The sequence below is a fragment of the Moschus berezovskii genome, chromosome 22, assembly GCF_049115385.1.
Source record: "Moschus berezovskii isolate FMDL1 chromosome 22, NW_MosBer_1.0, whole genome shotgun sequence".
NCBI classification, from domain to species: Eukaryota; Metazoa; Chordata; class Mammalia; order Artiodactyla; family Moschidae; genus Moschus; species Moschus berezovskii.
Window position 1 is genome coordinate 48,902,074 of NC_142481.1, and position 72,089 is coordinate 48,974,162.

Below are 72,089 nucleotides of genomic sequence, written 5' to 3' on the forward strand. Positions count from 1 at the left end.
TAAGGAAACAATTTTGCAATTTCTTTAAAAGTTAAGTATACACTTAATGACTCAGAAATTCCATTCCCAGGCATTTACTTTGGAAAGATGAAAACGTATGATCACAAAATAATTTCTACTCAAATATCCATAAAAATTTTATTCATAATGGTCAAAAATTGAACCAACATAAATATCCACCAACAGTGAATGATTAAATAAATTGTGGGAGAAAACTACATACTGAAAGTAAAAGTAATGAACTACTATTACATGCAATAATACGGGTGAATTTAAAAAATCATTATCCTAAGTGAAAGAAGTCAAACACAAAAAAAGTACACACTGTATAATTTTATTTATATAAACCTAGAAGAGACAAACCTATAATGACAGCAGATCAGTCGTTACCAGGGGCTGGAAGCAGCAGTTTTGGGGATAGTTGACTGGGAAGAAGCATAAAAAACCTTTTGGGGCAATGAAAAACTTCTATATCTTTGCCGTGGAGGTGATTATACAATTGTAAACTTCTAGAAGCATATACTTTAAAAGGGTATATTTTTATTTATGTAATTTATTCTTAACAATAATATTGGTGTGAACAAAGAAATGAGCACTCTGGTTTCTCCTCAGGTTGAATAAATACATTGCCCTGTTTTCTCCAATAGTAACATTTCCAGGAGTTGGTGATGGACACGGAGGCCTGGTATGCTGCAGTTCATGGGGTCGCAACGAGTCCACATGACTGAGCGACTAAACTGAACTGAACTGAACATTTGCAAAGCTATAATATAATATAGAATATAGAATACCAGGATACTGACACTGATACAATTCACTGACCTTAATCAGATTTCCATAGTTTTACTTGTGCTCATCATGTGTGTATGTGTGTATATTAAATTCTATACAATTTTATCACCTATGTAGGTTGATATATCCAACATCACAGTTAAGATACTTTTTCTGTTTCTGGAACATGCCAAACTTTCTTCTGTCTCAAGGCTTCTAGAACTGGAGCTCTTGTCTTCCTGAGTCACCCCACTCAGGAAAAACACTTTCCTTCTTGAATTTGCACTTCTTCCTGAGTCCCCCTCCACTTCCCACCAATGGCTGCTTCTGTCTTATCCTGAAGGTTTTAGCTCAGTACCCCTCAAAGAGGGCTCTGCCTAAGATTCTCTCTCCTTAGTGCCATTTATCCCAGGCCTGACTATATTCACCAGGTATTCTTTTGCTTAATATGTCTCTCCCCTAAACAGACTGTGGGTTCCATGAGGTAAGAAGTTATTTGTTCCCTTCTAATCCCTGCAACCTTGCACAAGGTCCCGAGGCTCTAGAAGAAACTTGCTGAAAGGACTTCTCAACGCTCTACCAAGTTGCTAAAGATTTCTTTTCTTTTGAAAGTTTAAGCTGCCCTCTGGTGGAAAATACAAGCCAAAATTGGGGCCTGGTTTTGTTCTTCATTTTTGTTTTTGTTAATGAGAGCCCCAGACTCTCAGATCAGAGTAGCAGAGGCCTAGCATCTCTCCTCTCTCTGGATATCATGGGCTACCTGCCCACCCCAGGCCCACGTGGAGCTCCCCACAACTCCAGGTGGAGGGACCATCCTCCCCCTGTAGCAACCCTCCCAGGATCTGGGCAGTCTCCCCACCCCTCTCTGATGTTCAGGATTTGCACCATGGGGCTTTCCTGGTGGCTCAGTGGTAAATAATCCACCTGCCAATGTAGGAGACACTGGTTCCACCCTGATCTAGGAAGATCCCCCATGCCACAGAGCAACTAAGCCCCAGCACCCCAACTACTGAGCCTCTGCTCTAGAACCTGGGAGCAGCAACTACTGAGCCCACATGTCTAGAGCTTGCGCTCTACAGCAAGTGAAGCCACCACAATGAGAAGCCCACAAATCACAACTAGAGAGTAGTCCCCATTCTCCACAGCTAGAGAAAAGCCCACACAGCAACGAAGACCCAGCACAGCCAAAACAAAAAAAAATTTTTTCACTACGTGTCTCGGTCCTTGTCTGCACTCGGAAACCCATTCATATGGATGCGCAGACACATTCTAAAGTGGGGCATTGGGGGGCTATGCTGGGCTTCTGTCCCCCAGGAATCAAAGCCCTGAGTTGCATACTTCAGAGTGTTTCTGTCTTGGGGGAGCTGTTTGGTGACAGAGGGCCCCCGATAAAAGCAGCATTCGCTGACCCTGACTTAGGTAATGGTAGTAATGTTGAATATGTGGTTCTGGGTAGGGAGTCTCTGGGCAGTAGCAGCAGAACTGGCCCAGAAATGGCTCTAAATCTGAGCCTTTGGCTAATGCCATAGTAATATTACACTATGCATAAAATATACATAAAAGGAGCAGTGTTAATTTAGTTCGTCCCTTTACTAAGTGAAGTTTAGTAGTAGGTACCAGTAATACAACAATGGTCAGTCAGTCAGTCAATCAGTTCAGTGGCTCAGTCGTGTTGCCTTCAAAGAACCACAGCCTCTGACGAAATGTCACACGTAGATTAGGCCTCGGAAGTTGCAACCTGGTGGTCTGCAGATATGTTTTATTTGGCTGGCACAGTGTTTTAAGTTTTTAAAAATTAGTTGCCAACTTTTTAATATGGGAAATTTCTCATAAAAATATAGACTTCTGGCTTCAACTGGATGACAAGCAACATGGGGTCCATACCCATCACATCCTATGGGACTGGCACCAGTGCCCAGTTCTCTCCTTCTGTCACCTGCCTGGCCATCCTGGCACTGTGTTGAGACCCTTGCTCCCCTAGGAGCAGTGAGAAGTGAGCAATTAACTCTGAAGCAGGTGAGAGGGTGAATGAGTCTTCTCAAGTGTGATGACTTCCCAGGTGCCATCTCAACAGACTGCATGGGAGACGGTGATAGTCACAGGAGGCTATGGCAGGGAGAGTGTGATGAGATGAGGGCCTTATACACTGGGATGGGCTGCTGTTGGCTCTGGAGCATAATGAACATGACTGTGAATGAGAATTCCAAGTCAAATTGTTCAGCAGGAAATGAAAACTGAAATAGCTACAGTAGAGAACTCAGGTCGGAAGATCTTTGTAGCAAATATGAATTATGTTGCTTGAGAACTGGGGATCTTGCTGAAATGCAGATTCCAATCCAGCAGATCTGGGAACAGGGGAGAAACTCTGCATTTCTAACAAGCTCCTGGTCCCTGGACTATATACTTTGAGAGCTTGGGGCTTAGAAGACAGGTTGCAATCTAGTGGGCTGTGGTCCAGATTTTGTCTAGGAAATAAGGTTTTTCAGGGTTGTATAGTGTCTACATTTTAAAAAGTTGTGGGACTTCCCTGGCAGTCCAATAATTAAGACTTCACCTTCCAAAGGAGGGGGTGAGGGTTAAATCACTTATCGGGGAGCTAAGATTAAACATGCCTCGCAGCTGAAAAACCAAAAAAAATAAAACGGAAGCAATATTGTAACAAATTCAATAAAGACTTTAAAAATGGTCCACATTGGAGAAGGAACAAGATGGCGGAGGAATAGGACGGTGAGACCACTCTCTCCCCCACAAATTCATCAAAAGAACATTTGAACGCGGAGTAAAGTCCACAAAACAACTTCTGAATGCTGGCAGAGGACGTCAGGCACCCAGAAAAGCAGCCCATTGTCTTCGAAAGGAGGTAGGAAAAAACATAAAAGATAAAAAGCGAGACAAAAGAAGTAAGGACAGAGCTCCGTCCCGGGAAGGGAGGCTTTAAAAAGAGAGAACTTTCCAAACAACAGGAAACACTCTCACTGGCGAATCTGTGGCCAGCCTTGGAAGCTCAGAGGGCCACATAACCCTCTTTTTTTTTTTTAAGATTTTTTAAAAACCCACAGATTACCCGCCAAAAGGTAACTTCCAGCGGAGAAGCAGCACAGACGCCTGCATACGCCATTAGCAAGCGGGGGCTGGGCAGGGAGGAGCCAGCTGAACTGCTTAGAGAGAGGACTGGGCTTGAATGCCGCGAGAACAATTTGAGAGAACTGGGGAGAGCAAAGCAGACTGTGGGATAGCTTCCCCACGAAAAGGTGGAAAGCTCTAACCTACGACTCGGCCAGCCCCGCTCACAGAATAAAGGACTGAGCAGAGTGAGCCGGCTGCGGCTGGCCCATCCCCCATCCCCTGCCGAGACAGGCAGGGAGCGCAACCAGAGCCGGAGCGGGCAACCGCGGCCCCAGAAAGGCATCTGATACAAACTGCAGACAGGCTTGTTGCTATTCAGGACTTCTTGGGCTCGGGCCGGTCGATATCCCCCTGAGAAGGTGCGCCGGTTGTACACCCAGAAAACTGAGTGGCGGGGACTGGGGAGGCGATAAGTCGCAGAGACCGCGCTCGCCAAACACCTGGTCCCCTGAGCTGCTCGGACCGGGGAAGGCACAAAACGCAGGCCCAACCAAGTCTGCGCCTTTGTGGAGTACCTGAGAACCTGAACTTGAGCCGCTCAGACCTGGGAAGTGCATACAACCCGGCGCCGGCCTCAGACAGTTCCCGGCAGAGCAACCTAGAGCCTGTGCAGTATAGACTGGGACAGCATACGTGCTGTGAGCGGGGGCAAATCCAGTGTGGCCGAGATGCTGCGAGCACTCCCCACAGACGCCAGAGATATTCGACTGCAGCGTTCCTCCCTTCCCAGAACAGGACTGAACAAGTGATCCTTAAAAAGTGTCCACCCACCCCCTAGTATCAGGGCGGAAATTAGACACTGAAGAAACCAGCAAACAGAAGCTAAAACAGAGGGAACCACCTTGGAAATGACAGATAGAGACGTCTAGAGGCTACTCCAAGAATAAGACCAAAAACCAGAGGCAAGAGGCTCAAGGCCGAATCCTGAGAACACCAGAGAACTCCTGACTCCAGGGAACATTAATCAATAGGAGCTCATCAAACGTCTCCATACCTACACTAAAACCAAGCACCACCCAAGGGTCAACAAGTTCCAGAGCAAGACATACCACGAAAATTCTCCAGTAACACAGGAAACTAGCCCTGAGCTTCAATATACAGGCTGCCCAAAGTCACTCCAAACCCACTGACATCTCATAACTCATTACTGGACACTTCATTGCACTCCAGAGAGAACAAATCCAGCTGCACCCACCAGAACACCGACACAAGCTTCCATAACCAGGGAACTTTGACAAGTCACCTGTCCAACCCCACACACAGAGAGGAAACTACATAATAAAGAGATCTCCACAAACGGCCAGAAGAGGGAAAGGCCACCCCAAGCAAAACATAAGCAAGATGAAGAGGCAGAGAAATACCCAGCAAATAAAGGAACAAGATAAATGCCCACCAACACAAACAAAAGAGGAAGATATAGGGAATCTACCTGATAAAGAATTTCGAATTTTGGTGGTGAAAATGATTCAAAATCTTGAAAGCAAAATGGAGTTACAGATAAATAACCTGGAGAAAAGGATTGAGAAGATGGAAGAAAGGTTTAAGAAGGACTTAGAGGAAATAAAAAAGAGTCAATATACAATGAATAATGCAATAGATGAGATCAGAAACACTCTGGAGGGAACAAACAGTAGAATAACAGAGGCAGAAGACAGGATAAGCGAGCTAGAAGATAGAATTGTAGAAATAAATGAAACAGAGAGGAAAAAAGAAAAACAAATTAAAAGAAATGAGAACAATATTAGAGACCTCTGGGACAATGTTAAACACTCCAACATTCGAATCATAGGAGTCCCAGAAGAAGAAGACAAAAAGAAAGACCATGAAAGAATACTTGAGGAGATAATAATTGAAAACTTCCCTAAAATAGGGAAAGAAATAATCACCCAAGTCCAAGAAACCCAGAGAGTCCCCAACAGGATAAACCCAAGGCGAAATACTCCAAGACACATATTAATCAAATTAACAAAGATCAAACACAAAGAATAAATATTGAAAGCAGCAAGGGAAAAACAGCAAATAACACACAAGGGGATTCCCATAAGGATAACAGCTGATCTTTCAACAGAAACTCTTCAGGCCAGGAGGGAATGGCAAGACATACTTAAAGTGATGAAAGAAAATAACCTACAGCCCAGACTACTGTACCCAGCAAGGATCTCATTCAAATATGAAGGAGAAATCAAAAGCTTTACAGACAAGCAAAAGCTGAGAGAATTCAGCATCACCAAACCAGCTCTCCAACAAATGCTAAAGGATCTTTTCTAGACAGGAAACACAGAAAGGGTGTATAAACTCGAACCCAAGGCAATAAATAAAATGGCTACAGGATCGTACTTATCAATAATTACCTTAAACGTAAATGGGTTGAATGCCCCAACCAAAAGACAAAGGCTGGCTGAATGGATACAAAAACAAAACCCCCATATATGTTGTCTGCAAGAGACCCACCTCAAATCGAGGGACACATACAGACTGAAAGTGAAGGGCTGGAAAAAGATATTCCATGCAAATAGAGACCAAAAGAAAGCAGGAGTAGCAATACTCATATCAGATAAAATAGACTTTAAAACAAAGGCTGTGAAAAGAGACAAAGAAGGAAACTACATAATGATCAAAGGATCAATCCAAGATGAAGATATAAAAATTATAAATATTTATGCACCCAACATAGGAGCACCGCAATATGTAAGACAATTACTAACAAGTATGAAAGGGGAAATTAACAATAATGCAATAATAGTGGGAGATTTTAATACCCCACTTACATCTATGGATAGATCAACTAAACAGAAAATTAACGAGGAAACACAAACTTTAAATGATACAATAGACCAGTTAGACCTAACAGATATCTATAGGACATTTCACCCCAAAACAATGAATTTCACCTTTTTCTCAAGTGCACACAGAACTTTTTCCAGGATAGATCACATCCTGGGCCATAAATCTAGCCTTGGTAAATTCAAAAAAGTTGAAATCATTCCATGCATCTTTTCTGACCACAATGCAGTAAGATTAGATCTCAATTACGGGAGAAAAACTATTAAAAATGCCAACATATGGAGGCTGAACAACACGCTGCTGAACAACGAACAAATCATAGAAGAAATCAAAAGAGAAATCAAAATATGCATAGAAATGAATGAAAATGAAAACACAACAACCCAAAACCTCTGGGACACTGTAAAAGCAGTGCTAAGGGGGAAGTTCATAGCAATACAGGCACACCTCAAGAAACAAGAAAAAAGTCAACTAAATAACCTAACTCTACATCTAAAGCAACTAGAAAAGGAAGAAATGAAGAACCCCAGGGTCAGTAGAAGGAAAGAAATCGTAAAAATTAGGGCAGAGATAAATGCAAAAGAAACAAAAGAGACCATAGCAAAAATCAACAAAGCCAAAAGCTGGTTCTTTGAGAAGGTAAATAAAATTGACAAACCACTAGCCAGACTTATCAAGAAACAAAGGGAGAACCAAATCAATAAAATTAGAAATGAAAATGGAGAGATCACAACTGACAACACAGAAATACAAAGGATTATTAGAGAATACTATCAGCAATTATATGGAAATAAAATGAATAACCTGGAAGAAATGGACAAATTCCTAGAAAAGTACAACTTTCCAAAACTGAACCAGGAAGAAATAGAAAATCTGAACAGACCCATCACAAGCACGGAACTAGCGGCTGTAATCAAGAATCTTCCAGCAAACAAAAGCCCAGGTCCAGACGGCTTCACAGCTGAATTCTACCAAAAATTTAGAGAAGAGCTAACACCTATTCTACTCAAACTCTTCCAGAAAATTGCTGAGGAAGGGAAACTTCCAAACTCATTCTATGAGGCCACCATCACCCTAATCCCCAAACCTGGTAAAGACCCCACAAGAAAAGAAAACTACAGGCCAATATCACTGATGAACATAGATGCAAAAATCCTTAACAAAATTCTAGCAATCAGAATCCAACAACATATTAAGAAGATCATACATCATGACCAAGTGGGCTTTATCCCAGGAATGTAAGTATTCTTCAATATCCACAAATCAATCAACGTAATACACCACATTAACAAACTGAAAAATAAAAATCATATGATTATCTCAATAGATGTAGAGAAAGCCTTCGACAAAATTCAACATCCATTTATGATAAAAACCCTCCAGAAAGTGGGAATAGAAAGGACATACCTCAACATAATAAAAGCTATATATGACAAACCCACAGCAAACATTATCCTCAATGGTGAAAAACTGAAAGCATTTCCCCTAAAGTCAGGAACAAGACAAGGGTGCCCACTCTCACCACTACTATTCAACATAGTTCTGGAAGTTTTGGCTACAGCAATCAGAGCAGAAAAAGACATAAAAGGAATACAAATTGGAAAAGAAGAAGTAAAACTTTCACTGTTCGCTGATGACATGATCCTCTACACAGAAAACCCTAGAGACTCTACCAGAAAACTACTAGAGCTAATCAATGATTACAGTAACGTTGCAGGATATAAAATCAACACACAGAAATCCCTTGCATTCCTATACACTAATAATGAGAAAATAGAAAGAGAAATTAAGGAAACTATTCCATTCACTGCTGCAACGAAAAGAATTAAATACTTAGGAATATATCTACCTAAGGAAACAAAAGACTTGTACATAGAAAACTATAAAACACTACTGAAAGCAATCAAAGAGGACACTAATAGATGGAGAAATATACCATGTTCGTGGATTGGAAGAATAAATATTGTAAAAATGAGTATACTACCCAAAGTAATTTATACATTCAATGCAATCCCTATCAAGCTACCAATGATATTTTTCACAGAACTAGAACAAATAATCTCACAATTTATATGGAAATACAGAAAACCTCGAATAGCCAAAGCAATCTTGAGGAAGAAGAATGGAACTGGGGGAATTAACCTGCCAGACTTCAGGCTCTACTACAAAGCCACAGTCATCAAGACAGTATGGTACTGGCATAAAGACAGAAATATAGATCAGTGGAACAAAATAGAAAGCCCAGAGATAAATCCACGCACCTATGGACACCTCATCTTTGACAAAGGAGGCAAGAATATAAAATGGAGAAAAGACAGTCTCTTTAACAAGTGGTGCTGGGAAAACTGGTCAGCCACCTGTAAAAGAATGAAACTAGAACACTTCCTAACACCATACACAAAAATAAATTCAAAATGGATTAGAGAGCTAAATGTAAGACCAGAAACTATAAAAGTCCTAGAGGAGAACGTAGGCAAAACACTCTCCGACATAAATCACAGCAGGATCCTCCATGACCCACCCCCCAGAATATTGGAAATTAAAGCAAAAATAAACAAATGGGACCTAATTAAAATCAAAAGCTTCTGCACAGCAAAGGAAACTATAAGTAAGGTGAAAAGACAGCCTTCAGAATGGGAGAAAATAATAGCAAATGAAGCAACGGATAAAGGATTAATCTCCAAAATATATAAGCAGCTCCTGCAGCTCAATTCCAGAAAAATAAATGACCCAATCAAAACATGGGCCAAAGAACTAAACAGACATTTCTCCAAAGAAGACATAAAGATGGCTAACAAACACATGAAAAAATGCTCAACATCCCTCATAATCAGAGAGATGCAAATCAAAACCACAATGAGATACCATTTCACACCAGTCAGAATGGCTGCTATCCAAAAGTCTACATGCAATAAATGCTGGAGAGGATGTGGAGAGAAAGGAACCCTCTTACACTGTTGGTGGGAATGCAAACTAGTACAACCACTATGGAGAACAGTGTGGAGATTCCTCAAAAAACTGGAAATAGAACTGCCATATGATCCAGCAATCCCACTCCTGGGCATACACACCGAGGAAACCAGAATTGAAAGAGACACATGTACTCCAATGTTCATTGCAGCACTGTTTATAATAGCCAGGACATGGAAGCAACCTAGATGTCCATCTGCAGACGAATGGATAAGAAAGCTTTGGTACATATTCACAATGGAGTATTATTCAGCCATTAAAAAGAATACATTTGAATCAGTTCTAATGAGGTGGATGAAACTGGAGCCTATTATACAGAGTGAAGTAAGCCAGAAAGAAAAACACCAATACAGTATACTAACACATATATATGGAATTTAGAAAGATGCAAATGATAACCCTGTATACGAGACAGCAAAAGAGACACAGATGTATAGAACAGTCTTTGGGACTCTATGGGAGAGGGTGAGGGTGGGATGATTTGGGAGAATGGCATTGAAACACGTATGTTGTCATATGTGAAACGAATCACTAGTTCAGGGTCAAAGCATGTTATAGGATGCTCGAGGCTGGCATGCGGGGATGACCCAGAGGGAGGATAAAGGGAGGAGGGAGGTGGGAGGGGGGTTCAGGAGGGGGAACTTATGTAAACCCGGGGCAAATTCATGTCAATGTATGGCAAAACCAACCAATATAATATTGTAAAATAATTTGCCTCCAATAAAAAATAAATTAACTACCAAAAAAAATTAAAAATTTTTAAAAAAATGGTCCACATTAAAAAAACCTTAAAAAGTTTTTTTAAAGTTGCTAACAGTTTAAAATCAGGCATTTTCACATAAAATTCTGAATCTGTCTTCTCCATTCATCATTCTCTGTCACATCACTGAATTTTATTTTATTAGTAGTATCTTTCATAATTGAATTTTGCTTATAAACTGAATTTTTTTATTTGTTTGTTGTGTATCTCCACTAGGCTATGAACTCCATGCAGGCAGGACCTTGTCTGTCTTGTTTGCCCCTGCTTCCCTTGAGCCTAGAGCAGTGTCTGGCACACAATCTATACTCTCTATATTTATTATTTGTCAAGTGAATTAGCACATATGCTTTCCTGTGAGCTTGAAGTGAGTGCTAGAATCCACACATGGCCTTCTTCACTCATTTGAGTTACCTCCTGAGGAAGACAGACTCAGAATAGTGCCCTTGGGAGCCCTCTATGTTCAGGGAATCTGAGGCGGAGGAAGAGGAATGAAGGCAGGACCAAAAGAGTGAGGGCCCAGAGGCCACTGAGAGAAAGACTATGGAGTGGGGGTGCTGGACCATGCGTGCTCTGTGGGCGGAGGCTGATGGGAGCGAGGGACAGTGGGCCTCTGGGGGAAGCTACTGGCCATTAAGAAAGCAGGAGAGAAAATGCACTTCCCGGGGTGTTGCCAAAATCTTGGTTCCCTGTCTACTGATCCCAAATAGAAATATGAAGACAGAGTTTGGAGGATATCGGAAGGAGTAGCTTTATTATTTTTGCCAGGCAAAAGGGAAACACAGCAGGCTAGGGCCTCAAGAACTGTGCCCCTCTTCTCAGGAATAAGGAGAGGTTTATATCCTCTTGAAGTCTGTGCTTTTCTCTTTCTTTCTTTTATAAGGTTTCAAAATGGCCACAGCTGGCATCAGGCAACTCAACAACCAGGTCTGGTGACCCTGAAGTTATCCGCCTATGTTCTTCTTTTTGAAATGCTACAAGAGAGTGTAGGGGGACCTGAATGCCAGGTGTAAATATAATCTATATGGAGTCAGAGAGTAATTTTCTTTGTGAAGGACAAGTCCAGCTACAAGTGTATGTTGGTAGTAACAGCTAAAGACTAACCAAGATTGTTTAACTCTTGTAGGCCTGTTTGCCTGGTATGTGCCAAAAGCTGTTCATTCATTTCTATTTTGCTGCAACAGGAATGATTTGGTGTTATCCGGAAAGAAAGTGTAGAGGTAGTATCTCAAGACTTCAGTTGGGCTTTGGAAGTTTCTAGGAGAGGGCAGTAAGTTTTGTAGACAGAGTCTAAGGACCTAGCGCCGAGAAAGAGACTGAAGATATAAAAAAGACTGGGAATAGTGGGTGCCACCCCAGCTAAGGCAGATGGGCTGCAGATGGAGAGATTGGAAAAAAAGAATTAAAAAACCCTTTCATCAGGATAAGGGGGAGGGGGCAGGGAAAGCAAACTCCCAAGACATGTGTGCTCCTGAAAGGTCTCCATTTAGGGGAAGACTCTAAAAACCTTCCATATAATCCATGCAAGCACAGGTTGCACAGGAAATGTATCCAGTTTAATAAATGATTTGTCCTTTATGAAGTTTGCAGCAACACAGGTGTTTCACCTGACTCTGTGGCCACATGTTCATTTCCAAGATTTTTTCCAGAAGCAATATCTTGACAGCTGATGAAATATTCTATAATTAAACAAAGAGAGAACTATGTTGTCTCCAGCACAAACAGGGGTGGGTGAGTAGAAATCCCTCCATTTGTGGGGTTTGTGGCAATAGGGTTAAAAGGAAACTTATGAGAAAGATAACTTAGTCTTCAAGGCCTGATGCTAGTCTTGATTTTATTGTTTCATGTGTTTTCCCTTTATGGTGTTCAATAAATATTTGTTCATTGAACAAATAAATGGAAGGTCAGACTCTGTACATGAGAGTCAAAGAAATCTTATTTTCTGGAAAAGCTAGTTGAATAAGTGCAGGTTTTTACAGTCACCTCTTCTGGTTCCATTTCATTTCAGCTGTGAGGGATCTGAGAGACTTCAGCCCAAGGTTTTCCTTAAAGGCAGTAAGTGGAAATGTCTTCCCTGTGATAACACTGTCATGACCAGGCCCTTGTCCTTCTGTGGGTCTCACCCTTCCTGGTGTTCTGGTAACCTCTGTTGTTGCTAGCCATCTCAACTCTGAATTGTCATGGTCTGGCAGAGCCATTAAAGGGTGGATTCAGGAATTTGCTGCTGCTGCTGCTAAGTCACTTCAGTCATGTCCGACTCTGTGCGACCCCATAGACAGCAGCCCACCAGGCTCCCCCATCCCTGGGATTCTCCAGGCAAGAACACTGGAGTGGGTTGCCATTTCCTTCTCCAATGTGTGAAAGTGAAAAGTGAAAGTGAAGTCGCTCAGTCGTGTCCGACCCTTAGCGACCCCATGGACTACAGCCAACCAGGCTCCTCCATCCATGGGATTTTCTAGGCAATAGTACTGGAGTGGCTTGCCATTGCCTTCTCCGGTCAGGAATTTGACTGGTTTCTAATACTGGCTTTGTTGGGTTAAGCTGGGCACTGCTTATTTTCTTGATGACTCCACTTCCTCGTCTGTAAAATGGGAATAGTAAAATTTTTCTCCTCATAGGATAGTTTTTGAAGACTGAATAAGACGCTGTAGGTAAAATATGCAGAAAGGTGTCTTGCACACAGTACTCAATAAATGTTAGCTATTATCATTGGAGGGTATATCTGTTGTTGATTAATAAACGTGGGTAAAACATAGTTTTACATACTAAATATAATTTGATATTTTTTGAAAATATCCTCTATGTGTAGACAGTCAAAGAAAGAGGAGGGGAAAGAGAAAGGCAGAGAGCAACAGATTTTTGGTGGTGAAAGGTTTGGAACTATCTAGGTCAATATATTATTAGAATTGAAGATGCTCTTCTGAGAGGTGAAGTGCTAATAATGGAAGAAACCAGTCTAAATACTGTTTTTTGACTCTCAAGCCAGTGCCTTTTCCACTCTACCCCATTCCAGGCATGGCTTGTTAGATTTTTGGAAATTATCCCAAATTATATCCTATTTTAACTTTATCCAAGTTCACCCCAGTAAACAAAAAGAGCAAGATCTTGGACGAGAAGAGCAGTCCCCCGGGCCAGTAGGTAGCGCCCAGACCTTCCCCCTCCAGGGTGGGTGGAGGCTGAAGGGGGCGGGGTTCGTGCGGTTACCCGGGCGACGCCAGCCTTCCTTTAATTGGTCCGAGGGCCTCGGCCCACTATCCAATGAGAAGCGGCTGCGTCATCATATTACTGGGCAGGGAGGCCGCCCGCGGAAATTTGAAATGGCTGACGGGTTGCTGGAGGGTGGTGGGCTGGGGTCGGAAGCGATGGTGCCGGAGCCCGAGCTCCCTGGCTGGGCGGCCGAGGAGGAGCTGGAGCGCCTGGAGAAAGGTGAGCACCCGCCGTGCGGGGGGAGCCGCCGTCTGCGACAGACCGTGTCGGCAGCGCGGAGGGCGTTGGGACTCTCCGAGGGCGCCTGGGGCGCAGGCCTTCCGGACCTGGCTGGCCTGGGTGGTGGCTGTGACTGGGCGAGGCCCCGACCCACTCCCCGGACGTCTAATCGGGAGGTACCCAGGACACCTCTCCTCGTCCAATCTGGCCTCAGCTTCCTCGAGACTGGAGGGACTTGGGCCGGGCGGGTATTCCTACTCTTGCTGTCTGGGTGCCCCCGCCCCCCGGTTTTGTGTTTAGAGTGGACGCATATTTTTTATTTGCATCTCAAAGGAGATCACGTACCACTGTCCCCTTTCCCGAAAGAAAAGAAGCTTGGACGCCTGGCCTAGATAGCAGCATTGAGAGCAGGTGACCGTGGCCAAAGGTAGGGGAGCCAATTTGTGACACAGTATAAAAAAATAGAACTCAGGACTAATTCTCAGTCCTTTCTGTCTCTTCATGGAGACTCCGTTTTTTTTCCCCCTGATATTTTAAGGTGGTTCAGGCTTTTACTTTAACATTTTCAGTCGTATTGTGTAGTGGAAAGAGTCCTGGAGAAGTGAGAAAAGGTTAAGTGGGACTTAATTCCACTACTAACCCCTCTGTGATCTGGCAACAGTCAGGTGACTTCAGTTTTCTCTTCTGCAAAACAGGTGGTAGTGCTGCTGAGTGATGAAGATTAAGTGAAATAATGTGTGAAAAGTATTTCAAATTGGCTCTGAACACACATAACATAAAATTTACCATCTTAACCATTTTAGACATGTATTCAATCGCTGAGTTGGGAAGATAACCTGGAATAAGAAAAGGCAACCCACTCTTGTCTTCTTGCTTGAAAAATCACATAGACAGAGGAGCCTGGCAGGCTACAGACCATGGGGTGGCAGAGTTGGTTAGCCACTGAGTACCTAACCAGTTTTAAGTGTACAGTTAAGTGGTATTAAACACATTCACATTGTTGTGTAGCATCACCACCATCTGTTACTATGATTCTTTTCATCTTGTAAACTGAAACTCTATACCTGTTGAATAATAACTCCCCATTCGCCCCTCTCCCCAGCCCTTGGCAACTACCATTATACTTTCTGCCTTTATGGTTTTGACTACTTTAAGTACCTCATATCAGTGGAATTACACAGTCTTTCTGTGACTGACTGGCTTATTTCACTCAGCATAATGTTCATCCAGCATAATCATAAATTTCTCCCTTTTCTAAAACTAAATAGTTTTAGCTATGAACATGCATGTACAAATATCTCTTGGAGACCCTGCTTTAAATTGCTGGGTCATATGGTAATTCTCTTTTTAAATTTTTGAAGAATCACCATAAGTTTTCCATAGTGGCTATACCATTTTACATGCCTAGCAACAGTCCACAAGGGTTCCTATTTCTCCACATCTTTGACAACGCTTGTTTTCTTGGTAGCTTCTCATTGTTTTTTGGATAATAGTCACCTAATGGGTGTGAGATGAAGTATTATTTCTTTAAAAAACATATCTATGTTATGTGATGGACAGTGTGAAATAGTTATTCTCTTAATTGAAGTTGGCATACTATTTTCATCTTCTCGAGGTTTAGAGAGATTTTTCACACATTTGATAAGGTATTGATGTCCTCTGAAGCTCAGGTGCATTGGTGTCTATGAGCAGGAAACCTTAGAGTATACCTTGGTTATCTTGTTGCCAAGTCCAAACTCACTTCCTGCTCTCTGCACCACAGGCCAATAAATTGAGAGAGGAGTTGTTGGCACAAGGAATAGTGACTTTATTTGGAAAGCCAGCAGACCCGAGAGGATCATGGACTAGTGTCCCAAAGAACTATCTTGCCAAAGTTAGAATTCAACTTTACTTTATACTGAAAGGGGAGAGGGTGTGTCTGGTTATTGCACACTTCTTTGTTTCAGAAGCCTTTATTCTTGCAGCTGTTCAGGTAGGTCAAGTCATGATGTTTCTTTAAACCTTCAACAAAGCAAATGTTATTCTTTGTTCTGCAGCCTTTTATCTGTACATGAATGAGGAAAAATTGTTATACCTTTAAAGGTCAGAGCCTTGAGAATGGGCTATCCTGTCTATTTCAGGCTATAGGCAACATTCTTAACTTGTATCAAAAAGTAATAGAATAGAAAGATTAAAGTACAAGAAACAGATCCAGTATGGAGTCAGATGTGTTCTTCCCTGTTACAGTCTGTGGCGTCGCATAATTCTGGTGCCCTAAACTGGGCAAAGAAATAGAAGGAGGGAGAAATATAAGGGATGGGGGAAGAGAAAGAGACTCCTGCTAAAAGTCTCAGATAACCTTCCTGAAACCACTGGAAAGGACTTAGCTGATCTAAATGCTATCCTCAGCATGTTTATTTATTATAGTGGTCATTTTGTCTATTAAAAACATCATATTACACCGAATTAGATATGGCACTGGCTCAATCATGCCTTGTGAAACATAATTACATACAGCCCAAACCTAATTCTATTGGCATTTTCTAATCCTTTCCTTAGACATAGGCACTGAAATTAACGAGGAAGAACCTAGTAGCTTTGGTGAAGTAGGTGAAATTGAAGTCACTCAGTCATGTCCGACTATTTGCAACGGACCCCATGGACTGTAGCCTACTAGGCTCCTCCATCCATGGGATTTTCCAGGCAAGAATACTGGAGTGGGTTATGATTTCCTTCTCCAGGAGATCTTCCTGACCCAGGGATTGAACCTGGGTCTCCTGCATTGTGGGCAGACGCTTTACCGTCTGAGCTACCAGGGCAGTCCATTGGCAGGTCAGTATAAACCCCCTGCCATAAGCCCTATGAGGTCACCATGGAACCACAGAGCAGGGCTCCTCATTTGATTCTTGCAGGGCATGTCATTCATTCACACAAGCACACTGTAGAGTTAGTAAAGTATAGCAGAAAACATGGTCGCTAGGAGAACAAAGAACTAGAGCTCCAAGCATCGTTACCATGTCCTAAAGAATCCCCGACGGGCCCCCAAGATGAAAGGTTGCTGCTGAACCACAAAAGACGCCCAGATTCTTGGCCTCTGGAGGAGAAGAATTCAATCCCGGGCCAGTGACAAGGCTTCATCGCTCAGAGCTTTTGTGTATTAAAGTTTTATTAAAGTATAAAAGAGATAGATGTTATGCATTATTAAGAATGCATATCCATGTTTATTGAGTGGTATTGACAGGTAAATATTGTAGAAATTAAAAGGAAGTTTCAGTTTGTTTTGAGATGACATATCGGAAACCACCTCTACATTTAATACAGCTTTATGGAATTGTTTATTTAAAAAATGACTGTAAAATATTTCACCATTATGAGTTGCTTTGCTGTGTTGTTCAGTCGCTCAGTTGTGTCTGACTCTTTACAACCTCATGGACTGCAGCACACCTGGCTTTCCTGTCCTTCACCATCTCCCCGAGCTTGCTCAAACTCATGTCCATTGAGCTGGTGATGCCATCCAACCACCTCATCCTCCATCATCCCCTTCTCCTGCCTTCAATCTTCCCCAGCATCAGGGTGTTTTCCAGTGAGTCGGCTCTTCCCATCACATGGCCAGTATTGGAGCTTCACCTTCACCATCAGTCCTTCAATGAATATTCAGGGTTGATTTCCTTTAGAATCGGCTAGTTTGGTCTCTTGCTGTCCAAGGGACTCTCAAGAGTCTTCTCAAGCGCCACAGTTCAAAGACATCAATTCTTCTGTGCTCAGCCTTTTTTCTTGTCCAGCTCTCACATCCATACATGACTACTGAAAAAACCATTTGATTACATGGATCTTTCATGCGACGAGTTGATTCACTGGAAAAGACTCTGATGCTGGGAAAGGTTGGGGGCGGGAGGAGAAGGGGACGACAGAGAATGAGATGGCTGGATGGCATCACCGACTCTATGGACATGAGTTTGGGTGAACTCCGGGAGTTGGTGATGGACAGAGAGGCCTGGCGTTCTGTGATTCATGGGATCGCAGAGAGTCAGACACGACTGAGCGACTGAACTGAACTGAATGTATCTGCTTTTTAATACACTGCCTAGGTTTGTCATTGTTTTTCTTCCACTCTAGCTCTAGTAATAATCATTGCTATATCTTCTGAAGGAGAACTTGGGTGATTTCCACTGAATTAAAAAACAACCCTCTTTCTTTGCCTCACAGAACAGCAACAAAAACCTAACTCAGGGAAGATTTTAAGTTCTTACTGTTTTGAAGTAAAACTTGAGTTTTGAGATATTTTTAAATTTAGAAAAAAAATTTTTTTTGATAGTGATAGAGGTAAGTAAAGCATTATATCCAAATCCTTGTTTATATTTTATTTGAAATTTCTAAGCAAATATATGAAAAATAGAAGCAGTTTGTAAGCATTCGAAGTGTCTGGGATAGTTGAGCCTGTTTTTGTTGTTCTCCTAGGTTTGTTTGAAAATGAAGATTCCTGCAGTGATTGCAGTGATCATGTTAAACCAGGTAGTAGTTTACAGAGTTTTGTGCCAGAAGGAAAAGCTCATTTCCCAGAAATGTTCCAGACAAGTCAACTTTTGTTCTATGAGCGATTCAGAGCTTATCAAGATTACATTTTAGGTGAGTAGGTCCTTTTTTTTGCTTCTTTTCTCTTTTAATTTACAGGTAGATTGTCTCAGTTCCTCAGACTGCCACTGTTGGTTCTGAATAAGTAGACTTACAAGGATTTATTAACTTCTCTCTGCTTTATGCTGTCTCAGTTCTTATTGTGTTTAATTTGTTTGTAGCTGACTGCAAGGCCTCTGAGGTAAAAGAATTCACAGCTGAGTTCTTAGAGAAGGTCCTGGAACCATCTGGATGGCGGGCAGTCTGGCACACTAATGTGTTTGAGGTGCTAGTTGAGGTAAAGTTAATTCTGTTAAGACATTTATCTCTACCTGAAAACACTTTCCCTCAGACTGTTATAACCAAAGTGCTTATTTTTAATTAAGATTAATGAGCTGATTGAAAATGGCGTGTTTTTCACATCTAATTGCTGTGGTGTAAGAAGTGTTCTGCAAATTTTAAAGGCAACTGAAGAGGGAATTGGGGTAGTTTAAGTTTCACTGTCCTTTAAAAAAGGGAAATGGACTAGAAGCCTACGAAGTGGGGGAGGTATTTGAGACCATTTAAAAACTAAGATGCCTAATTATAAAGTCAGTGGGGTTTGAATTAATTTTTTATCTTCTTAGTTATAGCCCATTAAAGTAGCTCAAACCAAGTAGGCATTTTAAAACCAGCCTATTTTTTGCCTAACAGATTTGTAGGTATGTAGGTAACCTGTTGATATTATGTTCCACTGCAGAAAGTAAAAATGATCTTATTTTTCAACTGGCTGGGTCTTTTACATTAAATTTGCACTCTAATTACAGCTGTGAATTTTTCTCAGTGTTTGTTAACTGAACCACAAAAGAACCCCGTTAAACTAAAATGGTAAACCAGGGAGTGTGAGTACAACTTGTACCTATAGCCCCTTTAGAAAATGACATCAGGTACTTCCCTGGTGGTCTAGTGGCTAAGACTCCATGCTTCCAATGCAGGGGGCCTGGTCGATCCCTGGTCAAGGAACTAGATCCCATATGCCACAACTAAGAGTTCACATGCTTCAACAAAAATTGCAGCCAAATAAATGTTTAAAAAAAAAAATGACATCACATACTACAGTGACTATATATGAGGTAGTGGTTTGCTAGCAGCTGCTCCTCATGCATTTTTAACTTTTGGATTATGCTAATAACTTTGGTTGCAGTTCAGGCCATTAAATTGGTTATGATAGTAACGCCCTCCCTTCAACATACCTCAGTTCTCTAAAAGCAGCCCAAATCATTCTTTTAAAAGAGAAATGTGCCATTCCCCTGCATTCCTCTAATGCATTGCATATACTAGAGGTCTGGTTTTGGCTTATGGCCTCTCATTGTTAGATAACATGTAAAAGCCAAGTTCCTTCAGTGCCCTTCCTGACCTGATCCTGCCTCTTTTGTCACCTCCTGCTGCCCCTACCTCATTTCCTTCCTTTTGTTCCAGCCAGAAAAACTGCTTCTCTGCTCTTCCAGCTGCCAATCTCATCTCTGCCTCAGGGCCTTTTCATCTTTCCTGCTCTTTAAACAGCTGCTTCCTTTTCATCCCAGCTCAAAAGTGACTTCCCCAACCCTCCCAGTAAAACCAGACCACCACCCCTGCTACTTATTCTTTATCACAGATTTGTTGCCAGCTTATTTGTTTATTTGTCACTTCGATTACAATGTCAGCTCCATGTGGGTACAAAGCCAGGTCTGTCCTGTTTGTCCTTATGTTATGGAAGAAGGCTCCCCACTCCCATTTCATGCTTTAAAAAAGAAATCAAGCTGTAAGTAGTGTTTTAGATGTATCTTAATTTTGATTTGCGTATGTTAAGTCACATTTTAAATTTCAGGTCACAGACGTAGACTTCGCAGCTTTGAAGGCAGTGGTGAGGCTTGCTGATCCGTACCTCTGTGAATCACAAGTGAGCACTTTTACTTTGGAGTGTATGAAAGAGCTCCTTGATCTGAAGGAATACCGGTTGCCCCTGCAGGAGCTGTGGGTGGTGTTTGATGATTCTGGATTATTTGACCAGACAGCACTTGCAATTGAGCATGTCAGGTAGGAATAGAGGTTGATAAAAGTAACCTTGTGGCCAAAAACTGGATGAAATTCTGTAATTCTGGTCTGTATGATACCTAGATTTAAAGCTCAAACTGTAAACCTGGTCACTGTAATATTTTAAAATATTCACAGATAGAGGGATCTTTTTTAAATTAAAAAATGATTTCAATGTTTAAAATTTTTATTTTGAGATAATTTCAGACTTACAGAAAAGTTGAGAAAAATAGTACTAGGGACTCCTGCATAGCCTTTTCTCGGTGTCCCCAAATGTTAACAAAAGACGGGATTCTTAATTTGGTTTGTATATGTTTAGAAACTGCCTTAAAAATTCTGGATGCTAAGGCTATAGTTGATACACTTAAATATAAGGAAAGGAAAGAAGATGATATACCATTACCTATGCACTGGTAAGACTAACATACAATGTTTTCAAGGATGTGTCTGGCCAAAAAAGATGTTTTTCTCAGCCCACTTCTGGGATTCTTAGGGGGGATGTGCATGCCTTTCAACCTTTTTTGGCTGAGTTGGTTTCACCTTGTACAGATGCATACCTTATCCCTTAAATGAGAAGGAAAACTCATACCTCATGTTTTCTTTAGTTTCAGATAACTTTTTTGTCAGATAGTTCCTGATACAGATAGTTCTTTTGAATCATCTTTTTATAAGTATATTTACTAAGGAGGGCTTATTTTTGGCTATTTGAAAATGGACTTATATTCCTCCATAAACTGGAAGACTGGATAATATAAAGGTCATGTTAATAATGCTGCTTGGTGTTTTGTAGGTCAAAAAGTAATTTCCAGTTTCTATGCCATTCATGAGTTAACCTGGTTTTGTTGAACTTAATTTGATACTCTACAAAGAAGCAGAGTGTCTTGCACCTTATCTCTTTGACATTTCATGGAAGATTTCTAATTGTATTCAAGGACATTTAACCATAGGTATTCAATATTAGGCCAAACAGTATAAATCTAAAGAACTGGCTTATGTCCAGAACCAAAATAACTCCCTTATGTTTCTCTCACTTAAAAAAGCTGTCAACTGAGGCATTTGAAAGTAAAGGGATAATTGATGCGTTTAGGAAATTAGAAATCAGGGATTTAATCTCTTATGGGTATAGAAGTTGGTAGAAAGACAAGTATCTGGAATTAGTATTATTTGAAGGAGAACCTGGCTAAATTACTCTTCATTTTGAGGGCTGATTCTGATCACTGTCAAGAAAAGGTCAGATTATGAGGGTTTTCATTTGTCCATTTTATTCAGTAAGTATTTCAGTGCTGCGTCTTGAGTTGAGGATGAGATTTGAGTGGTGCACAAAACAGACACAATCACCATCACCAGGGAGTTGGCAGTCTAAATGTGGGAGATGAACCTTGATGAAATAATCACATAAAGATATGTGTGTGATTGGAAACTGCAGTGAGTGCTGTGAGGGGTTACAGAGTGTTCTAAGACTAGCTCAGGTTTCTGTAATATGGTTGTTTCCTGAGAAAATGGTATTGGAACTTGGGTCTGAAGGGTTGGCTAGGTGAAAGTTGTTGCGGCAGGGTGGAGGAAGAAACATGTTGGGAAGCTCTGAATTTAAGGAGCCGAAAGGCCAGGCTGGTTGGAACGTAGACAGTGATAGATGAGACTTAGGAAACCGGCTTCGAGGTTATCAGGGGTCAGAAGACGCAGGGGTTTGTTAGCCAATGAATCATTTTTGTCTTCAAGTGCAGTGGGAAACCCATGAAGGGTTTTCAATCAAGGAAGAATATGATCAGCTTTTTATTTAAAAGTTTCGTTCTGGCTGCTGTGTAGAAAGTAAATGGAGGGGGAAGAGGTGGAGAGACCAGTTAAGAGACAGTGGACTAGAGTGGAGATACAGCAGATACAGATTAGGCTTACTGAGAAAGTAGCATGGCTAAGACTTGATGGTGGAATGGATATGGGAGAAGGCAAGGATGACTCCTAGGTTTCTGTCTTGAGATGATAAACACTGGTGGAAGTGCAGATGTGAATGAAAGGTGATTGCCCAGTTCTGAACTGGTGAGGATGATATTTTGAGCTGGGTCATGAAGTGTAAATATAAGCTCGTGTGTTAGTCGCTCAGTTATGTCCGAGTCTTTGCAGCCCCATGGACTGTAGCTTGCCAGGCTCCTCTGCCCATAGAATTCTCCAGGCAAGAATACTGGAGTGTGTTGCCTTTCCATTCTCCAGGAAATCTTCCTGACCCAGGGGTTGAAACCAGGTCTCCTGCCTTGAAGGCAGATTCTTTTACCATCTGAGCCACCAGGGAAGCCCAAATATAAGCTCACCAGGTGGAAAAGGTGGAAGGCAGCCTGACCAGCATGTCACAGCGTGTTTGAAAGAGCTTGTGAAATTGGAAGTTTGCATATAGGGGCTCCAAGGCAAGACAGGTGCTCTAGAAGTGAATTGTAAGTCCATCTAATATCACCAATCTCAGGAATTTGGACATTGTTTTGAGGACAAGGAGCCAGCAGAGTTTTTTGGTTGAGTAAAAACTGCAGATGCTGATTGCAGCCATGAAATTAAAAGACGCTTACTCCTTGGAAGGAAAGTTATGACCAACCTTGACAATATATTAAAAACCAGAGACATTACTTTGCCAACAAAGGTCCGTCTAGTCAAGGCTATGGTTTTTCCCGTGGTCATGTATGGATGTGAGAGTTGGACCGTGAAGAAAGCTGATCGCCGAAGAATTGATGCTTTTGAACTGTGGTGCTGGAGAAGACTCTTGAGAGTCCCTTGGACTGCAAGGAGATCCAACCAGTCCATTCTAAGGGAGATCAATCCTGGGTGTTCATTGGAGGGACTGATGCTAAAGCTGAAACTGCAGTACTTTGGCCACCTCATGTGACGAGTTGACTCACTGGAAAAGACTCTGATGCTGGGAAAGGTTGGGGGCGGGAGGAGAAGGGGACGACCGAGAATGAGATGGCTGGATGGCATCACCAACTCTGTTGACCTGAGTTTGAGTGAACTCCGGGAGTTGGTGATGGACAGGGAGGCCTGGCGTGCTGTGATTCATGGGGTCGTGGAGAGTCGGACGCGACTGAGCGACTGAACTGAACTGAAAGGCATGCTCAGGTTTCCCAGCTGGTGCTTGTGGTAAAGAACCCACTAGCCAATGCAGGAGACATAATAGATGTGAATTCAATTTCTGGGTCGGGGAGATCTCCTGGAGGAGGGCATGGCAACCCACTCCAGTATTCTTGCCCAGAGAATCCCATGGACAGAGGAACCTTGGAAGGCTACAGTCCATAGGGTCACAAAGAGTCCGACACAACTGAAGTGACTTAACATGCATGCACACAAAGGCATGCTCAGGTTTGTTTTATTCTGTTTTTTTGTGATTAAGAGATGGACTCTGGAGGGTGAAGAGACTAGCAGTCCAATCTATAAGAATTAAAAGATGGCTTCATTTTTTTTTTAATTTTATTTTCTAATTTAAAGATAATTGCTTTATAGAACTTTGTTGTTTTCTGTCAAACATTAACATGAATCCAAAGATGGCTTCATTTTCACTGCTCCCTCCTTTTCAACTTTTTGACAACTGTACTTTCCAACCTCCTTTTCAACTGTACTTAATGGCTTTCCACTCACACCTCTACTTCTACAGTATTGAAATTGTGCTTAAGGTCACCTATATTCTCATGTCTAGTCATCAGTCCTCTGATCTCATCTTGCCTTGACCTTTTGGTCACATTCTAATTATTTGATCATTCTCCTTAATATCCTCTCCTCCCAGCTTCTGGGACACCGCCTTTTGATGGTGTGTCACGGGCTTGGTTTTTTTAGTAATCTTGGCCTGGCCGGTTCTTCCTCTCATACTCAAAATTCAGAATGTAATTTCCCAGGGCTTAGGGCTAGGCTCTCTACTCTTATCTCTCTCTAATCAGCTTTGGAAACACATTAGAATCTCCTGGGACTTTTCTTTATAGGAGTATTCCAGCTGGTACATGAAGAAAGAATGATGAAAGTATCTGTATTTGCAACTCATAATAAAATAGAGATGGCCAGGTATCATGTGCTTTGCGATAAAAGTACATTATATCCCTTGAAGCATTCTTGCCAAAAAGTCTTTGCTAAAGATGATCAAGTCTCTAGTTCTTACTATCAGTTTACTAGAAATAAAGGCAACAGAACATGTTAAATGACCCCATGGGGATGCAATCAGTAAAATTCAGTGTGGGAAACTAGTAAATAAATTGCAAGGTGAAAAAGAAGGATGGATAATCTATAGAGTAAAAGTGATTTAATTAAATTTAATGGCTGACCTTTGTTTGGATCTTGATTTGAATTCAGTTCAGTTCAGTCGCTCAGTTGTGTCCAACTCTTTGCGACCCCATGAATCACAGCACGCCAGGCCTCCCTGTCCATCACCAACTCCCAGAGTTCACTCAGACTCATGTCCATAGAGTCGGTGATGCCATCCAGCCATCTCATTCTCTGTCATCCCCTTCTCCTCCCGCCCCCAATCCCTCCCAGCATCAGAGTCTTTTTCCAGTGAGTCAACTCGTCGCATGAGGTGGCCAAAGTATTGCAGTTTCAGCTTTAGCATCAGTCCTTCCAATGAATACCCAGGATTGATCTCCTTTAGAATGGACTGGTTGGATCTCCTTGCAGTCCAAGGGACTCTCAAGAGTCTTCTCCAGCACCACAGTTCAAAAACATCCATTCTTCGGCGATCAGCCTTCTTCACAGTCCAACTCTCACATCCATACATGACCACTGGAAAAACCATAGCCTTGACTAGATGGACCTTTGTTGGCAAAGTAATGTCTCTGCTTTTTAACATGCTATCTAGGTTGGTCATAACTTTCCTTCCAAGGAGTAAGCGTCTTTTAATTTCATGGCTGCAATCAGCATCTGCAGTGATTTTGGAGCCCAAAAAAATAAAGTCTGACACTGTTTCCCCATCTATTTCCCATGAAGTGATGGGACTAGATGCCATGATCTTAGTTTTCTGAATGTTGAGCTTCAAGCCAACCTTTTCACGCTCCTCTTTAACTTTCATCAAGAGGCTTTTGAGTTCCTCTTCACTTTCTGCCATAAGGGTGGTGTCATCTGCATATCTGAGGTTATTGATTTGAATTAGCCAAATGTAATAAAACAACAGCAGCAGCAATGAAAGAAAGAGATAATTAGGGAAAACGAAACACTGGGGATACTTGGTTATTAAGTAATTAAAACTTTTTTGTATAAGGATTTATCTCAGAGGCACAAAGTAAACACTTATGAGAGACATGTCAGAAATTTGCCTTAAAATACTCCAGTGTCAGTATGGTGGGGGTAGGAGAGCAGAGATGTAAGTGGGTAGAGTAGAGGTAAAATAAGGTTGCCATGAGTTGGTATTGTCAAAGCTGGATCATGGATACATGGTATTCATGATACTTTTTGTTCTTGTAAAGGTTTGAAATTTTCGATGATAAAAAATTTGTTAAATTACTTTGGGGAATTTTTTTAAAATGTGGATCCTGTACACTCTCTCTCCTGTCTCCCACCCAAGAGATTATGATTTATTGATCTGGGATAGGGTTGCAAATCAATTTTTAAAGGCTTCCCAGGGGACTCCAATGTGCAGCCAGAGTTGAGAACTACTGCTTTATGTCTCTGGATGATCTCATCTATTGCTTTAATGCCATCTATATGCTGACAACTTCCAGATTTATGTCTCTAGCCTTGACCTTTTTCTTGAGCTCAGATCCTGTATATTCATCTGCACCCTTGACGTCATCCACTTGGAGTTCAAATAGGCATCTCAACCTGAGCATAGTGAAAACGGAACTCTATTTTTAGCCCTAAACTTGTTTCTCTTCCAGTCTTTTCTAAACAAATGGCACTACTTTCCACCAAGTTTCAGATGGTCAATAAGTAGTTCTGATAAAAAGAACCAATGTTGTAGAAAAACTTCTTTAGCCAATCCAAAGAAGTTCTTGTGGGACTCATGATTGTCAAGTTAGCAAGTATGCAGTTGTCTCTGCCATACTTGGTAGACTTGTTTGATTTGCTCTTACCCCGCTAACATTTTGAGCCAGTGATTGAATTTGTGTGATACTGATTTACTTTTCAGGTTTTTCTATCAGAACATTTGGAGGAGTTGGGATGAAGAAGAGGAGGATGAGTATGATTATTTTGTCAGATGTGTTGAACCTCGATTGAGATTGTAAGTATTTATTAGTGACCTTGAACATGTTGGAAAAAATAGCTATTATGGTTTAATTTAACCTGTGTTTTGTATATACTGTATATATACTACAGGGGCCTACAGACAGAGACAAATAGTATAACCCATTGACAAGTTATTAAATGAAATTTGTATAAGTACAGAGAAACCTACTTTGTGTTTATAAACCTACTTGTTTTAGAATCTAAAAGCAGAGAATTCAAGAACATGTAAGTTAACAGCTTACTCTTTTTTGAATTTAAGTAAAACTCAGTTGAGCATATATTAAAAAGAACCAAATTCAAAGATAATTGTTTGAAAAACAATGAAATTAATTGAATTAGAGAAGACTTCTTTTTAAAGAGTACTTTTAAAGACACGAGTTTACTCTAAGTAAAACATACTAGGCTACCTCAGGATGTTTTGTCAAGTTCTTTTCCTTAAATCTTATTTTACAGATAAAAATACTGCATAGTTAATATTGATGGTGAATAAAAATTTCCAAAATAGCTAAACAAACATAACACATACCTCAGTAAACAAAATACCTAAACACATTCTTCTGATATATCATGTTTTGGTAGGGAAAAACCCTTCCATTTTAAAAATAACCCAAAGTAACCATGCAACCCAAGTAGTTTTCCTGCACTGACTTTGTTAAATGTTGTTTCCACAAGATGGTGCTATAAAACCAGATAATTTTTTGATACTTGTGCACTGTGCACTGTAATTTAATAGGCAGTGCTGCAATAAGAATAAAATTAGACCTTGAATGACAAAAATAAATTGCAGAAGGTAATTTTTTTCCCTGTGGAAAAGATGATTTGGTTGCATAAGATAAGGCAGTACTCTACATTTCTGTAAAACTGATTTGAAATTTAAGTTTCCCTTGGTTTAAATAATAAATCATAAGTAAAAAATACTTGAGAAGTTTGGTTAAGGTTGGTTCTACTTGGTTTAGAATTATGAATGTCTTAATTTCAGATTTTCATAAATTGTCTATGATTTTTGTTTAGCCTTTCCAATTTTTCCATTGTTCATTTCCCATTTTTCTATAATGTAGTCAGTAAAATCCAGACTTTCAATAAGATTGCATATTTTCTAGTTTTGATATACTTGCTCTTAAAGAGCAGTGATTGGTTTTGATTAAAGGGAAATGTAATGGTGGATGAATATCATGTATCTGGCAAATGTGATCTTTTTGGAAAATAATATATTCAGATTTGACAGCTTTATACATTCAAATAAGAAATGATTTACATATATGTCTTGTACTTCACTGGCAGATGGAAAAGCATAAGGGAGGAATTATTTTCAGTTATGGAGAAGAAACTATGGGACTTGATGAGGAAACCAGAATGTTATCAAATATAGACAGACTCTTTAAAAGGTCCCTGGGCTAAGACAGGAGTAGAGCTATTCACAGGCAAGAGCTAAAGGGAATCAAGCCATATTGTCTTGACTTTGCATTGTGAAGTAAATATTTTTCCTTTCTAATTAAAACACTCTGCTTCAAAGGTTATGGGTCTGAGACACAGGTGTTGGTTTATTACTTTCAGACTATGAAGCATCACTATGATGAGAAGAAATAAGCTGAATGGCATGGGTATTGGAAGTTCTAAGAAACTTATTTTAAAATTTGAGTCTTAATCTTCATAACTTAATAGACCTGATCAAGCAGTCAGTGGTTGGGTTCCCCAGTTTCTTGTTTGCAAAATGAATCTCTGGAATATTTTTAAATGAGTAAGGATTAACCAAAGCAGACAAAATCCTTGCTTTTCAAACTTCACCTAATTCATTTACTTAAAAAGTGGAAAAAGTATTTTTTATTCATCTTAAATACTATTTAAATGCTTGCTGTAATTTGATGTAAATTTGTTTAGGATGTGGTTTTCTTTTTTTGTCCTCCTATCTTATTTAGAGCATGACAAAGTTAAGACATTAAGACAATAGTGCACAACCTTGGCTGTACATTAGCATCTCCAGGGAATTAAAAAAAAATACTCCTCTGCTTCTATTCCGTTCCGTTCAGTCGCTTAGTCGTGTCCGACTCTTTGCGACCCCGTGGACTGTAGCCTACCAGGCTTCTCCGTCCATGGGATTCTCCAGGCAAGAATACTGGAGTGGGTTACCGTTTCCTTCTCCAGGGGATCTTCTAGAGACTAATTTAATTGGTCTGGATGAGGACCTGAGCATCTGTATTTTTAAGAGTTCCCCAGTGATTGTAATAAGCAGCCAAGGTTAAGAAGCTCTGGCCTATACAACCCAGCAATACGACTGCTGGACATACACACCAAGGAAACCAGAATTGAAAGAGACACATGTACCCCAATGTTCATCACAGCACTGTTTACGATAGCTAGGATGTGGAAGCAACCTAGATGTCTATCTGCAGATGAATGGATAAGAAGGTTCTGGTACTTATACACAATGGAATATTACTCAGCTATAAAAAAGAACACATTTGAGTCAGTTCTTCAGAGGTGGATAAAACTGGAGCCTATTATACAGAGTGAAGTAAGACAGAAAAACACCAGTACAGTATATTAACGTATACATATGGAATTTAGAAAGATGGTAATGACGACCCTATTTGTAAGATACAGGTATCTTACAAAGAGACACAGGTATAAAGAACAGACTTTTGGACTGTGGGAGAAGGTGAGGGTGGGATGATTTGAGAGAATAGCATTGAAACATGTATATTACCATATGTGAAACAGATGACCAGTCCCAGTTTGATGCATGAAGCAGGGCACTCAAAGCCGGTGCACTGGGACAACCCTGAGGGATGGGATGGGGAAGGAGGTGGAGGGGGGTTCAGGATGGGGTGAGGGGGACACATGTACACCCGTGGCTGATTCATGTCAATGTGGCAAAAACCACCACAATATTATAAAGTAATTCACCTCCAATTAAAATAAATACATTAATTTTTTAAAAAAGAAGCTCTGGCCTAAGTCAATATACTTAGGCAATAACGCAATTATTTTAAAACTATAGGTAATGAAATAATATTATAATTTATTTTCCAATCCATTTCATATCCATTAACTTAATTGCACATTTATAAATTATTGCATCTAGAAGAACTTTTTGTTGTGTTTATATATTTGAGAAGGTATATAAATTAAAAATAAACTTTAAGTGCCAACAGTGTTGTCCAATACAAAAACAAGGTTATTTTGTTTTAATCACTCTCTAGTAATAACAGCTTTATTTTTTTACTCAGAATCTCAAAGACTTGTATTTTTTAAATACTCTAATACTAATCTTCCTGAAGAAATATTCGGCAAATTCTGCTCCATGGTGCTTAAAATGCAGGAAAGGACTAGATGATTTGAATCATTAAAAATTTGAATGATTGGGGAGAATGGAATTGTAGCATGTATATTATCATGTGACCAGTGACCAGTCCAGGTTCAACGCATAAATTTTCCTCTGTTCAAAAAAAAAAAAAAAAAAATTTTTAATCCTATAAATGTGGTAATATTAAACATTGTTATGAACTATTTGGGATGCTTCCTCCCCACCCCACCTCCAGATTGTCCACTACTGCCCACTTATTAAGATTTTGAATTTAATATATGAGAAAATAATTTCTGATTAAATAATAATTACAAATTGTGCAATATAAGCTTTCAGTGTTTCAAAAACACAAATGCTTGAATGTAAGGGGAAAAAAATAGCAACTCCTCAAAAGAGAAAAATTAGTGGCCTTAATGAAGTGGCCCTTAAAACTTTCAATAACATCCACCTGTTTAGTAAGACTTAACATGTTGCTGAGTTGCATACTCTGAGGCACTTTTCTAATGGGGTCTTTGAGGACTAAATGGCTGTCTTAGTGATGGGAAAATGTGTCTGAAAGGCAATGGGTTTCAATTTGCTTTTAAACTTTCAGGCATTACGACATTCTTGAAGACCGAGTTCCTTCAGGACTTATTGCTGACTACCAAAATCTGTTGACTCAATGTGAGGAGAGTTACAGGAAATTTTTAAATCTGAGAAGCAGTTTGTCAAATTGTAACTCTGATTCTGAGCAGGAAAACATCTCCATGGTGGAAGGGTTAAAGTTATATTCAGAGATCGAACAGTTGAAACAAAAGCTAAAACTCATTGAGAATCCTTTGTTGAGGTATGTGTATTTTTGTTATTCTTAACTAGTCAGCATCTTGTCTAACCAGCTATCTTACTGAGAACTGACAGGTCTGTTTGGTTTCTTTAAGATATGTGTTTGGTTATCAGAAGAATTCTAATATACAAGCAAAAGGCATCCGTCCAAATGGCCAGAAGATCACCCATGTGGTCTCCTCCACCATGACGACTGGTCTGCTTCAGTCCCTGCTCAGGGATAGGCTTTGCCCAGAGCCTTGTAAGGAAGAAATAGAAATTCAGGTAAAAGAGTTTCTTCTTCAAGTTGCTTTTTTTCGTCTGATTCACCCTAGGCTTTCCTGAATTTTACAGAAAGTTTATAGGTGTTTCCCTGAGCTGGTTTTCTGTGGAGTGGGAAGGAGTGAGAGTTAGTACTGCCTTTCTGCAGCATTAGTGATCAGTCACGTACTGGGCTCAGTGCAATAGCAAAGGAGATAAATATACAGTTTTGGCTCCCTTTTCAAAGTGAAACATGAAGGCACCTGGAGTAATACTCAGGTTGCATTTGAGGGGTATATATTTGCAATATGTTGTTGTTGTTTTCTAGTTCCATAGTGATCCGTTGTCTGCTATAAATGCCTGCTATGAGGGTGACACTGTTATTGTTTGTCCTGGCCATTATGTGGTACATGGTGCATTCTCCATTGCTGACTCCATTGAGTTGGAAGGTGAGTATGGAAGATCATATAACCAAACTCTACTCCATGAGACACTTAAGAAAACAGGAAATCACTGATCTTGTTGAAGCTCTAAGAATTTTATTGCAACCCAATTAATTTCAAATGAGTTGCCTGGAAACATTAAGGGTTTTTGAAGTGTATAGGTTATCGACTCAGTGTTTGAGCAACATGAAGTATGAGTCTTTACAACATTATAAATGTTGGGAAGACGAAATTATAGAGGAACAACCACTAGGGAGAAACGTAATTCCAGACTATAGGTGGTTGATGAAAATGAATTCATTTCTAGAATAAAAAAAATTCCAAGCAATATTTTTTTTTAAGTTTACTATTTTTTAATTTGTTGTTTCCTCTTATTTCATGTATGTTGTAGATGTATTGGTACACGGTTTTTGTTTTAAATTTAGCTTATTTTTGTGAGGTATAGGTCCAACTTGAAAGTAGACTGAAAATCTTTATCTTAATCATTTTAAGAACTTCTGAATGTCACAACTACTAAAGTGTACTTTTGAGAACATTAGCATTGAAAGAGTCTATTAAAAATAGCTTTTAGCTGTTATAGTCTTACTGTACATTTAGAGTGATTCCTAAATGTAGGTTGCTTTACAGTAGTTCACCTTGGTCTTTTGTATTTCCATAGCTTGTCAAATTTAGATGCACCTGTTCAACTATTTATCAAAAGAATTTCAAGTTAGCAATAAAACTTGTAATACAAAAAATCATATATCATTTTGGGATTAGTGCAGCTGTTCACAAACTGCTTAAGCTATGTTCTTTACCTTGTCAAAACTTCTTAATAGAAGCTTGGCTGGGAGTTCAATATCCTGCTGTTCACCGGTACATCACCTCACCCCCTTTTTTATTTCATGTGTGTAATTTTTGTTCTGTTTCCTCTCCAACATTTGATATATAACATGTGTGTTTTATAAATAACACATCTGCAGAATAAATCACAGCAATAAAAGCACTTAATTTTTTTGGCATAGTGCAAATAGCATTGATGTAAATTATATGGTGGATAAGCATTCTTCCTAGATTGGTGAGGAAATTATAATGTAATTGTGCCAATGTGCCACAAATAACCAAGGCTTCCCCGATAACTCAGTTGGTAAAGAATCCACCTGCAATGCAAGAGACCCCGGATTGATTTCTGGGTCAGGAAGATCCCCTGGAGAAGAATAGGCTACCCACTCCAGTATTCTAGCCTGGAGAATTGCGTGGACTGTATAGTCCATAGGGTCGCAAAAAGTTGGAGACAACTGAGCAACTTTCACTTTCCCAGGTGGTGCTAGTGGTAAAGAATCCACCTGCCATTGCAGGAGATGCAAGAGATGAGAGTTCAATCCTTGGGTCAGAAACATCCCACTCCAGTATTCTTGCCTGGAACAGTCCACAGGCAGAGTAGTCTGGCAGGCCACAGTCCATGGGGTCACAAAGAGTCGGACACAACTGAGCAACTAGGCACATAAATAACCATATAGAATTCAGATAGTTAAGTGTAAGAATGACTATAAATATATGAACATAGGGCATTTCTGAGAATTTGGGGAATCAGATGGTGTCTCCGGTGTGACTATATGGAGTAATTGTTCATGAGGTAGATTAAAGCTTATATGATAGCTTATCTGATCTCCAGCTAACACTTATAACAAGTGATATATATTGAGTACCCACTGTTTGCATGGTATTAATAGTACTTATAATAGGGTTTTTCTTGTTTAGAAAATCCGTTCACTTAGGTGAAGGCTTTGTGTTTTAAACTGCTAGGATTATGTAACTTGTTTATATAATGTAATATGGCTATTCTTTTTATATTTTTAATTTTCTGATGATAAAAAGTTATTATTTTTAAAAATGTGCAAAGTACACATAGACACATAAAAAGAATCAGGGGAAAAAATTTACAATCTAGTCGTCCAGAGTACAGCATTAGTAGCATTCCCATGGATGGAGTCCTCTTGTATTCTCTAGTGCCCCCACCCTCTTCAAATGTAGAAAACTAGAGATTTTGCCTGTTTAATGTTTTACTACTTTCATTTCCTCAAGCAAAGACTCAACAATGAGTCTTTTACATTTAGACAATGAGAGTTAATTCTTAAAGCTTTGTCTGTGTAATTCTGGTTTATGGTAAAGTCAGCCAAAGTTTTCTAGTTTTTGATACTTCGCTTTTTCATAAGCCTACTCAGAGGTCTACCTGCATTATTAGTTTGATTAAGATTTGTAGAGAACAATGTTTTTTATTGGTTAATAAGGTAGACCTATTTTTCCAATAGTTAAAACTGTTCTAAGCCAGTTTGTCAGATTTTAGGTCAATCTGGTTAAGAGAATATAAAAATGAGAAAATCTTGAGAAATGTCTATGCTTTTTCAAACCTAATTGCATTAGAATAATAGAATCTTTGGGTTGGGAAGTAAAAACTTATAAAGGCTAAATGCATTAAAGCCTTCTGACCCAGCTGTGAGTACTTAAGATTATTATTTTTAGTAGTAGTTTTATAAGTGAGTTTACTGCCAAAACTTGTGTGAGATGACTGATAGGGGGTCGTCTTCTTGATGTACAAGCAATTGTTAACCAATTGTATATCTTGGTAAAATTCAAGCTAGATACGTGGAGAAATAGATTTTATTTATTTTTTTAAAGGATTTTTCTTTTTTTGATGTGGACCTTTTTTTTTTAAAGAAGTCTTTATTGAATTGGTTGGAATATTGCTTCTGTTTTATGTTTTGGTTTTTGACCATGAGGCACGTGGGATCTTAGCTCCCCAACCAGGGTTCTGACTTGCACCCCCTGCATTGGAAGGCAAAGTCTTAACCATGGAACCCCCAGGGAAGTCCCTCAATTTTATTTACATGTAACTGGGTTGACTGGTCTCAAATATCATTTGGAGTCATTTGAAATGAAGAAATATGTCATAGAAATTTTGTGTTTAGACATTTCCCCTCCCCCATCCTAAATGTTCTTGCTCTCTTCCTTAGGATATGGTCTACCAGATGATATTGTGATAGAAAAGAGAGGCAAAGGAGACACTTTTGTGGATTGTACGGGTGCGGATATTAAAATCTCAAGCATAAAATTTGTGCAGCATGATGCTGTAGAAGGAATCTTGAGTAAATATCTGAATATTTCATATATTATTTGTTCCAGTCTTTGAAGAAAAGCTTTACTTCCCCTGGAAGATAGAATTTAATGAAATACCATTTTTGAGTAGTATGAAAAGCTAGTTAATTATGTACATAGCTTGACAACTTAGGAAGCTTACTCTAAAGTGAAAAATAGTTCAATGTATTCTTAAAAATTTGTTAGTTTAATATTTGATTCTGAGTGATCATTTTTTTCTATTAGAACATTCCAATATGTGGTCTGTGTTCTTTGTATTTGATTTAGTCCTGGATTCAAACCAGTTATCTTCACATTGTGATAGTATTTGTTTCCTGGGATTTGTATCCCCTATTTTGAATTGGGCCTCCTTTTCTTCTCTCTTGTAAGATAGTCATGAAAGTTACTTTCATAATTATTATTATTATTTTTTTTTTTTGTAAAAAAATTTTTGACATGATTTTGCATTTCTGAGGTCAAGTCATTCTTTTTTAAAAATACCACTTTTAGATTTTAGAAAATAACTCAAAATAGTCATTGTTTTTATAAAATAAAAATTCATAATTTCAGTAACAAAGTTTAAATGAGAATTATTTAGACTGTATCTAATATCAACTCTAGGCCATTTCTAATATTGTAAAAGATACATTACTTCTTAAAGCATTTGACTGCATGTTTTCATCATAGTCATTCACCGTGGCAAGACTACATTGGAAAACTGTGTACTGCAGTGTGAAACTACAGGAGTCACAGTACGAACATCAGCAGAATTTTTAATGAAGAACTCAGATTTATATGGTGCCAAGGTATGATCATCTCTTATCCTTTTGGGGAGTAGCTTAGGTTTAAGTTCTAAATAGATAAATAAAATGCAGGACAAGATGTAAATGCATGCTTCTGTTCTCTTCAGAGAACTTCAGATAGTTACATGCATTAAGTTGGCCAGACTCAATTGTATAATGTTGTTCTTATTTAGCATTTTCAAAACAGATTATTAGGAAGACAGTAATGCATCTCAGTTTCTCTGTCATACCTTTAAAAAAGAGGTTAGACTTTTTAAGTTGTAACTTTGTAAGTGATGTAGTAATTGAGGCTCGTTTGCTGTTTTTAAATCACATTTTTATTTTGAGATAATTGCAGATTCACATTCTGTAGTAAGAAATAATACAGAAATTACTTTCATGCATTGGAGAAGAAAATGGCAACCCACTCAAGTGTTCTTGCCTGGAGAATCCCAGGGACAGCGGAGCCTGGTGGGCTGCCGTTTATGGGGTTGCACAGAGTCGTACATGACTGAAGTGACTTAACAGCAGCAGCAGCCTATATGTGTACCTTTTACCAGTTTCCTCTAATTGTAACGTCTTCCAAAGCTATAGTACAGCATCACAACCAGGATAAAATTCAGTTAAGTTGCATATTTCCATTACTATAGGGATCCTTCATATTGCTCTTTAAAACTGTCTATATGCCTGTCCTTCTGACCTTCTCCTTAATCACGGGCAAATGCTAATATGTTCTCCATTTCTGTTATTTCATTATTTCAGATATGTTATGTAAATAGAATCATACAGTATATACCCTTTTGGAATTGGCTTTTTTCACTCAGCACAGTTCTCTGTATCTATATACAAGTTGTTGCATTTACCAATAGGTTCTTTTTTTATTGCTAAGTAGTATTCCGTGTATGATTGTTCCACACTTTTAACTGTTCACTTTTTGAATAACATCTGTTGTTTCCAGTTTGGGGATTTTGTAAATAAAGCTACTGTAAACATTGGTGTACAGGTTTTTGTGTGAACAACATTTTCATTTCTCTGGGGTAAATACCTGGGAATATAGTTGCAGGACATGTGGTTAGTTGTGAGCTTACTTTTTTTTTAAGAAACTGCCAAACTGTTTTCCAGATTAGTTGTACCATTTTACATTCCCACTAACAAATTCTGAATGATCCAGTTTGGTATTTTTGATCCAGTTTTTTGTGTTGGATCCAATTTTTGGTTTGGATTATGGATCCAATGATCCAAATTTGATATTTTCACTACTTCTTAAGTTTAGCCATTTTAATAGGTATGTTTTAATTGTATTTCCCTAGTAGTTAATGCACATTTTTTCATAAGCTTTTTTTTGCCATCCTTAACTTCGGTGAAAAATTCATGACTTTTGTCCAGTTTCTGATTGGATTTTTTTTTTTTTTTTTTTTACTATAGAGTTTTGAGAGTTCTTTATAAATTCTAGATAAGAATCCTCAGTTGGGTACATCATTTACAGATGTGCTAGTATATAGCTTGTTTTTTCATTGTTTTCATGAGGCTTTTACAGACAGAGCAAAGTTTTAAAATCTGATGAAGCCTAGTTTATCAATTTTTCCTTTTATGTGTAAGAACTCTTTGTCTAGCCCTAGGGTGCAAAGATTTCTCCTGTTTTTGTGCCAGTACCATACTGTTTTGATTACTATACCTTTGTAATATAGCTTGAGATTAGGGAACATGGTACCTCTTGTTTTGTTCTTTCTCAAGATTGTTTTGGCTATTTGGGGTCTTTTGTGTTTCCGTACAAATTTTAGAATTATTCTAGTTCTGTGGAAAATGCCATTGGTGTTTTGATAGGAATTGCTTTGAATATGTAGATTGTGTTGAGTAGTATGGTCATTTTAACAGTATTCTTCCAATCCACTAGCACAGTATATCTTTCCATCTATTTGTGTCATCTTTGATTTCTTTCATCAGCTTCTTATATTTTCTAAGTGCAGCTTTGTTTTTTTTCTTGGCCATGCCATATATCATATGGGATCTTAGTTCCCTGGCCAGGGATTGACCCCACACACCCTACAGTGGAAGTACAGAGTCTTAACCACTAGACTACCAGGGAAGTCTTGTTAAATATACAGGTTTTTTACCTCTTTAATTAGATTTAGTTCTAGGTATTCTTTTTGATGTTATTGTAAATTTGATAGTTTTTTAAATTCCTCTTTCTGATAATTAGCATATGGAAAGGTAACAGATTCCTGTATGTTAATTTTGTGTTCTGCAATTTTACCAAATTCATGATGAGTTCTAGTAGGATTTTGGTGATGTCTTTAGGATTTTTGATGGATAGTATCATGTCATCTGAAAACAGTAATGGTTTTTCTTCTTTGCTATTTGAATTTCTTTTATCTCTTGTCTGATTGCTGAGGTTAGACTTTCAGTACCACATTGAATAATAATGACAAGAATGGGCATCCTTGTCATGTTTTCCTGATGTTAGAGAAAATACTTTCAGCTTCTCACCATTGAGTATGGTATTAGTTGTATGTCATTCATTATATTGATTTATATTCCATTAATGGACACTTTGTTGAGAATCCATAAATGGATATTGAATTTTGTCCAAAATTTTCTTTGCATCAACTGAGATGATCAAATGATTTTTTTATTCTTTCATTTGTTAATGTGTTGTGTCATGTTGGTTGATTTGCAGATATTGAACCATCTGTATATCTCTGAGGTTAATCCCACTTGATCATAGCATATGATCCTTTTAATGTATTGTTGGATTCTATCTGCTAATATTTTGCTGAGGATTTTTTCATCTATGACTGTCAAGAATATCAGCCTGTGATTTTTGTATGTGTGATGTCTGTTTCTGGTTTTGCTACCAGGGTGATGGTGGCCTCATGGATGAGTTTGGGAATGTATCTCTTCAATTTTGGGGGATAATTTAAGAAGGAAAGATGTAAACTCTTCTTTGTATGTTTGGTAGAATTCACCTGTGAAGATGTCTGGTCCTGGACATTTGTTTGCCGAGAGCTTTTTAAATTACTGATTCAATTTCATTACTGAATTGATCTGTTCATAGTTTCTATTTATTCCTGATTTGGTCTTTAAAGATTGTACATTTCTAGAGATTTATCTATTACTTCTAAGTTGTCCATTTTATTGGCATATAATTGTTCCTTGTAGTCTTAGATGATCCTTTGTATTTCTGTGGTATCAGTTGTAACTTGTCCTCTTTCATTTCTGGTTTTATTTGGGCCCTTTCTCTTTTTTCTTTGTGATTCTGGCACAAGGTTCATCAATTTATATAAAATATTTTATATTTTCAAAAAACCAGCTCTTGATTTCATTGAACTTTTCTATTATTTTTCAGTCTCTACTTCATTTATTTATACTCTGATCTTTGTTATTTATCTTCTTATCTGACTTTGGAGTTTCTTTGTTCTTTTTCTAGTTCCTTTAACATTACGTTGTTTATTTGAGATCTTTTTTTCTGAGGTAGGTTTGTTTCACTGTAAACTTGTCCCTTAGAACTGCTTTTGCTGCATTCCATAGATTTTGGATCATTGTATTTTTATTTTCATCATTGTGTTTTGGATCATTTCTGTTTTCATCTGTCTCCAGGTATTTTTTTAATTTCTTCAGTGACCCATTGTTTGTTTAATATTGTCATGCGTGTGTATGTTCCTCAGTTCTTTGTCTCGTCACAACAAAGATTTGGAGTGACAGACGTCAAAGCCCCCTCGGCGTATCACAGCTCTCGGGTCTTGGTCAAACCATGTTATAGCTCTCAGGTCTCGAATGGACCATGCTATAGCTCTTAGACAAATCAGTGTTACAGCTCAGTGTTACAGCTCTATTTTATTTAGAAGATAGCAGGAAAATCCATCTTCAAGGCGTGAGGGCACATTGATCCAAAGACGCAAAGAGAAGAGCGGCCCAGCGCACGGGGAAGAGAGAGAGCTCCTCTTTTTATATCCTTTTTTTTTTCTCCTGGGCTTGCCCTATGTAAATTGGGCCAGCCAGGAGTGTTGTTTGATTTACCTGAGGTCCTTACTCCGTTCCTCGGACCTTCCTTTGTTCTATTTTCACGGGCTTTTCCCTTCCTTGTCTTTTGGCCACTGCCATTTTGGATTCCTTTTCCCTATTCTACCTACCTAACATTCCCCCCTCAAGAGATGGGAGGCCCAATTCTTTGGGAATAGGGGCATCGAGGTCTTTCTGGCTACTTCCTGCTGAACTGGGACGGCGAGGGGTATTGGGCCTCCCCCTCTTGCTAGTCTCAGGCCTCAGAGTCCTCATAGTGGTGCCCATCTAAGGGTGAGTGATATTTTCATTTTCCATGGTCGGCTGTAGTTTTACATCTTTGTTGAACTGGCACTGCATGTTGTAGTTTGTTGACCTGCACAGAGACAAAACAGGTTAGACAGTTTATACCGTATGGAACAATCATAAGCAGCATCAGTATGGTGTAACAAGGACTAGTAGGGGCATTAGCCAATTCCAGATTCTCATCGCCAGGATGGCTCAAGTTCCTCCTTATTCAGGGATCAGAAGATCTATCTCCTGTCTGTTTTGGAGTAAGTCTCTGCCAAGCTGGGTTGGCTCTTTAGAGCTATCCAGAGAAATCTTTTCCCCAGAAAACAGATTTTGGGGGTGTTCATTAGAATGGCACTCATTTGTAGTCCTGAATAGGTATCTGAGATCTCCCAGGGGCTCACAGATGTATTGAGTGTCCTTTTCTGTTTTCTTCCATGGCTTGACTCATGAGTAGTGGATCCAGGAGTCATGTCCCGGTACCTTGACTGCTATGGGGGTAGAAAGTATTACAGGGTAGGGGCCCTTCCATGTGGGCTGGATTTGAGCCTTCGGGGACCCATGTTTCCAGATTTTAATTAGGACTTGAGTCCCTGGAGCATATAGTGGTGACTCCTTAGAATATTTTGGGTCCTGGTTCATACCCCACAAGCATATATCTTGTTGGAATTGCCCAATGGCCGTGGTATAAGACTGGAGGTTCTGAACCTCTGGATCTAGGAAGAGGTCATTGACATAAACAAAAGGTCTTCCATATAGCATCTCATAAGGACTAAGACCAACCTGTTCCTTAGGGGCAATTCGGGTGCGCAGGAGGGCTCTTGGTAAAGCCTCCTTCCATCCCAGGGAGGTCTCCTGGGTTATCTTTTTTATTGCTGATTTTAAGAATTGGTTGGCTTTTTCTACTTTTCCTGAAGATTGAGGCCTCCAGGCACAATGGAGATAATAAGTAATGCCCAATGCTTTAGAGACCCCTTGGGTGACCTTAGAAGTAAATGATGTCCCATTGTCACTTTGTAATGACCTGGGCAGACCAAATCTTGAAATGATTTCATGGAGCAGTTTTATTACCACCTCCTCAGCCTTCTCACGGAGAAGGCAATGGCAAGCCACTCCAGTACTCTTGCCTGGAAAATCCTATGGATGGAGGAGCCTGGTAGGCTGCAGTCCGTGGGGTCGCTAAGGGTTGGACACAACTGAGCGACTTCACTTTCACTTTTCACTTTCACACATTGGAGAAGGAAATGGCAGCCCACTCCAGTGTTCTTGCCTGGAGAATCCCAGGGACGGGGGACCCTGGTGGGCTTCTGTCTATGGGGTCACACAGAGTCGGATATGACTGAAGTGACGCAGCAGCAGCAGCCTTCTCAGTATGGGTGGGAAAGCCTTCAATCCATCCTGTGAATGTATCTATCATGACTAATAGGTACTTATACCTTTGAGAAACTGGCATCTGGGTGAAGTCTATCTGCAAGTCCTCTCCTGGGTAGGCCCCATGTCGTTGGATGGGCTGGGCCAGCTGGGGTCTTCGAGCTCTTTGGGGGTTGTTTAATTGACAAGTGGAACAAGAGGAGACCACTTGCCTTATGATTGTTTGGAAGCCTGTTTCTCTGAAGGACCTTTCTAGTAATCTTTGGAGGGCCTTTTTCCCTTAATGAGTGGTGGCGTGGAAGGAGTTAACCAACTTCCATTGGAGGTTCCCAGGCAGAAAAAGAAGTCCCTCCTTTTGGAACCACCCCATATGATCTTCTTGAAAGCCCTCACTCTTGGCTTTAAGAGTCTCACCTTCAGTATATGAGGGAGTTTTTGGCAAATTAGTCTGTGGAACTAGGGTGGCAACTCCTATTAGGTCATGGTTCTGTAATGCTGCTCTCTTAGCTGCCTGATCGGCTGCTTGGTTCCCTCGTGCCACTTCCGTGCTCCCTTTTTGGTGTCCTTTACAGTGGGAGACTGAAACCTCAGTGGGCAGATGGACTGCCTCCAAGAGTCTAAAGATTTGATCACCATATTTGATTGGGGACCCTCGGGTGGTCAAGTGGACCCTTTCTTTTTAAATAGCCACATGTGCATGTAGCACCAGAAAGGCATACTTGAAGTCAGTGTAAATGGCTACTCTTTTTCCTTTTCCCAGCTCTAAAGCTCGGGTCAGGGCTATGAGCTCAGCTAATTGGGCTGAAGTACCTGGTGGCAGAGGCGAGAGAGCCCTCGGGGGTAGGCAGGAGGGTGGCTGGGTTAAGGACCTCACAGGGGGATATAGTGAGGCCTGGATTTTCCATCAGCATTACTTGATATCTGAGGATTCTTTGATCAGACATCCATAAATGGCCTCTCCCATTTAGGAGTTGTTTTACTTGGTGGCTGGTAAAAATAGTTAGTTTGCCTCCAAAGGAGAGTTTTAAAGCATCTTCTATCATGATTGCAATAGCTGCAAGATTACAAAGGCAGGGGGGCCAGCCTCGGGTGGTTGGATCGAGCCTCTTGGATAAGTAAGCTACAGGCTGGGGCTCAGATTCCAACCTTTGAGTTAACACTCCCAAGGCTATTCCCTCTCTTTCATGGACATAAAGTTGGAATGCTTTTTCTGGGTCTGGCAACCTCAAGGCAGGTGCCTGAGTTGGGGCCTGTTTTAGTGTAGCCTCTGCCTTCTTTTGAGGAGTTCCCCACATCAGTGTGATTGAATCATCCCGTCACTTTAAGCTTTCATATAAGGGCTGGGCAATTAGACCATAGTTGGGTATCCAAATTCTACAATACCCAGTTAGCCCCAGGAAAGCTTGCAATTGTTTTCGAGTTGTTGGGGAGGGCAACTGGAGGATTCCTTGTACCCGATCAGAGGACAGCCTCCTGGACCCGTGTGTAATCTGAACTCCCAGATAAGTGACCTCTGTCTCGACCATCTGTGCCTTAGCACAGGAGACTTTATATCCCCTTTCTGCCAAAAGTTTAGAACCTGAATTGTATGTTGTGGGGCATTTTCCTCATCCGGAGAGCAGATTAGTAGGTCATCTACATATTGTAATATTTTCCCATTAGGTCCCAAGTTCAGATCTAGGAGATCCTGGCTAAGGGCCTGTCCAAACAGGTGGGGGCTATCTCTGAACCCCTGAGGTAAGTCATCTGTTGGTATTTTTCTCCTGGGACCTCCCACTCAAAGGCAAAAAGATATTGGGATTCTTTAGCCAATGGTATGCAAAAAAATGCATCTTTTGAGATCCAAGACCATAAACCACTTGGCATTGGGTGGGATTTCTCCCAAGATTACATAGGGATTGGGTACTGTGGGATGGAGGGGGACTACAGCTTCATTTATGATCCGGAGATCTTGAACCATTCGCCAGGTTCCATCCTTTTTCTTTACTGAGAGGATTGTGTGTTACATGGTGAACTGGTGGGGACCAGTAGCCCACAAGCAAGGAATTTATTTATTAAAGGCTGTAATCCCTCCCGAGCCTCTCTTTTGAGGGGATATTGTTTCTGGTTAGGAAACCGAGTGGGATCTCGGAGGACGATGATGACCGGTTCAGCTTGGTGGGCTCGTCCAGGAATCCCCTGGTCCCACACCTGGGGGTTAATTTTGTCCTTCCATAATTTTTGGTCCCTCTCTATTGGAGAAGGTGTAATGGGTGCTTCAGGCCAGGAGCTGCAGGGCTCTAGGGGCTGAAAAGCTTCTCATCACGAGGGTGGTCCCCAGTTTAGTGAGTATGTCTCTTCCCAATAGGGGAGTAGGACACTCAGGGACCACCAGAAACTGGTGGGAAAATATTTGTCCATCCCAGCAACAGAGAAGTGCTCGGGTGAATCTTTTAGTGGTTGCTTTTCCTGTAGCACCCAAAACGGTACAGGTTTGGGAGGAGAAGGCTCCAGAGTAGGAGACTAAGACAGAGTAGGTAGCCCCCCGTGTCAACCAAGAAATTCTCGGACCTACTTGCCACATCCAGTTGCACCCTTGGCTCCAGCCCCGTGATGGTTATCTGTGACAGGCGGAATGGCTGGAGTGGGCCTCTTCAGTCTTCTTGAACCATCGTGAGGGTAGGCTTGGCGCTTGACCTTGAGGCTCTTGGGTCCCCAGGGCAGAGTGCCACCCAATGTCCCAGTTGATGGCATTTGTGGCAAGCCGTTTTAGGAGACTTGTCATAGTTTGGACACTCTTTGGCCCAGTGCCCCGCCTGTCTCTACAGATTAGGCATTTGTCTCGTGCCTTGTCCTTCAAGGACTCGGGGTTTGCTATAGGGCTTCTCTGGAGGGCGGCCAGCATCTGGGCATGCCTTGTCTCTTTCCTTCTCTCCCTCTCCTGGGCCTTGGCCTCTTTCTCCTGTTCTCTGTTATAAAAGGTATTGGTGGCTGTCTGGATCATCTCATCTAAAGAGTCAGCAGGGTCCTGCTGCTGTAGCTATTGTAACAATTCTGATATCTGATGCACATTGGGACAGGAATTTGTCCTTTAAAATCACCTGTCCCTCTTAAGAGTCTAAGTCCAGATTGGTAAACTTTTGGAGGGCCTCTTTTAGCCTTTCCAGAAAGGCAATGGGGTTCTCACTGGGCTCCTGAGTTATTGCTGAGACCCGGGCATAGCTAATTACTTTTTGGTGGGCTGCTTTCACTTATCAAGGATGCATCTCAAGGGCGTCTGCCAGGAAGGGGATTGGTTATTTCCTATCTGAAAGACAGTCATGACAGGGAGGAAAAGGAAAAGAAAAAACTAATAGGCTTCCTTCAATTTCCATGGGTGGACTTCCTTATGGGTGAGTCTTTCTGAAGCTTATCCTACCCAGAACTGTTGCAGCCTGAGAGCCAGGCGTCCCCGGGTCAGGGTGCAGATCCCCAGGCAGGCTGAGGTGTGACAGCCTCCTAGAGATTGAATCCCCAGGCAGGCCGAGGCGTGACGGCCTCCTGAGAATTGGGTCCCTGGTCAGGTTGAGGCATGATGACCTCCTCGGACCTCTGGGGCTGGCAGATCCCCGAGCAGGTTAAGGTATGACAACCGTTCAAGGACCAGATCCCTAGGCAGGTCAAGGCGTGATGACCTCCTGGGACCCTTGGACTAGAGTTTGGGCGTCCCCAAGGTCTCCAGTATGACCAGTACTGGGTAGGACTAGGGGGTTGGATATTATACAGCATTTCCCTTCCAAGGCCAGCTATTTTGTGGTTGTCCCTCCAGAAGATTGTAGAGGCAACACTGTGGGGCCCGGATGGGGCTGAGTAAAAGAGCATGAAACAGGAAGGAAGGAGGCAGAGCACAACCTTTGAAAGAATGACATAGCACAAGGGCATAACATGTAAACCTATTAAAATCAATTGAGTCCAATATGACAAGTCAAATTCAAGTAAACCTTAATCCCCAATCTATAAACCAGCAGACACACTCAGAGGTGGCAGGACAGCTCTAAGGCACTGTCAAAAGAGGGAGGAGTGGGTGGTTCTCCAATGGCTGGGATGATCCTCCCAGTCATTAGCATATGAATTCACCCCACTCGCAAAACCTAGGCAGGCCGCATTCCATGGCCTGTACCCTGTAGAGTGAGGCCCTTCTCTGAATCTTAACGAGTCTACCTTTTACTGTCGCTTTGTCTCTCACTGAATTTTTGCAATGAGACATCGGAGCCTGAGTTTCATGGGTTTTGGCTGGGCTCAAGTCCCAGGAAAGAGCTGAAGGACAGGAGGAAAAAGCAGTGGGGAAAACGTGCCAAGGAACCCCCTTCATAGCCAACCAGGGAATTTGCTAAATATCTGACCGGTGCTCACAGTTTTCGTTGGTCTGATCCTTGGCACAAAGAGTAAGGACAGACGGACCCCCACTGGCTTGGGGTACAGCTACTGAGGCCCAGCAGATAGTGCCTTTGGGACATACCGAAGAGTAGCCTCTCCAGAGTCTCTCAGTTGCGCCCACTGCCTCCCGCCTGTACACAGGGGGTCCGAGGAAACAAGAAACGAGAGATTGTAAAGGAATTAAGATTTCGTGAGGCATATGTCGCTCCAGCCATAGGAGCGAGGATCTCCTACCTTAACCGGAGGTCTGGAATCTGAGACTGGGCCGTGTAAGCTTTCTGCTGAGTTCGTTTTTCACTGTCCCGGTTTCCAGCACGATGGGCCTTCCCTTGCACTGGGTTTTCTTTGCGTTCCACTTCTACTGCGGGAGCTTCGCTGAGTTGGGCTCCTGCTGTGCTTGGCCTCTTCCGCACAGAGGTTGTTTCAGCCAGGTTAAATCCGAGTCACGGCACCATAGTTGTCACACGTGTGTATGTTCCTCGGTTCTTTGTCTCGTCACAACAAAGATTTGGAGTGACGGACATTAAAGCCCCCTCGGCATGTCATAGCTCTCGGGTCTTGGACAGACCGTGTTATAGCTCTCAGGTCTCGAATGGACCATGCTATAGCTCTTAGACAAATCAGTGTTACAGCTCAGTGTTACAGCTCTATTTTATTTAGAAGATAGCAGAAAAATCCATCTTCGAGGCATGAGGGCACATCAATCCAAAGACGCGAAGAGAAGAGCGGCCCAGCGCGCAGGGAAGAGAGAGAGAGCTAGCTTTGGCTCCTCTTTTTATATGCTTTTTTTTTTCCTCCTGGGCCTGCCCTGTATAAATTGGGCCAGCCAGGAGTGTTGTTTGATTTACCTGAGGTCCTCACTCCGGTCCTCGGACCTTCCTTTGTTCTATTTTCACGGGCTTTTCCCTTCCTTGTCTTTTGGCCACCGCCATTTTGGACTCCTTTTCCCTATTCTACCTACCTAACTTAGCAGCAGCAGCAGCAGCAGCAACAGTATCATGTTGTTTAGCTTGTACATGTTTGTGTTTTTTGCAGTCTTTTTTCTTGCAGTTGATTTCTAGTCTCATACCATTGTGATCGGAAAAGGTGCTTGATAGGATTTCAGTTTTCTAGAATTTTGAGATTTGTTTTCTGGTGGTAGAATTGCCATATGCACTTGTAAAGGATGTCTTCTGCTTCTTTTGGATGGAATGGTATTTATTAAGTCCATCTGGCCAGTGTTTCCTTATTGATTTTCTCTCCAGATGATGGAGGAGCTGTTAAGTAGCCTACTATTACTGTATTACTCTCAGTTTCTTTATATTCTCCTGTGTCAGTGCATACATATTTACAGTTGATATATCTTCTTGTTGGGTCTACTCCTTTATATTTACGTCATTTCCTTTGTTATCTCTCGTTACAGTTTCTGTTTTCAAGTCTATTTTGTTTGGTATAAGTATTACTATCCCAGTCGCGGAGTACCATTTTTCATTCGTTCATTTTCAGTTTATGGGTCTTTAGATCTGAAGTAGTTTCTTGTAGACAGTATATATACATGGGTCTTATTTTATATCCATTCAGCTACTCTGTGTCTTAATTGGAGTATTTGGTCCATTTACATTTAAAGTATTGGTAGAGATATATTTATTATCTTTTTGTTCATTGTTTTGGGGTTTTGTAGTTCTTTATTGTTCCTTTCTTTCCTTTTGTTCTCTTCCCTTATGATTTGATGACTGTCTTTGCTGTTATGTTTGGATTACTTTCTCTTTTTGTGTGTCTATTACAGATTTTTGATTTGTGGTTACAGTGAGATTTATATATATATCACCTTTTATGTACATGTGATTATTTTAAGTTGCTAATCTCAATTTCAAATACATTTTTAACAACCCTGCACTTTTACTCCCCTGCCCCTACAGTTACTGTTATATCTTTTAATCTTCCTGTGAGCTTTGTATATGGTTGATTTACTACTTCTGCTGTATAACTGCTTTTATCAGTCAATGAGCTTTTCCTTTCATAATTTTCATGTTTCTAGTTGTGACCTTTCCTTGTTTGCTTAGAGAATTCCATTTGAGATTTCTTGCAAAGCTGGTTCTGTGGTGCTGAATGCTTTTAGTTTTTGCTTTACTTTTGATCTCTCCATCAAATCTGAATGAAAGCCTTGCTGGATAAAGTAGTCTCTCTCTTTTTTCCAACATAATATATAATTCATTCTATGTGAATGTCCAGGATAGCCACATCTATATGCATTAACTATATATATATAACTTGCTGCTTTTTTCTTTTTTTAAATTTTATTTATTTTTTGGTTGTGCTGGATCTTTGTTGCTGCTGACAGACTTTCTCTAGTTATGGCGAGTGAGGGGTACTCTTCATTGTGGTATGTGGGCTTCTCATTGCAGTGCCTTCTTTATTGCAGAGCACAGGCCTTAACCACTTGGACTTCAGTAGTTGCAGCAGACAGGCTAAGTAGTTGTGGTACATGGGCATGTGGGATCTTCCTAACCACTGAACCACCAGAGAAGTCCTCCCTTGCTACTTTTAATATTCTGTCTTTAATTTTGCCATTTTAATTATAATATGTTGATATGGTCCTCTTTGGTTTGATCCTATTTGGGACTCTCTGTTTCCTGGGCCTAGATTTTTGTTTCCTTGATTAGGGTAGTTTTTAGCTTTTATGTCTTTAAGTGTGTTCTCTGCCCCTTTCTCTTGGTGTTCTCCTGGGATCCTTACAATGTGAATATTCTCCCACAACCCACTTAAACTGTCCTCATTTCTTTTCATTCTTTTTTTCTGTTCAGCTTCAGTGATTTCTCTTTTCCATATTGCTGATTTGTTTCTCTGCATCATTTAATCTACTATTGATTTCTTCTAGTGTATTTCTCATTTCAGTTATTGCATTTCATCTCTGGTTCTTTTTTATATGTTCTAAGTCTTTGTTAAATTCATTGTATTCATCCAGTTTTCTCTAGAGTTCTTCAATCATCTTCTGATCATTACCTTGAACTCTTTATCAGGTAGATTGCCTATGGGATTTTTGTCTTGTTTCGTTTTTTGAAACATGTTCCTCTGCACCTCATTTTGCCTAATACCTGTTTGTGGGTTGCCTACCTTGGGTTTGTAGGCCTTGACTGTACTAAGTCTCCGCCCTTTCTATCTGTCTCTTTGCGGTTCCTTCTTTGTAACTTTAATTGTGGGAAATATTTTCTGCTAGTTACCAAGTTGTTCTCACTGATAGTCCCTTTGGTAAATAGTTTATTTTTGGTGTGCCTCTTGGGGGAGGTGCTCAGGGTCTTCCCACTTCACCATCTTTGCCACCAGTCTAACTATAGGGCTTTTTTGTAAATATTCTTTATCAAATTAAGGAAGTTGTCCTCTATTTCTGTTTTCTGAGAATTTTCATAATGAATTTGTGTTCAGTCAGTTCAGTCACTCAGTCATGTCCAACTCTTGCAACCCCATGAACACTAGGCCTCCCTGTGCATCACCAACTCCTGGAGTCCACCCAAACCCGTGTCCATTGAGTCGGTGATGCCATCCAACCGTCTCATCCTCTGTCCTCCCCTTCTTTTTCTGCCCTCAATCTCTCCCAGCATCAGAGTCTTTTCCAATGAGTCAGCTCTTCACATCAGGTGGCCAAAGTATTGGAGTTTCAGCTTCAACATCAGTCCTTCCAATGAACACCCAGGACTGATCTTCTTTAGGATGGACTGGTTGGATCTCCTTGCAGTCCAAGGGACTCTCAAGAGTCTTCTCCAACACCACAGTTCAAAAGCATCAATTCTTCTGTGCTCAGCTTTCTTCACAGTCCAGCTCTCACATCCATACATGACCACTGGAAAAACCGAAGCAAAGAGATGGGAATACCAGACCACCTGACCTGCTTCCTGAGAAACCTGTATGCAGGTCAGGAAGCAACAGTTAGAACTGGACATGGAACAACAGACTGGTTCCAAATAGGAAAAGGAGTACGTCAAGGCTGTATATTGTCACCCTGCTTATTTAACTTCTATGCAGAGAACATCATGAGAAACACTGGGCTGGAGGAAGCACAAGCTGGAATCAAGATTGCTGGGAGAAATATCAATAACCTCAGATATGCAGATGACACCACCTTTATGGCAGAAAATGAAGAACTAAAGAGCCTCTTGATGAAAGTGAAAGAGGAGAGTGAAAAAGTTGGCTTAAAGCTCAACATTCAGAAAACTAAGATCATGGCATCCAGTCCCATCACTTCATGGCAAATAAGTGGGGAAACAGTGGAAACAGTGGCTGACTTTATTTTTCTGGGCTCCAAAATCACTGCAGATGGTGATTCCAGCCATGAAATTAAAAGATGCTTATTCCTTGGAAAGAAAGTTATGACCAACCTAGACAGCATATTAAAAAGCAGAGATATCACTTTGCCAACAAAGGTCCATCTAGTCAAGGCTATGGTTTTTCCAGTAGTCATGTATGGATGTGAGAGTTGGACTATAAAGAAAGCTGAGCACTGAAGAATTGATGCTTTTGAACTGTGGCGTTGGAGAAGACTCTTGAGAGTCCCTTGGACTGCAAGGAGATCCAACCAGTCCATCCTAAAGGAGACCAGTCCTGGGTGTTCATTGGAAGGACTAATGTTGAAATGTTGGCTTTTGTCAAATGCTATTCACTTTCTTTCATCTTAGAATGTCTTGATTTCTCTTTATTCCTAAAGAATATTTTCACCGGGTATAGGATTCTCGATTGACAGCTCTTTTCTGCTAGCTCTTTTGAACAATACTTTGCCACTTTCTTCTGGCCTCCCTGGTTCCTGATAAGAAATCCTCTTTACTTGAATTTTTTTCTCTCACTGATAAGACATTACTTTTCTTTGACTGCTTTCAGGATAACTTTTCCTTTCTTCCCCTTTCCTTTTGGCCTTAAGCTTTTATAAGTTTAATTATGATGTACCTTGATTTTTCTTTTTTTAGCTTCACCCTCCAGGTTCGATCCCTGGGTCGGGAAGATCCCCTGGAGAAAGAAATGGCAACCTACTTCAGTACTCTTGCCTGGAAAATTCCATGGACAGAGGAGCCTTGTAGGCTACAGTCCATGGGGTCGCAAAGAGTCAGACACAACTGAGCGACTTCACCTCACTTCCTTCTCTTCTATGACTGATAACAAAAAATTTAGATCCTTTTTTATTGTCCTATAGGTCCCTAAGGTTCCATTCTTTTTTTTTTTTCTTTTTCAGACTGTTTCCTATCTATCAGACTAGATGATTTCTGTTGTTCTGTCTTCCATTTCACTGACTCCTTCCTCTGTTCTCTTTCTTTATGCTGCTCTGCCCGTCCACTGAGCTTTTTATTTCAGTTATAGTGCTTCTCAGTTCTGAAATTTCCATTTGGTTCTTTATATCTTCTATTTCTTTGACGAGACTTTCTATTTTCTTATTCAGTCTTCTGTTTTTCATTTAAGTATTTAATAATTGCTCACTGAAATAATTGGCTGCTTTAAAATCCTTGTCAGCTAATTCCATCATCTCTGACATCTTCGTTTTAGTTTGTATTGATTACCTTTTATTAAGTTTGACGTCTTCTTGGCACTTGATATGACAAGTGATTTTCAACTGAAACCTGGATGTTTTATTATTGTATTATATTATTAGAATCTACGTCTTCTGTCTTAGGTGGGCTTCTCTTACACTACTACAGGAGGGAATGGGGTAAAGGCTACTGCATTATTACTACCAGGTCTCCAAGTTCCCCATCTGGCCTCCATTGGTATCCAAGTTGAGTGAGAAAGCTGCTTGTTACTGGTGGGTGGGTGTAAGGATTCTAGTTTCTTACATGTCTCCACTGACACTCTGACACATGGCAGGGGGCTTTTTACCACTAGCAATGATGAAAATCTAGACTCCCCCCACTGGGCCTGCTCTGACACCACTCCAGTAGGGAATGGGTGCAGCATCTTGTTATCAGTTGAGGGTATGAGTCCAGGCCCTATATGTAGTCTCCACAAGGGTGAGGGACTTGTTACCAACTAGTGGGGATGAAAATCTTTGCTTTAAGTGATACTACCTCTGTGTGAGTATTGGGGTACCTAGTCACATCCTTGAGAGGGTAGAAGTCTAGGCTCCCCCATGGCACTTGCCAGCATGGATGAAGTTTTCTGTCCTTCGAGGCTTGCCTAGTTTTTGGGTAGAGAGAGTGGGATTGTGGGGAGGCTTTTCTGGTCTGTGTCTGATCTTTATGGATTGCCAGCTGCTTTAGTTTCATGTCTGGAAATGTGAGGCAAAAAGAAAACCCAGTCTACATGAGATTGGTGTCATTTCTCAGGGGTTGAGGTGTCTAGGTGGTCTGGCTTCCTCGCTCCACTTTTCAATCATATTATGTTTGTTTTATATATAATGTCCATGATTTTTACTTGTACCATCATCTTAGAAGAGGCAGCCTTTTCAGTTTCTTTTTAGTTATTAAACATCTGTTCAGTTTCATAATATATTTTGAAAATGATTGTCCCAGTTACTAGGTGGCTGCTGGCTTAAGTTGTTCTTTTCAGGTTTAATGTTATTGCCCATAAATCTATTTCTGTATATAGCTACAAACTGAAAGTCTTAGCTGAAGGCCCATTTCACAGATATTATGACTTCTACAGAGAGTTAGATTGGTGTGTAGTGACCATGCCCCTACATATCAGTAATCTCTAAAGGGGGAATAATAATAACTGTCTTCTCATGGTACAACTCAACATACATTCAATAGATGTGTCATAAATGGTTAATTGCAACTCTTCTTCTAGGATATTGTGTATGAAATTATTCTAAAAGTGAATTTTTAAATAATCATAGAGGTTTGAGTGAACATTTTTACTTACTAAAGTACCTAGCATAGTGTCAGGAAATAAATTATTCCATTACTGTTACTTTTTTTTTGTTGGTACCATTTGGTGCCAAGGGACAATGTGAGAGAATTGGGCTGTGCATGGATTGTTCTGGTTACTATTAGGGTATAAACAGGATATTTGAATTAGCTACTAATTTAACATGTGTAGTAGTGGGGAGCATTAGTTATTTTAATTCACAGAAATGATTTTCAAGTTATCTTGCGATATTCTTGAACTGGTGTGCTTTTCAAAATATAGAACCTTATTTCTATCTACAATTTAACAATATTCTACTAGATTTGAGCACTGTTCTCCAACTAATCAAGTATATCTAAGAGAATGGTTATTTTTAATATGTGCCTCTTTTCATGTAATTGTTAACTGACATTTTTTGGGCAGAATCAGAAAACTGATTTGTCCAGAATGAAAGAGTGAAATAGTAATCAAGTGTTGAAACTCTTAGCCATTGTTGTGTATGTGTGTCTGTATGGTATTTGAATATGATAAACGATAGAGCACTTGCTAGAAATTAAGCAAATGGAAATGTTGATTAGAAATACTTAATAAAACTTTGTATAAAACACTTTATATTTGTGCTACATTAAAAGTCTAAGAAGTGATAAACCTTCTTTTATAGTCCTGCCTATTTAAAACTGACTGAGATTACTTTAAAATGTAATTTGTAGGGTGCTGGTATAGAAATATATCCTGGGAGTAAATGCACTCTGAGTGATAACGGGATCCATCACTGCAAGGAAGGGATCCTCATTAAGGTGAGCCCCTGCTGAGACACCCTCTTTCCAAAGGGTAGAATTTAGGTTTTAGAATTTTAAATTTAGAATTTAGGTTTTACCTAAGAAACAGTTCTGTTTTATGAAATTCCCATGTTATTTCCGTTTTAAAAAGCATAACAGTACATAAATTTTAATGTTATCAATAGTTGGTGGTTGAAAGTCTCTTGTGAATACTTTGCTGTCCATAGATCTGCAGAAATAATGCTGTGTCATTCAGAGCTCAGATTGTGCTACCACATATTAATAAGCATAGCTTTCTATTTTATTTTTAGAATAGCCTGAAAAAAGTGAGATTTTTAAAGCAGGCAGTGTTGAATGTGACAGTTCCCTGAAGCATTTGTTTTCAATGTCACAGGACTTCTTAGATGAACATTATGACATTCCCAAAATATCCATGGTGAATAATGTCATACATAATAATGAAGGTTATGGTGTTGTCTTGGTGAAACCTACAATTTTCTCTGATCTGCAAGAAGATGCCCAAGATGAAACTGAAGGTATGGTATATTTAGTAATTTTATAAATAAAATCTCGACCTAGTTTATTTCAGCATTAAGCTCTGATTAAAGATAGAAATCTTCTCCTTAAAAAAAGATAACTAGCTTTTCCGGTAAGCGGCCTGAGGTGAACACTAAAAATGGTGCGCTATTCACTTGACCCAGAAAACCCCACAAAATCATGCAAATCAAGAGGTTCAAATCTTCGTGTTCACTTTAAGAACACTCGTGAAACTGCCCAGGCCATAAAGGGTATGCATATCCGAAAAGCCACCAAGTATCTGAAGGATGTCACTTTAAAGAAGCAATGTATGCCATTCCGTCGTTACAGTGGTGGAGTTGGTAGGTGTGCACAGGCCAAACAGTGGGGCTGGACGCAGGGTCGGTGGCGCAAAAAGAGTGCTGAATTTTTACTACACATGCTCAAAAATGCAGAGAGTAATGCTGAACTTAAGGGCTTAGATGTGGATTCTCTGGTCATTGAGCACATCCAAGTGAACAAAGCCCTCAAGATGCGGCGCAGGACTTACAGAGCTCACGGTCGGATCAACCCCTACATGAGCTCTCCCTGCCACATTGAGATGATCCTTACTGAAAAAGAACAGATCGTTCCTAAACCAGAAGAGGAGGTTGCACAGAAGAAAAAGATATCCCAGAAGAAACTGAAGAAACAAAAACTTATGGCCCGGGAATAAATGCCGCAAAAAATAAATGCAAATAAAAGTGAAAAAAAAAGATAACTAGCATACACTTAGGCACAGAGATAGAGAAACTTGATAAAGCTATAATATGGAATCTAGGTGTGAAAGAAACTTTCGAGGTCAGCTGGTCAAAGCCTTGACGTGTGGTTTCTGTAGTCCTGCAGTTCCCTTATCATGTTTGGTTTTCTCTAAATTTATAGAATAAGGATGGGCATATACTAGCAGTGGAGGCTGTTGCTAACAAATCCTTTTAGCATTTAAGGATGGAGGCAGGAAAATGAATGTGCCAGGCTGAAAACTGCATTTGCCTGGAGGGGATCATAGAGTTTGCCTCTTCCTGACAGCTGTCTTTCTTGGCAGCAAAACTGAGCTAACTCAATTGGAAATTCTTGGATTTCTTTTTTTTTTTTAGTTAATTTATTTATTTTAATTGGAGGCTAATTACTTTACATTATTGTGATGGTTTTTGCCATACATTCACATGAATCAGCCATGGGTGCACATGTGTTCCCCATCCTGAACCCTCCTCTCACCTCCCTCCCCATCCCATCCCTCTGGGCCATCCCAGTGCACCAGCCCTGAGCGCCCTGTCTCATGCATCGAACCTTGACTGGTGATCTATTTCACATATGGTAATATACATGTTTCAATGCTATTCTCTCAAATCATCCCACCCCCACCTTCTCCCACAGAGTCCAAAAGACTATTCTTTACATCTGTGTCTCTTTTGCTGTTTCACATATAGGGTCATCGTTACCATCTTTCTAAATTCCATATGTATGCATTAATATACTGTATTGGTATTTTTCTTTCTGACTTACTTCACTCTGTATAAATCCAATTTCATCCACCTCGTTAGAACTGATTCAAATGCATTCTTTTTAATAGCTGAGTGATATTCCATTGTGTATATGGAATAAGCTTTCTTATCCATTCGTCTGCCGATGGACATCTAGGTTGCTTCTATGTCCTGGCTATTGTAAACAGTGCTGTGATGAACATTGGGGTACACGTGTCTCTTTCAATTCTGGTTTCCTTGGTATGTATGCCCAGCAGTGAGGTTTCTGGGTCATATGGCAGTTCTGTTTCCAGTTTTTTAAGGAATCGCCACACTGATCTCCATAGTGGCTGTACTAGTTTGCATTCCCACCAACAGTGTAAGAGGGTTCCCTTTTCTCCACACCCTGTCCAGCATTTATTGTTTGTAGACTTTTTGATAGCAGCCATTCTGACCGGCATGAGATGGTCCCTCATTGTGGTTTTGATTTGCAGGAAATTCTTAAATTCCAAGCCATGACCCAGATCACTATGAAATCTCAGCCATGCAGGATTATGCCTTGGCATGGGTGAGAAACGTTTAAAGGATGATGAGTAGTCCTTCTCATCCTTCAAGGTCCATTCCAGCTATCTGTTAGTTCTTTTTCTCCTCATAGTTCTATAGATCAGAAGTTAAGGTAAGCTTGGCTGGGCTCACAAGGGTGAAAGTGAGGTATCAGCTGGGCAGGGCCCTTATCTGAAGTCTCTGGGAGAGAATCTGCTTCCAAGTTCCTTAAGTTGTTGGCAGAATCAATTTCCTTGAGGTTGTAGGACAGAGATCTCTTTTTGTTGTTGATTTTGCCAGCTGTTGGCTAGGTGTTGCTCTCAGCTCTTAGGGATCATGCTTGGGTTATTGCCCCATGACCCCCTCCATTTCAGCAACAGAGGACCTCCCTCAAAGCAAATCTCTCACACTTCAAATCTTTCTTACGCTTTAAATCTCTTTATGCTTTCTTCTCCTTCATCCAGCCAGGGAAAACCTTGCTGTTAAAGGATTCATATGATTAGGTTAGGAATACCTGAGTTATATCCTTTTCTTAAGGCCAACTGATAAGTAAACTTAATTACATCTGCAAGGTCCTTTTACCATTTAAAAGTCGTGAAAGTAACAAGGGGCAGGCATCACAGGGCCATCTAGAATTCTGCCTATCACAGGCAATCACTTATAAAGCTGCTAAATTGGGAGTTCCTTTAGGGAAAACAAAGTACTACTACTGTTTTGTTTATCTTTGTATCTAGCTTCTAATACAGTGCTTAGTAAATATCCAGGAGAGGTCTGTTGAATGAATGAGATCTAGGATAAAAAGAGAAAATTCAAAGTTGGTAATCCTGTATGAAAGTCAGGAAACCTTGACAATTAATACAACTGTTTGTTGAGACACTTAATGGCAGAGAGTTTGGAAAGTCCAGTCAAATGACACAGGACCCCTTGACAGAAAAAACTTGAAAGCTCTGTTAGACTGTAGAAATACATGTTTTAGTTGGGTTAGTTTGTATATTTAACTCAATTTTTATAATCTCTTTGTGTTTTTCTTTTTTTTTTTTTTTTTCAGAAAATAAAGCACCTAAAGTTCAGACAAGTGGAGAGGCAAATGTAGCTGAAAGAGTGGATCTGGAAGAGCTGATTCAATGTGCAACTGGTAAAATGGAGCTTTATGCGAGAGCTGAGCTTTCAGAGCAAGTTGAAGGCAATTGTGAAATTGTAAATGAACTAGTTGCTGCCTCCACACAAAAAGGCCAGATGAAGAAGAAAAGGTTGAGTGAACTGGGGATCACACAAGCTGATGACAACTTAATGTCACAGGAGATGTTTGTTTCAATTGTGGGGAACCAGTTCAAGTGGAATGGGAAAGGGAGCTTTGGCACATTTCTTTTTTGACCACTGTGATGTAAATAGATAGCAAAATACTGAATTTTGCACGTTGCCCCCAAGAATCACTGCTGCTATCATACCTTGCTTCATGTCTGTATTTTGTATCTGATACATTCAGTTGGATTTGAGTGAAATGTAGCTTTATTTCTCTCTGCAAGTGTTGCACGCAAAACACTCTCTTTGTTTTATAAAGTCAGAAAAACATAAAATAGAAAATATTTGGAGATTCTTATCCAGAAAGTCTTGCTTTCTCAAATACATAGTTCCCACATTAAGTCTATTAATAATTTTCTAGTATAAATATACTTTAGCACTTCAAAGATGAGGAAGAAAGGCCAGATGAGTGCACAAAAACGTAGTGTATCAATATGCAGTATTCTTAGAGTTGTCTTTTTAATCCCAATTATAGTGAGTCTGATATCCATGCCTTATTTGCATAATACTTGTAATATTTGCATAAAAGCTTTTGTGATTGAGGTGACCTGCCTTATCAGACTTATTATTGAGAATCTTAAGTGGAAATGCCTTTTTATGTTGAACTATTTATCATCAAAGCAATAATAGCATAGCAGGTTTGAAACAGGAATGAAACGTGTTATTCAGAGCCAGTGTGTACATAGAGCATTTTCCCTGTTGCTGAATATGAATGATTAAAAAGAAGGTACTTTTCTTTCACCATAAAAGTACTCTGATCAGATTTCTTACATAGGCAAAATGATTACCTATAAACCTATATCAGCTCTATGTTCTTGATATCTTATTGTAAAGTACAGCTTTTAAAAGTATTTATATTATAAAAAAGTATATGTGACATTAATGTTCCTACTGATTAAAATTACAATGATGAAAATAATAAATTGAATCTTGTAATATTTTTTCAAGTGCATTATGGACTATAGTGCATGTGTACATGTGTGATCCTTTGAAGTACATACAGTATTTTGACATCATTTTAGTGTTTCAGAAAGAGTATTAAAATTTTTTCTCAGAGAAATTGTTTCTTAAATTTGAATAAGTTGTAATTTTATTTTTCAGTTGCTAAAATGTATGGAAGGATTTGTGTTAGATTTTTTGTTTGACCATTGCAAGGCATTTTTCTTTTACTCTTTAAATCCTGTTCCAGAAGTAATACTTTTGTATCACTTGAGCTAAATTCTTATTTGAAAACCATTTATTCAACTTAAAAAGGTCAAATTGGTTTTCTGATTAAATTTCTGTTTTATCTTAGAGTTTAGATTTTGTTTATTTTCTCTTGTAACTTACTGGGGTGTCAAGAGAATGACCAGGTAAGTAAAGTTAATACCTTCTTTGTTCCTTATTATAGGATGATGGTTTTTCAGATTTCGTTTCTATCTCATTTTAAATCTAACCTTCAGTTCAGTTCAGTTCAGTCGCTCAGTCGTGTCCGACTCTCCGCGACCCCATGAATCACAGCACGCCAGGCCTCCCTGTCCATCACCAACTCCCGGAGTACACTCAAACTCATGTCCACAGAATCGGTGACGCCATCCAGCCATCTCATTCTCCGTCGTCCCCTTCTCCTCCCGCCCCCAACCTTTCCCAGCATTAGAGTCTTTTCCAGTGAGTCAGCTCGTCGCATGAGGTGGCCAAAGTATTGCAGTTTCAGCTTTAGCATCAGTCCCTCCAATGAACATCCAGGATTGATCTCCTTTAGAATGGACTGGTTGGATCTCCTTGCAGTATAAGGGACTCTCAAGAGTCTTCTCCAACACCACAGTTCAAAAGCATCGATTCTTCGGAGATCAGCCTTCTTCACAGTCCAACTCTCACATCCATACATGACCACGGGAGAAACCATTGCCTTGACTAGACGGACCTTGGTTGGCAAAGTAATGTCTCTGCTTTTTAATATACTATCAAGGTTGGTCATAACTTTCCTTCCAAGGAGCAAGCGTCTTTTAATTTCATGGCTGCAATCAGCATCTGCAGTGATTTTGGAGCCCAAAAAAACAAAGTCTGACACTGTTTCCACTGTTTTTCCATCTACTTCCCATGAAGTGATGGGACCAGATGCCCTGATCTTTGTTTTCTGAATGTTGAGCTTCAAGCCAACCTTTTCACTCTCCTCTTTCACTTTCATCAAGAGGCTTTTGAGTTCCTCTTCACTTTCTGCCATAAGGGTAGTGTCATCTGCATATCTGAGGTTATTGATATTTCTCCCAGCAATCTTGATTCCAGCTTGTGCTTCTTCCAGCCCAGCGTTCCTCATGCTGTACTCTGCATATAAGTTAAATAAGCAAGGTGACAATATACAACCTTGACGTACACCTTTTCCTATTTGGAACCAGTCTGTTGTTCCATGTCCAGTTCTAACAGTTGCTTCCTGACCTGCATACAGGTTTCTCAAGAGGCAGGTCAGGTGGTCTGGGATTCCCATCTCTTTCAGAATGTTCCACAGTTTATTGTGATCAACACATTCAAAGGCTTTGGCATAGTCAATGAAGCAGAAATAGATGTTTTTCTGAAACTCTCTTGCTTACTATATATTAATTTTTGTTCAAATGATGTTAGTGAATAGATATAGTACATTCTTATTTAAGTTACATAGAGTCCATTTTGCTTATTGGGGAGGATTGAGCATCTCAGATAACTTAGTTCAGGGAGTATAGAGAGAGCCCTGGAGGAATTTGACAGTTGAGGTGAAAATACTGACATGGAAAAAGTTTTTACTTGAGATTAAGTATTAATGTATAGTCAGATCCATTCTTCTGAGCCTTGTGACTTGTTTATATAGGACTTGTCTATTACAAGCTTATAAAAGTATTTTATATTCTCTTCTAGTACAAGTAGGCTTATTTAAATTGACACTTCTAATCCACCTGTAATTTGATTTTCTGTATGTTATGATGTAAAACTCTTTCTCTCAGTGGTTAGCAAGTTCTCTTGATAGTGTCTATTGACTAGTTCATTTTTTCCCCACTTAACTGGAATCATGCTAAATTCCCATGTTTGCCTATAGTTGACCCTCTGGCTTAAAAACTACTGTCTGATAATCTGTAGCTGAGTGTATATTCTGTTACAGGAATCTACATCACTAGCACTCAATCACATTTGACTAGAAGTATTTTCTAGCCATCCTGCATTGTAGCAAGTTATTCTTCCTCCTAGGCACCAGAGGAAAATCTAGCCTCTTTTGAAGGTATTTTTCAAAACCTTCTTGAAAATTAACATTTATCTCTTTCTTTGATATAATAAAAAATCATCAATTTTAAATCTACAACTCTTTTTGAGTCTTGACAAATATGTACTTATGTAACTACTACTGCAATCACAATATTGAAAGTCCCCATCATCTTTAATAAAAGTTCCCTCATATTTCTTTGCAGTCAATCCCTCTGCCTCCCACTGGGTCCTGGCAACCTCTGATCTGTTTTCAGTCACCATAGTTTTGCTTTTTCCTAGAACTGTATATAATAAAGAATGACTCAGTATATAGTCTTTTGTGTCCATCTTCTTAAGCTGAGCATAATGCTCTTAAAATACATGTATATTGTTTCATGTGTCTACAGTTCATTTTTTTGTTGCGTAGTTTTCCATTGTGTAGATGTTGAGTATCCTACCAGCAGTCTATGCGAGTTCTAGTTGCTCTGCACCTTTGCTAACACTTGGTATTGCCATTCTTTTAAATTTTAAGTATTCTAACAGATGTGCAGTGATAGCACATTGTGTTTTTAATTTGCATTTACTTTATGATTAATGATGTTTAGCATCTTTTCATATACTTACTTGCCATTTCTATATCTTTGGTAAAGTGTCTATTCAAATCTTTTGCTTATGTTATTCCCCCCAATCAGGTTGTCTTATTGAGTTGTAAGGTTTGTGGGGTTTTTTTTTAATTCTGGATGCAAATTTTTAATCAAATATATGTTTTGCAAATATTTCCTTTCTGCCTGTGGTGTGGGCTTTAATTTTCTTAATAGTACCAGTTTATGCCTTCTCTGGAAACCTTTTTTTTCTCTTTTCCTACCTTCTTTTTGGACGTCCCTTGTGGTTCAGTGGTAAAGAATCCACCTACAATATGGGAGACCTGGGTTTGATCCTTGGGTTGGGACGATCCCCTGGAGAAGGGAAAGGCTACCCACTCCAATATTCTGGCCTGGAGAATTCCATGGACTGTATAGTCCATCGGGTCACAAAGAGTCGGACATGACTGAGTGACTCACTTACCTTCTTTTGGGTTGATTTTTTTTAACTTTTAAAAAAATGGATCCATTTTATCTCCACCATTGGCTTATTATATATACACGTGTTAAATATGTATTATACATTTTATAGTTTTGCTTCAGGGCAGTAATTCTCTATCAGAGGCAAGTTTGGCCCCTTACCTCCACCCCAAAAGGATATTTGCCAAAGTCTGGAGACATTTTTGGTTGTCACAACTTAGAGTAGAGTGCTAATGGTATTCATTAGGTAGAGGCCAGGGACATCAGTAAACATCTGAATCTAACAGTGTACCTGTACCCTCACATTGTGGAATGACATTTTGGCCAAAAATGTCAGTTGTACCAAGAAAAGCTCCTGCTCCAGGCAGTCCTCAGCAACTTTTTCTGTAAAGAACCAGATAGTAAATACATGGTCTTATATCTCCTTCTACCCACCCACTTCCAAAATGTATAAAACATTCTTAGCTTCTGAACAAAAATAAATAGCAAGATGAATTTGTCCTATAGCCTGAATTGGCTGACCCTTGCTCTACAGTTTACAATAGACATAAACTGTCTTCTCACCTTATATGTAAGATCCATTTTCCCTTCTTTCCCTTGTGCTATTGTTGTCAAACACTTTACCCTTACATAGGTTATAAGCCCCTCAATATTTTGCTGTCATTTTTGCTTTATTAGCTGTCAGATTGAAAAATATGTCTTTTATAATGTATGGACCATTTCTGGCACTCTTCATTCTTCATTATATAGATCCAAATTTCTATTTGGTATCATATATTCTACCTGAATAATATTCTTTATCATTTCTTTTGGTACAGGTCTACTGACAGTGAATTCTTCTAGGTTTTGTTTGTCTGAAAATGCCTTTATTTTGTCTTTAATTTTGAAAGATGACTTTTTGCTGCTTAGAGAATTCTAAATTGACAGTGTATCTCAGTGTTTAAAGATGTTCACTGTCATTTCACTTTCATAGTTTCTGGCAAGCAGACTATTTTTAAGATTCTATCACTGGTTGTCAGTCAGCAGTTTTATTATCCTATGTCTTTGTGTTGGTTTTAATTTGTTTTATTTATTCTGCATGGAATTCATTGTACTTCTTCATTGTGTAAGTTTATTTTTTTCACGTATTTTTTCTATTCTGCTCTATCTCTCATCTCTTGTTCCTTAACTCTAATTACATACATATTTATCTGTTTTATTTTGTTCCTAAGGTCACTGATACATTATTCATTTGTGTTTCACTTTGGATTGTTTCTATTGCTATGTCTTCAAGTTTACTAAAATTTTCTTCCAAATAGTTTAAACTGCTACTAATCTCACCCATTTCAGATATTATGTATTTTTAATCCCAAGATGGTTTTTCAGGGTGACTTTCATTTTGCTCTTTAAGATGATTATATTTTCTTCTAGTTTCTTGATCATATAGGACATATTTATAATAGCTATTAGTATCCTTATTTGATAGCTTTATCATCTTTGTTGCTTCTGGGTCTGTTTCTATTGATTGGTTTTACTCTTGGTTATAGGTCATATTTTCCTGTTTCTTTGCTGGTTGCTTATTTCTGGTTTTGTGCTGTGTGTTAGTCGCTCAGTCTTGTCCAACTCTTTGCGACCCCATGGATTGCAGCCCACCAGGCTCCTCTGTCCATGAGATTTTCCAGGCAAGGATACTGGGGTGGGTTGCCATTTCCTTCTCCAGGGGATCTTCCGAACCCAGGGATCAAACCTGGGTCTTCTGCACTGTAGGCAGATCCTTTACCGACTGAGCTACAAGGGAAGCCCAATTGGATGCTAGGCATCATGAATTTTCTGTTAATGTGTAATTTGTTTTAGTCCTTTATAGTGTTGACTTTTTTTTTTTTTTTTTCCTGGGATGCAGTTACTTGGAATCAGTTGAATTCTTTCAGTGTTTGCTTTTAAGCTCTGTTTGGGCAGGTTCAGAGCAGCTTATAGTCTGGGACCAATTTACACCTTCCTTTGCTTTTCTAGAAATCTATCTGGTGCCCGATATATTATGAGGTCTTTTCACTTTGGCTGGTAGGAGTGAAGTTTTTTCTGCTCATTCTTTTCTGGTGACCCTTTCCCCATCCTTGGGTAACTTTTTTTACACATATGTGGGTTGGTACTCAACCTGTATTCAAGGGGACCCACTGCAGGTTTCTGAAGCTCTCCTGTACATTTCCTTTCTCTAGTACTTTGCCTTGCAAATTCTGGGTGCCTTGGCCTCTAAACTCTTAATTTCTGTTTCCTAACCTTAGTGAATCACCTGTGCTCTGTTCCCTCTCCCTGTGTTGAGGCCTGGAAACTACCTCCAGGCAGAAAGCTGAGATAATTTTGTTTCCCTTCTCAGGTATCACAGTCCTGTGTTATCTGTTGTCTGGTGTATGGAACGCCATTGTCTCATATGTTTTGTCCAGTTTTCTAGTTATTTAAGGCAGGAGGGTAAATCTGAAACTTGTTACTCAATCTTCACTGAAAGTGAAAGTCTTTTTTAATCCTCCAGGTTGGAACTGAGGTAGATGACAGTGGGCCTCTGGGCTGGACACCTAGTGTTTGTCAAGTGGAGTGAAATTCAAGCTTTGTTCTCACCCAGACACTCCAAGGGCAAAACTAGTGGCAAAAGTTGAGCTCTGCCAAAGTAAAGCAGTAAGGTGCCCATTCTTGAGGTCAAGGAAGACATGCAGGAAGGCTGCTTGGGGGTTGAAAAGGGAGAGGGCCCCACTCCATAACAAGTGAGGACATGCACCCATAGGCCTGTGGTAGAATCCATCTTAGGAAAAAGTCGCGCATGCATCTTGGGGAAGGTCCAAGATGTGAAGAAAGAAACAAGATAATTGGTCAAATGTAAGCAAAGACCCGAAAGGACTGTCCTATACACATGATTTAAATCACCTTACTGGGCTTCTCATTAGAGAGGATGCCCATACCCTTTCTCTCTGGGGTATATTTCTGCCTAGCTTCTGATTTTAGACTGTTTTCCTGTGTGCTCTCCCATACACTGTACTGTGTCTCTAATAATAAACTTTGTTCCTGTTTTTACAGTTTTTGCCTCCTTGAAACATTTTTGTTTTCAAACAGAAAGAGCCAGGTCCACTTCGCTTCTAGCCTCTAGCCTCTGATGGTCTAGTGGCTAGGATTCCTGGTTTTCGAACAGGTTACCCAGATTCTGCTCCTGGGGAGGGAACTGAGATCTCTCTTCAGGACCACTCTCCTTCTGAGATCAGAACCATTTCCAAAAGAAATAGGAGACTCTATGTTAGTAGAGAGAAGTTAGGAGACTCTATGTTATGGAGTCTCTCTATGTTAACTCTGTATGTTAGGATACTCTATGATAGCCAATTAGTAACTAGTTCAAGTTCCTGAGTTTCTCTGTAGCTTATTTCTGTTGAAATATTTACTAAAATGGTTGGTATTTGACTATAAAAACATTTTTGGAGCATTTAAATAAAAGGAAATATTGGTGGGGTGGTGTCACAGGGCATTAACTCTGAATTGAGCACATTCACATTCTAGAATCTTAACCAACTCTAATTTGGTTTGCTCACATCCAAAATTAGGAGTTTACCATGCATGCATGCGTTCTGAGTTCAGCTTTTATTGCCTGAAGGCCAGGTTGGCTGACAACTTTCTCACTGAAATAATCTTGGTGTATAGCTCTTTAAAGGCCATTTTGAGTAAAATAGGACCAATTTATCAAGCAATTAAAAACTAATTAGAATCTTTGCATTATTTTTATGTGAAGCATAATGCATTGCAGTTAACTTTTGAATATTCTTGCAAAATCAAGTATCCCTAACTTATAGTTGGTCCTTGCGCTAAAGGCAGCTCTCCTAGGTGATAGCTAGTGATATTTTTCCATTAAAACTTCAGGAATTCACATACTGTTTTATTTTAGATCTCTCAAAAACTTTCTGACGGTGTTAAGCATATTAACATTGATGTGGCTTTTGGTACATTAATAAAGTGCTCCTGCTCTTAGCTTTTCTTCAACGCTTGAAAGAAAGTGAAAGTGAAGTCGCTCAGTCGTGTCCTACTCTTTGCGACCCCATGGACTGTAGCCTACCATGCTCCTCTGTTCATGGGATTTTCCAGGCAAGAGTATTGGAGTGGGTTGCCATTTCCTTCTCCAGAGGATCTTTCTGACCCAAGGATCGAACCCAGGTCTTCCACATTGTAGGCAGATGCTTTACCATCTGAGCCACCCAGGAAGTCCTCTTCAATGCTTACAAGGTACCAAATGAGTTGCAAGGAAGATGAGAAAGAGAGTTTAACGCTCTAAAGTAAGGACTGCAAGGAGCTCCAACCAGTCCATTCTAGAGGAGATCAATCCTGGGTGTTCATTGGAAGGACTGATGCTAGGACTGAAACGCCAATACTTTGGCCACCTCATGCGACGAGTTGACTCACTGGAAAAGACTCTGATGCTGGGAGGGATTGGGGGCAGGAGGAGACGGGGACGACAGAGAATGAGTGGCTGGATGGCATCACCAGCTCGATGTACATGAGTTTGGGTGAACTCCGGGAGTTGGTAATGGACAGGGAGGCCTGGCGTGCTGTGATTCATGGGGTCGCAAAGAGTCGGACACAACTGAGCGACTGAACTGAAAGTAATATTAAGCTTTATAGCACCAGAAATCTATTTAATTCCCTTTCATTGCTTCTAAAATGCATTTCAAATCTGTTGTCATTGGTAACATGTTCAGAGTCATTGGAGAATTATTTTTGACTTGGTATTTGTATCTAAAATTTGCTAGTGAGACAAATTCTTTCCAGTGCTTGAGGAAATTAACATTTTTCCTTTTCAACATAGTATTGATATTAGGTTAGTTCACAGTTCCCTGGGGTCTTTCAATTTTCTGGATTTAGAAAGGCTAACAGATTTCAAACTTCTTGTTTTTGGAACGTCACATTGTCCTGGTCACAGAGTTTCCCTCTAAATTCAATTTTCTGTTCTTTTAAGTAATCATTTTGTTAAGCCAAGTCTCCAATTCTGTATTACATAGATGTTGTCCCTTAATTTGAAAAACAGTAACAACGACTATAATTCTGTTTTTAATCGGTGAGAAACCGCTTCTGTCCAGACTGTAACTGACTATTCAGCAGTTGACAAGGGAGGGTTCTGCTAGGCTCTGGAATGTAATGACTAATTTGCTGATGGCGTTATGATGGAGGGGAGGGAGGAAATCTACTCTCTAGAACATTATCACCTAAAAGTTTTTCTGGAGGGGGACTGACAGGCACTGGTAGTATTAGGTAAGTGCTTACACTGTGAAATTAACTGCATGATAGCATATGGAAAGATCTGAGACTATTAAAGCAAATATTGACAATAGTAAAGCCAATCATTTTTCCCAAGACAAAAATGTTGGACTACAGGTATTTTTCTGTAGCATATGTTGAGGCATCTAAGTACTTGAGGAAAGAGATGTGGTCTTTTCTGCTTCCAAATTTTGAAGATGTTAAGGATGTAGATAATGGCAGGAATATAGGAGGCTCTCAGAAAATACTATCTCAGATAGACATCATGGAAATGTATGAGTATCTCATTTTTATCCAGAGCCTAAGAGCCTAAGGATAAGTTCCATAGAACATGAAGACAGAATTCTTTCAGGTTCATCACTCATGGTATTGATTATGAATGCATGTGAGTCTGTGTCTTCCAGTATTTCGCAGCAATTTCTAGAGACCAAGCACGTAGGGTCATTATTTCAGCCTCCCACCCTTTTTTTTCCATGCCAGTGCTATAAGATGATAAGGCTGGGTGGGATATTAGCTGATGATTCTCAGCACTTAGCTACACTTGAAACATGCATAGGCACCACCACCCTCTCAAGATCCTGAAATAACTGATCTAAAATCAGTTCAGGCATAGATAATTTAAAATAAAACATCTGTTACATTGTTGTGTTGCAAGAAAGCCCAAAACTCTAAATGTCTAGAGTTGTGTGAAAATTCCTCTTTCTTAAATCTGCCACGAACTATTCATATGACCTTGAACATGTGAATAACCCACCCGAACATTTTCTGACTTAAGAAATGAAAATAATACAGCTTTGCTGACCTGCTTTGAGTTAATTTCAGGAGGGTTCTTTAATGTCCAAGTCTCTTGACTAAGTATTAATATCATAATGTCTGAGTACTGACCCAGGGACTTATCTGGAGAGTGCTCTATGTATGGCATCCTGCTGGATATTGTGGAAGAGTAAAGGATGTATAAGATCCAACTTCCAACTATGTAGAACCACAAGAAATGGGTTCATAGCAGTGTTACCAACCAGGGTTTGTGGGTTTCTTAATCAACAGAAATTGGTAAGAAGCCAGACAAGAAATTTAGGCAAGGCTTTAATGGAGACCTTGCTGCAGCAGGGGGTAGTGAAAAGTAACATGTTCCCTTGCTTACTCCCTGAGGAGGGGAGGGGAGGGGTAGGTTCAGGAGTTGGGCCAGAGGGGTGGCATAAATGGTTTGCCCACCCTTTCAGTGGTGTGTGCACAGGTCATGTGGTTTTATTCCAGATACCCTGCTCCCAACTCTATGCCCATTTTTTTAAGAGTTTTAATCATAAATGATCCCTGGAAAAGGGATAGGCTACCCACTCCAGTATTCTTGGGCTTCTCTTGTGGCTTAGCTGGTAAAGAATCTGCCTGCAATGCGGGTTCGATTCCAGGGTTGGGAAGATCTCCTGGAGAAGGGAAAGTCTATCCACTCCAGGATTCTGGCCTAGAGAATTCTATGGATTGTATAGTCCATGGGGTTGCAAAGAGTCAGACACTTTCACTTCAATCATAAATGGGTCCTAAATTTTGACAAAGGCTTTTTCTGCATCTATTGAGATTATTATATGGTTTTTATCTTACAATTTGTTAATATGGTGTTTCACATTGATTGGTTTGTGTATATTGAAGAATCCTTGCATTCCTGGAATAAACCCAACTTAATTATGGTGTATGAACTTTTTGATGTGTTTCTGAACTCTGCTAAAATTTTGTTGAGAATTCTTGCATCTATGTTCATCAGTGATATTGGCCTATAGTTTTCTTTCTTTGTGTTGTCTTTGTCTGGTTTTGGTATCAGGGAGATGGTAGCCCGATAGAATGAGTTTGAAAGTGTTCCTCTGCAATTTTTTGAAAGAGTTTTAGTAGGATATGCATTAGCTTTTCTCTAAATGTTTGATAGAATTCTCCTGTGAAGCCATCTGGTCCTGGGCTTTTGTTTTTTGGGAGATTTTTAATCACAGCTTTAATTTCAGGGCTTGTAAGTGGGTTGTTTATAATTTCTATTTCTTTCTGATTCAGTCTTGAAAGATTGAATTTATCTAAGAATCTGTCCATTTCTTCCAGGTTATCCATTTTATTGCCATATAGTTGTTCATAATAGTCTCTTACAATCCTTTGTATTTCTGCATTGTCTATTGTAACCTCTCCTTCTTCATTTCTAATTTTGTTGATTTGATTCTTCTCTCTTTTGTTCTTGATGAGTCTGGCTAAAGATTTGTCAATTTTGTTTATCTTCTCAAAGAACCAGTTTTTTGTTTTATTAATCTTTAGTATTGTTTCTTTCATTTCTTTTTCATTTATTTCTGCTTGGATCTTTATGATTTCTTTTTTTCTACTAATTTTTGGGGTTTTTTGTTCTTTTTCTAGTTGTTTTAGGTGTGAAGTTGTCTATTTGATGTTTTTCTTGTTTCTTGAGGTAGGATTGTATTGCTATAACCTTCCCTCTTATAACTATTTTTGCTGCATCCCATAGGTTTTGAATTGTTGTGTTTTCATTGTCATTTGTTTCTAGAAATTTTTTTATTTCCCTTTTCATTTCTTCAGTAACCTGTTGGTTATTTAGAAATGTGTTGTTTAATCTCCATGTGTTTGTGTTTCTTACAGTTTTTTCCTTGTAATTGATATATAGTCTCATAGCATTGTGGTCAGAGATGCTTGATATGATTTCAATTTTCTAAATTTACTAAGGTTTGATTTGTGACCCAAATGTGGTCTATCTTGGATAATGTTGCATGTGCACTTGAGAAGAAGGTGTATTCTTCTGCATTTGGATGGAATGTCCTGAAGATAACAATGAAATTCATCTCATCTAATGTATCATTTAAGATGTGTGTTTCCTTATTGATTTTCTGTTTTGATGATCTGTCCATTGGTATGAGGGGGATGTTAAAGTCTCCTACTATTATTGTGTTACTGACAATTTTTCCTTTTATGTCTGTTAGTGTTTGTCTTATGTATTGAGGTACTCCTATGGTGGGTGCATAGATATTTACAATTGTTGTATCTTCCTGTTGGATTGATCCCCAGATCATTATGTAGTGTCTTCCTTATCGCTTGTAATCTTGTTTATTTTAAGGTCTATTTTGACTGACATGAGGATTGCTCCTCCAGCTTTCTTTCACTTCCCATTTGCATGGAATATATTTTTCCATCCTCCTACTTTCAGTCTATATGTGTCTTTAGGTCTGAAGTGGGTTTCTTATAGACAGCATATATATAGGTCTTGTTTCTATATCCATTCAGCCAGTCTGTGTCTTTTGGTTGGAGCATTTAATCCATTTACATTTAAAAGTAATTATTGATATAAATGTTCCTATTGCCATTTTCTTCATCTTTCAGTGTCCTATCTTTTTGCCTTTTCATACTGTTCATGGGGTTCTCAAGGCAAGAATACTGAAGTGGTTTGCCATTCCCTTCTCCAGTGGACCACATTCTGTCAGACCTCTCCACCATGACCCATCCGTCTTGGGTGGCCCCACACAGCATGGCTTAGTTTCACTGAGTTAGACAGGGCTGTGGTCCATGTGATCAGACTGGCTAGTTGTCTGTGACTGTGTTTTCACACTGTTTGCCCTCTGATGCCCTCTCTCAGCACCTACCATCTTACTGTCTTACTTGGGTTTCTCTTACCTTGGACATGGGGTACCTCTTCACGGCTGCTCCAGCAAAGCGCAGCCGCAGCTCCTTACCTTGGACTTGGGGTAGCTCCTCTCAGCCGCTGCCCCTGATCTTGGACATGGGGTAGCTCCTCTCGACCGCCACACCTGACCTTGGACATGGGGTCACTCCTCTCAGCCGCACTCCTGCACTGTCGCAGCCACCATGCTCCCTGGAATGTGAAGTCAGTGGACCTTAGGAAGCATCACTACGAACAAAGCTAGTGGAGGTGATGGAATTCCAGTTGAGTTATTTCAAATCCTGAAAGATGGTGCTGTGAAAATGCTGCACTCAATATACAAGCAAATTGGGAAAACTCAGCAGTGGCCACAGGACTGGAAAAGGTCAGTTTTTATTCCAATCCGAAAGAAAGACAATGTCAAAGAATGCTCAAACTACTGCACAATTGCACTCATCTCACACGCTAGCAAAGTAATGCTCAAAATTCTCCAAGCCAGGCTTCAGCAATACATGAACCGTGAACTTCCAGATGTTCAAGCTGGTTTTACAAAAGGCAGAGGAACCAGAGATCAAATTGCCAACATCTGCTGGATCATTGAAAAAGCAAGAGAGTTAAAAAAAAACATCTATTTCTTCTTTATTGACTCTGCCAAAGCCTTTGACTGTGTGGATCACAATAAACTGTGGAAAATTCTGAAAGAGATGGGAATCCAAGACCACCTGACCTGCCTCTTGAGAAACCTGTATGCAGGTCAGGAAGCAACAGTTAGAACTGGACATGGAACACCAGACTGGTTCCAAATAGAAAAAGGAGTACGTTAAGGTTGTATATTGTTACCCTGCTTATTTAACTTATATGCAGAGAACATCATGAGAAACACTGGGCTGGAGGAAGCCCAAGCTGGAATCAAGATTGCCGGGAGAAATATCAATGACTTCAGATATGCGGATGACACCACCATTATGGCAGAAAGTAAGAAGAACTAAAGAACCTCTTGATGAAAGTGAAAGAGGAGAGTGAAAAAGTTGGCTTAAAGCTCAACATTCAGAAAACTATGACCATGGCATCTGGTCCCATCACTTCATGGCAAATAGATGGGGAAACAGTGGCTGACTTTATTTTTCTGGGCTCCAAAATCACTGCAGATAGTGATTCCAGCCATGAAATTAAAAGACGCTTACTCCCTGGAAAGAAAGTTATGACCAACCTAGACAGCATATTAAAAAGCAGAGACATGTTGCTTTGTAACTTTTTGCACTATTGTTTTGGCCGGATTTGTATTACACACAGTTTAAAAAAAAAAAAAATTCCACACTAAAAAAAATAAAAAATAAAAAAATAAAAAGCAGAGACATTACTTTGTCAACAAAGGTCCATCTAGTCAAGGCTATGATTTTTCCAGTGGTCATGTATGGATATGAGAGTTGGATTGTAAAGAAAGCTGAGCGCCGAAGAACTGATGCTTTTGAACTGTGGTGTTGGAGAAGATGCTTGAGAGTCCCTTGGACTGCAAGGAGATCCAGCCAGTCCATCCTAAAGGAGATCAGTCCTGGGTGTTCACTGGAAGGACTGATGTTGAAGCTGAAACTCCAGTACTTTGGCCACATGATGCTAAGAGGTGACTCATTGGAAAAGACCCTGATGCTGGGAAAGATTGAGGGCAGGAGGAGAGGGGGACGACAGAGGATGAGATGGTTGGATGGCATCACCGACTCAATGGACATGGGTTTGGGTGGACTCTGGGAGTTGGTGATGGACAGGGAGGCCTGGCGTGCTGTGGTTCATGGGGTCGCAAAGAGTCACTGAGTGACTGAACTGAACTGAAGTCACTAAGTTGTATCCGACTCTTTGTGACCCCATGAACTGCAGCATGCTAGGTTCCTCTGTTCTCCACTATCTTCCAGAGTTTGCCTAAATTCATGCCATTAAGTTGGTGATGCCTTCTAACCATCTCATCCTCTGCCTCCCTTTTCTCCATTGGCCTGCAGTCTTTCCCAGCATCAGGGTCTTTTCTAATAAGTGGCTGTTTGCATCAGGTGGTCAAAGTATTGAGCTTCAGCTTCAGCATCAGTCCTTCCAATGAATA

General features: G+C 40.0%; 1 protein-coding gene across 1 annotated transcript; it reads left to right on the top strand.

Annotated features, from left to right (window-relative positions):
- Positions 1 to 13,704: 13,704 nt before the first annotated feature.
- On the top strand, positions 13,705 to 57,609 carry SHCBP1 (SHC binding and spindle associated 1). The gene is made up of 13 exons (XM_055412863.2): positions 13,705 to 13,834; positions 18,272 to 18,439; positions 18,607 to 18,722; positions 20,271 to 20,479; positions 26,559 to 26,651; positions 30,553 to 30,786; positions 30,878 to 31,046; positions 31,351 to 31,471; positions 34,459 to 34,590; positions 35,267 to 35,385; positions 52,932 to 53,018; positions 53,395 to 53,536; positions 56,607 to 57,609. Exons 1-13 carry the CDS (start codon positions 13,726 to 13,728, stop codon positions 56,930 to 56,932), a joined length of 2,025 nt encoding a protein of 674 aa, XP_055268838.2. The 5' UTR covers positions 13,705 to 13,725; the 3' UTR covers positions 56,933 to 57,609.
- The last annotated feature ends 14,480 nt before the right edge of the window (positions 57,610 to 72,089 follow it).

Bases quoted from the DNA above. Each gene is read 5' to 3' on its own strand.
- SHCBP1 (XM_055412863.2), top strand. From the start codon at position 13,726: ATGGCTGACGGGTTGCTGGAGGGTGGTGGGCTGGGGTCGGAAGCGATG. The intron at 30,787-30,877 runs GTATGTGTATTT...GGTTTCTTTAAG, and splicing joins ATTGAGAATCCTTTGTTGAG to ATATGTGTTTGGTTATCAGA. The intron at 53,537-56,606 runs GTATGGTATATT...TTTTTTTTTCAG, and splicing joins TGCCCAAGATGAAACTGAAG to AAAATAAAGCACCTAAAGTT.